This window comes from Solanum dulcamara, chromosome 7 (assembly GCF_947179165.1).
Source record: "Solanum dulcamara chromosome 7, daSolDulc1.2, whole genome shotgun sequence".
Lineage (NCBI taxonomy): Eukaryota > Viridiplantae > Streptophyta > Magnoliopsida > Solanales > Solanaceae > Solanum > Solanum dulcamara.
Window position 1 is genome coordinate 59,628,246 of NC_077243.1, and position 72,089 is coordinate 59,700,334.

Below are 72,089 nucleotides of genomic sequence, written 5' to 3' on the forward strand. Positions count from 1 at the left end.
CAAAATCGATATCACGATCAGGAGGAACTCCCGGCAAGTCTGTAGGAAATACATCCATAAACTCTCTCACCACCCTCGTAGTCTCTATATGAGATAACTCTGTGGTGAGATCACGTACATGAGCCAAATAAGACAAACAACCCTTATCCATCAAGCGACGAGCACGAATATAAGATATCACCCCCTTAGGGTATGAACTCGGATTACCCTTCCATACTAAGCTAGGTAAACCGGGATAAGCTAAGGTCACGGTCTTTGCATAACAATCTAATATAGCATGATAAGGAGATAACCAGTCCATACCCAGTATCACATCAAAATCAAGCATGTCTAATAAAATCAAGTCTGCACGGGTCTCTCTACCCGAAAATATCACCAAACATCCCTTGTATACCCGATCCACTACTAAAGATTCACCTATTGGGGTAAAAATAGTAATAGGCACAATAAGGGACTCACTCACATAATCAATACCCACATCAAAATAAGTCGACACATAAGAATAGGTAGACCCTGGGTCAAATAATACTGAAGCAGAACGATGGCAAACTGGAACAATACCTGTAATAACTGCATCAGAGGCTTCTGCCTCATATCTACCCGGTATAGCATAGCATAACTGACGGTCACCCTTAGCTTGCGAACCACCACGAGCACCACCTCGTACTCTACCCCTAGCACCATGGGTGCCACCTCTAGTATTCTGCGAAGAACCTCGAATAGTTGGAGCATCTATAGAATGAACAACTGGTGCCCCAGGCCGTCCATTAGAAGGAGCACGTTTGGGGCAATCTTGGGCCTTATGCCCAAACTCATCACACACATAACAACCTCGAGGACCTGAACTCCGTGGGGAATAACTAGAAGTGTCAAAACGACCTCCGGAGCTCGAAGAACCCTGAATAGCTGCCTGGACTGGTCTGCCCTGATAACCATGGGTTCCTGAACCCGAATATTCTCTACCCTTGGAGGAATGATCGCTGAATTGACCCTGCCGATGGAACCTCTTGGCCCCGCCCTGTCTAGCACGTCGGATACTCTCTATCATCCTGGCATGATCAATAATACTCTGAAACGTACCCCCAGACAGTATAAGAGAGGCTGTAGCCTCCTGGAGATAACCGGCGAATCCCTTCACTAGTTTGCGAATCCGCTCGAATTCGGTGGGAATACTCGACATAGCATAACGAGATAACTCATGGAAGCGAGTCTCGTACTCAGATACAGATAAGGATCCCTGCTCCAGTCTGTCAAACTCATCCCTACGCTGATCACGAAGGCTATATGGCACAAATCTCTCAAGGAACACCTCAGTAAACTGTTCCCAACTCATCATAGGAGAACCAATAGGTCTACGAGCAAGAACTGACCTCCACCATTCTTTGGCCACTCCCGCAAATTGATATGAAGTGTAAGCAACTCCATGTGCCTCTAAAATGCCTAGGTTGAACAACCTATCTTGACACTCAGTCAAAAAGTCATAGGCTTTCTCTCTGGCTTTACCATCAAACCTTGGAGGTGCCAATCGAATGAACCTCTCGAAACTCTTCTGCTCAGCTACCGACATGGCAGCATTAGCAGAAACTGGCGGAGCTGCAAATCTCGGAGGTGCAATAGAAGGCATTGAAGATGAACCAGGAGTCTGAAATCCTACACTAGGCCCCTGAACTGGCGGTGTAGCACCAACTGTGATAGGAGAACCTATAGTACCTGAAATAATACCAGAGGTAGGAGCACCATCCAGTCTAGCCAATAATCGAACCAATAGCTCCTGAAGCATCGGAGTACTATCGGGAACCACAGGAGGCTGGGATGGCCTCTCCTCCTCAGTCTTCTGCTCTAAGTCATCCTCATGCTCATACATGGGCTCAGGTGATAGCTCTCTAGCTCGTCCACGAGCAGGTGCCGCTCCCCTTGCTCGGCCTCGTCCCCTGACTCCACCACGTCCTCTACCTCGCCCGCGTACTGGGGCTTGAGCAGCAGGTGCAGCCTCACCCTCAGTAATTGTGGCTCTAGTCCTCACCATCTGCGCAGAAGGAATAGATCAGAGGTATACAACACTTGATATGAATAAATCGCACGAAGGGAGTAAAAAGAAAGAAATTCTCCTATTAAGTATCTTGTAGCCTCTCGAAGATAAGTACGGACGTCTACGTACCGATCCGCAAGACTCTACTAGACACCCTGCTCTTTAACTTATAAGACCGATGAACCTAGTGCTCTGATACCAATTGTCACGACCCAAAAACTGAGGTCATGATGGCACACATCTCAAAACCCAATCTGATGTGTAACCCTAAAAATAAAACTCATACAAGACTCCCAAAGGGGAAAGTGATGCCACGATTTAAATAAAAAGAAGAAAAAAAAACAATGAAGAAATTATCCCAAAACCTGGTGTCATAAGTATAAAGAGCATCTAATACAAGGTTCGAATCTGAAGATACAACATAAGTCTCTGAATGATACAAAAGACTAAAAAATAAAGATAGACTAGTGACGATCCGAATTCTGGGACCTCACCACTAATCTGAGAATTACACAATCCGCTAGAATATTAACTGCCACGTAGGGTACCCCGACTAGTATCTGCATCAAAAAGGGACACAGAAGTAGGGGTGAGTACAATTCACATATACTCAGTAGGTTTTAGCTGACTGAGTATAAGGAATTAATCAAACCTATGAAATAAACTAAGGAACGCTTCCACCTGCATATAGAAAAATCCCACTTCGGCATCGGTGCCGCCAGTTTATATATATAGTAGCACGAATAAAGTATAATAACAACTCATAATCACAATTAATCAAATAATTCAAGCAGCACAAATGTCAATGCAATGCAATGCAATATGATGATGCAATGATGTGGTGGTACGGTAGAATCAAGACTGTCGCACAGCCTGTCGTATACACCTGCCGAGCTGTGCTACCAAGCAGGACACATGGGGGTCTTGCAGACCATATAACTCAATCACAATATCTCATTATCCTTGCCACCTCCTCGTGGTCAAGGGATTACAATGCATCCACTACCCTGCCGGAAAACTGCCTCGGTCAGGGACTCAAGATACAAAGGTTAGGATCACAATGCATCCACTACCCTGTCGGAAAACTGCCTCGGTCAGGGACTCAAGATACAAAGGTTGGGATCACAATGCATCCACTACCCTGCCGGAAAATTGCCTCGGTCAGGGACTCAAGATACAAAGGTTGGGATCACAATGTATCCACTACCCTACCGGAAAACTGCCTCGGTCAGGGACTCAAGATACAAAGGTTTAAAGGTGTTTCATTTTCTTTCTCAAAAAGAATTTCCATATTTCTCAACTTCCCATGTTTCATGATGTGATGAATGAGGATGAATGCATCAAAACACATATGCATGGAAGTAATAATCAACTCACATGTGGTATAATGTTCAAAGTTCTCAAAACTTAACCTACACATGATATTCACCCTCAATAAATAGTAACGGGAAGAACACACTTTCATTTAAATATTCACCCCTTTTTCAACAATATTTCAATACTCAAGTATGCTCAAAACCCCAACTCAATCTCTCAGGCAGCATCACAAGTCAAATAATATACTCAAGCCTCTCTCTTAGGCAAATCATAATTCACATGCTCTCAAAGCAAATAAGATAACAAATAAGGCCCCCACACGGGCTATGTAATACAAATAAACCCCGTCACGGCAACACATTAATAAATAAGCCTCCACACGGACATCATAATATATATAACATTCTCAACTCATACTACAACCCCATCCCAAAGTCTATAACATATGAATGATTAATTACCCCATCTCAATCTCAAAGAAAGATAGCCAAACCTACCTCAATTGCCGAAACCGCACTCGAATACCTCCACCGGACAAGTAACTCTCGAATTCAGCGCTCGGAATGACAACCCACTATCAACAATGAAACATACACGTCACAAGGAGTCCAATGACACCCATATTGATAGGTTTCGGAACCGGGGGTAAAATGGTCCAAAAATTAACTATTTTCGAAAAGGGTCAAATCTGTAAATTTATTGAACAATCCCATTCTATTGGTAATAAGGAACTCATGGTTGAAAAACCCATAAAAATAGAGCTCAAAACGAGTTGGAAATCACAATTTTCCTTAAATTCGGATTAGGGAAGAAACAAGGATTTTTGGGGTTTGAAACTAAAATTTAAGAGTTAAAATCGTCAAAAACTTAATGAAAAAGGAAGGTTTTAGGTCAAAAATCACTTACCCAACACTTTGCCTCGAAAATCTCTTCTCAAATCACCTCAAGGAGTTCAAGAACTCAAACAAATGTTGAAAAATATTGAAATGAGAAGAAAGGGGCATTTTCTGCCCAAAAAGTTACTGTTCACGCGTGTTACTGTTCACGCGTGTTTTGTACAAATTTACGAAAATCACCCTCAAGGTCATTACAATATCCACCACTAAAAAGGATGTTCGTCCTCGAACATAAGATAAAATAAAGTACCTGGGGTCTCAAAAAGCTGAGGGTATCGAGCCTGCATATCAGACTCTAACTCCCAAGTCGCCTCCTCAGCAGGCCGATGCTGCCACTGCACCTTGACCGAAGCGACCTCCTTGGTCCTGAGTCTACGAAGCCGCCTATCTAGAATAACTGTCGGCTCCTCCTCATAAGTCAAATCCGGACTCAACTCTACCGCATCATAAGAAATCACATGAGACTCATCCGGTATGTACTTGCGAAGCATGGAAACATGAAACACCGGATGGACAGTTGACAATTTAGGGGGTAAGGCCAACTTATACGCCACTCCACCTACTCTCCTCAGGATTTCAAACGGGCCAACAAACCTTGGGCTAAGCTTGCCCTTTTTTTCCGAACCTCATCACACCCTTCATGGGCGATATTTTAAGCCACACGCAATCACCCACCATGAACTCTAAGGGACGAACCCTCCTATCAGTATAACTCTTCTGACGACTCTGAGCTGTCAATAGTCGACCCTGAATCAAACGTACCCACTCCACAGCATCCCTAAGTAAGTCAGTATCCAATGCATCAACCGCAACAGAATCAAACCATCCAATGGGTGATCGACACCTACGACCATACAATGCCTCAAATGGTGCCATTTGAATGCTGGAGTGATAACTGTTATTATAGGCAAACTCTGCTAAGGGCAAGTGTTGGTCCCATCGGGCACCAAAATCAATCACACAGGCCCTAAGCATATCCTCCAACACCTGAATAGTCCGTTCAGACTAACCATCAGTTTGGGGATGAAATGCTGAACTCATCTCTAGTCGCGTACCCAAACCACGCTGTAATGCCTTCCAAAAGTGAGAGGTGAACACTGAACCCCGATCCGATACAATAGAGATAGGCACCCCATGCAGCCTAACAATCTCACGAAGATAGATCCTAGCTAACTGATCCGCATTGTAGCTAGTCTTCACCGGAAGGAAATGGGCTGATTTGGTCAATCGATCCACAATCACCCAGACAGAGTCATACTTACCCAATGCCATGGGTAATCCAGACACGAAGTCCATAGTGATACGCTCCCATTTCCACTCAGGAATGGGCATCCTTTGCATAGGACCACCCGGTTTCTGATGCTCATACTTCACTTGTTGGCAATTTAGACACTTAGCCACAAAATCAATAATGTCTCTCTTCATGCCACACCACCAATAATGTTGTTTCAAGTCATGAAACATCTTTGCCACTCCTGGGTGAATCGAATACTTGGAACAATGAGCCTCCTCTAATATCATACGTACCCATTCACTAACCTTGGGCACACAAATGCGACCATTAATCCTCAAAACTCCTTCCTGATCAAGAGAGGCTGATTTTGCTTCACCACTCAACACTTTGTCTCGAATGGCCCTCAACTTTTCATCTTCAAACTGGTGTGTACGAATCTGGTCCATCAAAGTAGACCTAGCCTCCACAAATGCCAAAATACCATGATGTATAGAAATATCCAGTCGGACCAACTGTCTAGCCAATGACTGAACCTCCAACGCCAAAGGCCTCTCCACAGCCTTAAGAAAGGCCAAACTACCCATGCTAGATGCTTTGCGACTCAGGGCATCCGCTACCACATTAGCTTTGCCCGGATGATAAAGTATGGTAATGTCATAGTCTTTCAATAACTCTAACCACCTACGCTGCCGCATGTTCAGATTCGGCTGAGAAAAGATATACTTAAGGCTACGGTGGTCAGTATAGACCTCGCAATGCACTCCATAGAGATAATGCCTCCACAACTTCAGAACAAACACCACTGCTGCTAACTCTAAGTCGTGGGTAGGATAGTTCTTCTCATGTACCTTCAACTGTCGAGAAGCATAAGCTATAACTCTACCTTTTTGCATCAATACACCACCCAAGCCGACTCCCGAAGCATCACAAAACACAATAAATGCCACGCCCTCCTCGGGTAAGGCTAGAATAGGTGCTGAAGTCAATAATTCCTTGAGCTTTTGAAAGCTCGCCTCACACTCATCAGTCCACTGAAATGCCACGGTCTTTTGAGTTAGCCTAGTCAATGGGGCTGCAATAGAAGAGAATCCTTGAACAAACCGACGATAGTAGCCTGCCAACCCAATAAAACTCCGAATCTCGGTAACCGAAGTAGGCCTAACCCAATCACGAACCGCTGCAACTTTGGCTGGATCAACCATAATACCATCCTTGGTCACTATATGACCCAAGAATGTCACGGACTCAAGCCAAAACTCACATTTGGAGAATTTTGCATACAACTTCTCCTCTCTCAATCTCTGAAGGACTGTCCTCAGGTGCCTAACATGATCCGCCTCATTCTTGGAATAAACCAAGATGTCATCAATAAACACAATCACAAACGAGTCCAAATAAGGTCGAAATACCCGGTTCATCAACTCCATAAAAGCAGCCGGGGCATTAGTCAACCCGAAGGACATAACCACAAACTCATAATGCCCATAACGAGTCCTGAATGCAGTCTTCGGGATGTCAGATTCTCGAACTCTCAACTGATGGTAACCCAACCTCAAATCAATTTTTGAGAACACCGATGCACTTTGAAGCTGGTCAAATAAATCATCAATGCGAGGGAGAGGATACTTGTTCTTGATAGTGACTTTGTTCAACTGTCGATAGTCAATACACATCCTCATAGTACCATCTTTCTTCTTCACAAATAAAACCGGTGCACCCCACGGTGATACACTAGGTCTAATAAACCCTTTCTTCAATAAATCTTCCAATTGTTCTTTCAACTCTTTCAATTCTGCCGGAGCCATCCGATAAGGAGAAATAGAGATGGGTTTAGTGTCATGCTCCAAATCAATCACAAAATCGATATCACGATCAGGAGGAACTCCCGGCAAGTCTGTAGGAAATACATCCATAAACTCTCTCACCACCCTCGTAGTCTCTATATGAGATGACTCTGTGGTGAGATCACGTACATGAGCCAAATAAGACAAACAACCCTTATCCATCAAGCGACGAGCACGAATATAAGATATCACCCCCTTAGGGTATGAACTCGGATTACCCTTCCATACTAAGCTAGGTAAACCGGGATAAGCTAAGGTCACGGTCTTTGCATAACAATCTAATATAGCATGATAAGGAGATAACCAGTCCATACCCAGTATCACATCAAAATCAAGCATGTCTAATAAAATCAAGTCTGCACGGGTCTCTCTACCCGAAAATATCACCAAACATCCCTTGTATACCCGATCCACTACTAAAGATTCACCTATTGGGGTAGAAATAGTAATAGGCACAATAAGGGACTCACTCACATAATCAATACCCACATCAAAATAAGTCGACACATAAGAATAGGTAGACCCTGGGTCAAATAATACTGAAGCAGAACGATGGCAAACTGGAACAATACCTGTAATAACTGCATCAGAGGCTTCTGCCTCATATCTACCCGGTATAGCATAGCATAACTGACGGTCACCCTTAGCTTGCGAACCACCACGAGCACCACCTCGTACTCTACCCCTAGCACCATGGGTGCCACCTCTAGTATTCTGCGAAGAACCTCGAATAGTTGGAGCATCTATAGAATGAACAACTGGTGCCCCAGGCCGTCCATTAGAAGGAGCACGTTTGGGGCAATCTTGGGCCTTATGCCCAAACTCATCACACACATAACAACCTCGAGGACCTGAACTCCGTGGGGAATAACTAGAAGTGTCAAAACGACCTCCGGAGCTCGAAGAACCCTGAATAGCTGCCTGGACTGGTCTGCCCTGATAACCATGGGTTCCTGAACCCGAATATTCTCTACCCTTGGAGGAATGATCGCTGAATTGACCCTGCCGATGGAACCTCTTGGCCCCGCCCTGTCTAGCACGTCGGATACTCTCTATCATCCTGGCATGATCAATAATACTCTGAAACGTACCCCCAGACAGTATAAGAGAGGCTGTAGCCTCCTGGAGATAACCGGCGAATCCCTTCACTAGTTTGCGAATCCGCTCGAATTCGGTGGGAATACTCGACATAGCATAACGAGATAACTCATGGAAGCGAGTCTCGTACTCAGATACAGATAAGGATCCCTGCTCCAGTCTGTCAAACTCATCCCTACGCTGATCACGAAGGCTATATGGCACAAATCTCTCAAGGAACACCTCAGTAAACTGTTCCCAACTCATCATAGGAGAACCAATAGGTCTACGAGCAAGAACTGACCTCCACCATTCTTTGGCCACTCCCGCAAATTGATATGAAGTGTAAGCAACTCCATGTGCCTCTAAAATGCCTAGGTTGAACAACCTATCTTGACACTCAGTCAAAAAGTCATAGGCTTTCTCTCTGGCTTTACCATCAAACCTTGGAGGTGCCAATCGAATGAACCTCTCGAAACTCTTCTACTCAGCTACCGACATGGCAGCATTAGCAGAAACTGGCGGAGCTGCAAATCTCGGAGGTGCAATAGAAGGCATTGAAGATGAACCAGGAGTCTGAAATCCTACACTAGGCCCCTGAACTGGCGGTGTAGCACCAACTGTGATAGGAGAACCTATAGTACCTGAAATAATACCAGAGGTAGGAGCACCATCCAGTCTAGCCAATAATCGAACCAATAGCTCCTGAAGCATCGGAGTACTATCGGGAACCACAGGAGGCTGGGATGGCCTCTCCTCCTCAGTCTTCTGCTCTAAGTCATCCTCATGCTCATACATGGGCTCAGGTGATAGCTCTCTAGCTCGTCCACGAGCAGGTGCCGCTCCCCTTGCTCGGCCTCGTCCCCTGACTCCACCACGTCCTCTACCTCGCCCGCGTACTGGGGCTTGAGCAGCAGGTGCAGCCTCACCCTCAGTAATTGTGGCTCTAGTCCTCACCATCTGCGCAGAAGGAATAGATCAGAGGTATACAACACTTGATATGAATAAATCGCACGAAGGGAGTAAAAAGAAAGAAATTCTCCTATTAAGTATCTTGTAGCCTCTCGAAGATAAGTACGGACGTCTACGTACCGATCCGCAAGACTCTACTAGACACCCTGCTCTTTAACTTATAAGACCGATGAACCTAGTGCTCTGATACCAATTGTCACGACCCAAAAACTGAGGTCATGATGGCACACATCTCAAAACCCAATCTGATGTGTAACCCTAAAAATAAAACTCATACAAGACTCCCAAAGGGGAAAGTGATGCCACGATTTAAATAAAAAGAAGAAAAAAAAACAATGAAGAAATTATCCCAAAACCTGGTGTCATAAGTATAAAGAGCATCTAATACAAGGTTCGAATCTGAAGATACAACATAAGTCTCTGAATGATACAAAAGACTAAAAAATAAAGATAGACTAGTGACGATCCGAATTCTGGGACCTCACCACTAATCTGAGAATTACACAATCCGCTAGAATATTAACTGCCACGTGGGGTACCCCGACTAGTATCTGCATCAAAAAGGGACACAAAAGTAGGGGTGAGTACAATTCACATGTACTCAGTAGGTTTTAGCTGACTGAGTATAAGGAATTAATCAAACCTATGAAATAAACTAAGAAACGCTTCCACCTGCATATAGAAAAATCCCACTTCGGCATCGGTGCCGCCATTTTATATATATAGTGGCACGAATAAAGTATAATAACAACTCATAATCACAATTAATCAAATAATTCAAGCAGCACAAATGTCAATGCAATGCAATGCAATATGATGATGCAATGATGTGGTGGTACGGTGGAATCAAGACTGTCGCACAGCCTGTCGTATACACCTGCCGAGCTGTGCTACCAAGCAGGACACATGGGGGTCTTGCAGACCATATAACTCAATCACAATATCTCATTATCCTTGCCACCTCCTCGTGGTCAAGGGATCACAATGCATCCACTACCCTGCCGGAAAACTGCCTCGGTCAGGGACTCAAGATACAAAGGTTAGGATCACAATGCATCCACTACCCTGCCGGAAAACTGCCTCGGTCAGGGACTCAAGATACAAAGGTTGGGATCACAATGCATCCACTACCCTGCCGGAAAATTGCCTCGGTCAGGGACTCAAGATACAAAGGTTGGGATCACAATGCATCCACTACCCTACCGGAAAACTGCCTCGGTCAGGGACTCAAGATACAAAGGTTTAAAGGTGTTTCATTTTCTTTCTCAAAAAGAATTTCCATATTTCTCAACTTCCCATGTTTCATGATGTGATGAATGAGGATGAATGCATCAAAACACATATGCATGGAAGTAATAATCAACTCACATGTGGTATAATGTTCAAAGTTCTCAAAACTTAACCTATACATGATATTCACCCTCAATAAATAGTAACGGGAAGAACACACTTTCCTTTAAATATTCACCCCTTTTTCAACAATATTTCAATACTCAAGTATGCTCAAAACCCCAACTCAATCTCTCAGGCAGCATCACAAGTCAAATAATATACTCAAGCCTCTCTCTTAGGCAAATCATAATTCACATGCTCTCAAAGCAAATAAGATAACAAATAAGGCCCTCACACGGGCTATGTAATACAAATAAACCCCGTCACGGCAACACATTAATAAATAAGCCTCCACACGGACATCATAATATATATAACATTCTCAACTCATACTACAACCCCATCCCAAAGTCTATAACATATGAATGATTAATTACCCCATCTCAATCTCAAAGAAAGATAGCCAAACCTACCTCAATTGCCGAAACCGCACTCGAATACCTCCACCGGACAAGTAACTCTCGAATTCAGCGCTCGGAATGACAACCCACTATCAACAATAAAACATACACGTCACAAGGAGTCCAATGACACCCATATTGATAGGTTTCGGAACCGGGGGTAAAATGGTCCAAAAATTAACTATTTTCGAAAAGGGTCAAATCTATAAATTTATTGAACAATCCCATTCTATTGGTAATAAGGAACTCATGGTTGAAAAACCCATAAAAATAGAGCTCAAAACGAGTTGGAAATCACAATTTTCCTTAAATTCGGATTAGGGAAGAAACAAGGATTTTTGGGGTTTGAAACTAAAATTTAAGAGTTAAAATCGTCAAAAACTTAATGAAAAAGGAAGGTTTTAGGTCAAAAATCACTTACCCAACACTTTGCCTCGAAAATCTCTTCTCAAATCACCTCAAGGAGTTCAAGAACTCAAACAAATGTTGAAAAATATTGAAATGAGAAGAAAGGGGCATTTTCTGCCCAAAAAGTTACTGTTCACGCGTGTTACTGTTCACGCGTGTTTTGTACAAATTTACAAAAATCACCCTCAAGGTCATTACACGTCCGCATTGTACTCGACTTCAGCCATCAATCCTTTTTCAAAGGTGCATTTTCTAACAGATTTTGAATTTTTTTTTCACATTTACTTGTGTTGTAGGTAGTTGTGTATACCCCTAGATTATCTATAACTGTCATATTTTCAAGCGACCTGATGTGGTGTTGAAGTTAAACTATTAAATGTATGAATAATTGTAGGTGAAAGGATTGTCGTTTAATCGGTACTCTTGGATGATGACGCATAATTCCTTTGCCAAATTGAAAGCGAAGTCCGGGACAAGAGGTGTAATATTAGCTCCAGTGAATCAGCAGGACACCATCACCGAACAGCTAAATGTAAGTTTACACCTCTGTGATCTCTTTCTTCAATGCTTCAAAAATATAGAAATCACGAAGGGTTTAGCTCTTTTTCCTATGATGCCAAAACTAAGTACTAAACTAGTTTGAAATTTGTATAATGGTGTTAATTCAAGAAATTGAGACTGAGTCATGTGTTAAGCTGATTTTATGTTTTGGATTCAGTTTCTGTTATTATGTAATGTATCACAGCCCAAGACAAGATTGTTAATTTTGAGATGAAGCTAATGGACATTGACAGTGAGCATCTTGGGATTCCTGAAGAATAGTACCATCCTATTGTTAGAATGCCTTCGACTGAGTTTGGTAGAATTTGCAAAGACCTTAGCTGCATTGGAGATACAAGTGTAATTTGCCTCTCATGATAACTGTGGCTTTAGTAAGTTGTATAATGTTAACTAAACATTAACTTTTGTTTCAATTGATTGTTGCAGTTGTTATTTCGATGACAAAGGAAGGTGTAAAATTCTCAACCAGAGGTGACATTGATAATGCTAATATTGTTTGCAGGCAAAATACAACTGTTGACAAGGTAGATTGTTTTTGGTTATCGCATTTATTTTTCTTGTTTGATTCTTGCTATAAGTTGATGTATGACTTATTTGTTTCAAATTGGCAGCCTGAAGAAGCCACAGTTATAGAGATGAATAAGCCAGTATCATTGACATTTGCCCTGAGATACTTGAACTCCTTTACAAAAGCATCTCCATTATCTAATTGGAAGCAGGTGTAGACATTTGAGAATTGTTTGATTTAATATGATTTGTATTCATTTGTTGAATGCGGGAGAACTGGAGAAGAATGTGCTTCCACAAGAAAAGAAAGACGAGTAGAAAGCTGTGGATGCAATATGGGAATTTTCTTGTTTATGCAATTTATTTTCTTTAATCTTCAAAGCTCAATGTAGTGTTAAGTTGTGTGTACCGTGTACTCTTCTTGACTACCATGGTGGCTGTAGGCCTATAGCTAACTAGCTATATATGAATATACTGTGAAAGTGTGAAGTTTAAGTGGCGGGTTCACATATGACATATCTGCTTACCTAACTTCTTACATTGTGCATGCCTGTTGAGAAGGGGAATTGAAGTAAATGACAGAAATTTTACATGTTATCATACCACCAATACACCGCTCAATAATCGTTCCATAATTGCTAATTCGATACCGAACCAACCGATATCTTATAGGTTGGCTAGCGAACTAGTACTTTTAAAAGTCGATAACCGTTGAGTCAAACCATTAAGCATAATAATCCATCCGATCCGCCCGATAAGCACCCCTAACTGGGATAGATCTCAAAAATTCCACAAGAATGTCAAAATTCTTTTTTTAGCAGCTCGAGATTTGTCAAGAGATCTAACTGGACATAATTTTTGAGGAAGATCTCAAAAATTTCATCAAGAATTGTTAGAAGTTCGAAGTCAACTTTAAATGATCTCCAACATTGCTAGAGTGGAGCGACCACAAATTCAAGATGCGAGCCACCGATGAGTCGTATAAACTTCCATCAAAGACATGAGTCCCAAAGAACACAAATTGTTGAAGAGAAAAAATAAAGGAACATATGAAAGCATCGAGAGGACGATACTTTCATAATCATCGAGCCATCCACCTCGTTATAGTGGACAAACATCGAGCTATCTACCTCGTTATAGTGGAGAAACATCGAGCCATCTACCTTATTAGAGTGGACAATCATTCAACTAATCCAAGAGGATGACATTTACCTTTTCATTTGCCAAGAGGGTCATTCATATTATATTACCGAAAGTGCTAGCATTATTACCAAGAGGTCCATTCATATTATATTACCGAAAGTAGTAATATTATTTCCAAGAGAACCATTTTATTACGTTGCATTACCAAGAAGGTCATGCATCATTCAAATCATCCAAGAGGATGACATTGCATATTCATTGCCGAGTGGGACATCATTATTATCATATCATTGCCAAAAGGGCCATTATCATATTTATTCCCAAGAGGGCCATTGTCATATTCATTGCTCAGAGGGCCATTTCATTACATTTCATTGCCAAGAGGGTTGTGCATCATTCAAATCATCCAAGAGGATGACATTTGCATATTTATTTGCTGAGAGGGACATTTCATTACATTGCATTGCCGAGAAGGCCATTTCATTACATTGAATTGACAAAATGGTCATGCATCATTCAAATCATCCAAGAGGATGACATTTATATATTTATTTGCCGAGAGGGATATTTCATTACATTGCATTTCCAAGATGGTCGTGCATCATTCAAATCATCCAAGAGAATGATATTTGCGTAATTATTTGCCGAGAGGGCCATTGTATATCGATCTCATCAAAGAGAAACATTAGCATTTTCAAGCATTACAAACGCCTGAAGGGCATACGTAAGACGCATCAAATATCAGAGAAGAATTGAAGGGCAACTTGCCAATGGATCATTATCCTACCGATGAAGCAATATGTATCCTATCGATGGATCACCTTCATTCATCCTATCGATGGACATGCAACATCATCCTACCAATAGATCATTATTTGTCATATCGATGGACCAACATATCCTACTTATGAATCTTCATTCGTCCTATCGATGGACACACATTTATATCCTATTAATGGATCTTCATTCGTCCTATCGATGGACAGACAATTATTTTGCCAAAATATCTTACTGAACGATCACCTTCATTCGTCCTACCAATGGACATGCATCATATCCTGCCGATGAATCACCTTCATTCATCCTATCGATGGATATGCAACATTATCCTACCAATGGATCATCATTCATCCTATCAATGGACCAGCATATCCTACCAATGGATTTTTATTTGTTCTATCGATAGACACACATTTATATCTTATCAATGGATCTTCATACATCATACTGATGGACATATAATTATCTTGCCGAATATCCTATTAATGGATCACCCTCTTATCGATGGAGCAACATTATCCTACAGATGAAGCATCTTTATTCGTCCTACCGATGGACATGCATTTATTTTGCCAAGTATCTTATCAATGGATCACCATCCTACTGATAGAGCAGCATTATACTACCAATGGATCAATGAAGATTTTCAACATGCAAAGAGGATGAAAGAAAGTGCGAACGACATAAAAGAGGATGCAGCACAACGTGGAACCTTTTCTTAGCAGCGAATTGGACACAGTCCGAAGATGAATATCAAGCTCATAGGACACGAGCTGAGGAACAACTTCCACCACTGTAAACCACGATCCTATCGAAAGGCGTATGGGTATTTCAGGGTCTATCCATAATTCAAAAATCCATACTTGCCCATTTCAGAAAGATGAAGATGGAGTCGGTCAAAATTGAATTTGTCAATTTTCTTTATTCAAGATCTCTTCTATTGAACCTATCCAAAGAAATGAACACCTGTTGACACCTAATTTTGACCCTTCACAACGCAAATTAGCTATCGAGTTTTTTTGAATTTCGAATATTTTTGAAATAATTAGCTTTTATAAAAACAAAGATATTTTTATGTTATTCTTAACTATTTTAATCTTTTTATAAATTTTAGTATAATATACATATTTCTATATAATTACATCTTTGATTACTAATTATGTGGTTATTTGAAAATCATCTCAAAAAGATTTTATTTTAAACTAAATACAATGTTAGTTAGGTTAGTTTAATTATAGTTTGTATTTTTAAAATTTTTAGTTTTTTCTAAAAAAATAAATTCAATCTCCACATCGAAAAACCTTGAGGAATTCGAGGTTTTTGGAGTCTATATACATGCTCATATTCTCATTAAGGAGGAGGAAGAAGTGAGAGGTTTTTTAGCCACCCCAAATTTAGAAATTTTCTTAACTTGGATAGGATTTTGGACTCTTGTCCCCAGCCTAAAAGTTGTAAAAATTTCTAGCTTTCAATCTATATTTTTCTTCGAGGAAAATAGGAGATTGAAGTCGAAATTTAGGCTAAGAAAGGAGTTCTTATAATGTCGAACCCACGAAGGTTCGAGTATAAATTTTCAGTTTTTCTTTTTGTGGATTGAAGTTCCGTCAATCTCTTGGGTGGTTGTAAAGTCGTCTTCCGCTCGTCGTCTTCACTCTCGCTATCCGAAAAGAGATAAAATATTTTCTCAGCTTTATTTTATTTAATTATTTCATGTTTTAAATTTAGTTGATTCGTAGTCTTTTTTTAGCATGGATTAAGAATAGTTAGATTAATGATAAAAATTCCTTATAGTTAGCATTTGTTAGATTAATTAGCTAGCTTGTGTTATGATTATTTAATAAAAGCACTTAGTTTTGTTCATTATTTTTTCAAGTAGTTTTCTTTGACATTATAGATTTTCATATTTTCAATTTCTTCTTTTAACATGATTTAGATAATAAAAATATGTTTAAGTTATTATTTAGTTAGAACTTTCATGACCTAATTGATTTAATTTTTTCTTTAAAATTTGAGTTTGTATAGCGTATATATTAATTCCGTGTCCTTTAGTTACTTGAATATATTTCTTCTTTCCTTTTCTTTGTCTACATATAATATATATTGTTTGTCACCTCTAGGATGCCCATCAATTTGATACCTTAACATATCATGATACCTTGATTTAACTTAAAATGAGTAGATGCTTATGTAATTTTATTTTGGGTGCATGCGATATCGATTTGAGTCCATCTTTGGACTCCATTCTTGCATATTGTTGAGTTTTGAGTCTCTCATCATCTTTTGCTTAAATTGCTGAAAAGTTGATACATGAAAATGAACCTAATATTTATCATTTGAATATTGATATTGGAATGTATACACAAAATACAGGTGGAAAACAATGTCATATACACTGATATAAAGTATCTATACGGTCTGATATGCAAGAAAATAATATTGTACATACTGATATACAGTGTATATATAGTCTAATATACAATGATATATAGCAAATACAGGGAAAAAACATGTGGTATATAGTTCAATATATAGAAATAATGTTGTATATACTGTATGCAATATATATATAGTCTGATATATAGTGTATATACATTTGCGATATATAGTGGAATTGTGCTTAAGGCCCAAAACACAGATGAGCCAACAACTTGGTCCAGACGTACAGAAACTAAGTGTCGGACCATATTTTTATGTATTATTTATTATTTATTTATATTTATTCGGGTTGTAATAATTTTATGTTATTTATGTTTGCTTAGATATTAATTTTAATTTGTTTTAACTTAAATTAGATTTTCCTAAAGATAAACGAATTCATGTTAATTTACTTTCTAAATGATTTTCTACCTTTATTATTTTCAATGTTTAAGTTTGATCATTTTTTCTAAAAAAATTATTTTAAAGTGTTTGTTTTCTCTTAAATTAATATTTTTAAAAGTTAGTCAAATAATTTTTTAAATCGTCGGATAAATGCGCGTTAGCGGCCACTTTGAATGCTTAACACCTTCTCAAAGCGGAAATAAGAACCTCATACCTTTTTCTCTGAATTTTTTAGACTTAAATCTGTTAGGGTCTTTAAAATTAAGGTTTCTTGATTTTCCTTAAAAATTAAGTGGTGACTCTCTTTTCTAAAATTAATTTTTCTCTAAAAAGTTGAAATTAATTTTAAACCGTCTTTTTTCCGACATAACCCAACTTCCACTTGAGGAAAGAGTAGATAAAAGCTGATGACGCGTATCCACCATGCCCATGCTTCAAACAACTTGAAACATACCTACACCAATAAAAAAGTGCAACAAGAGTAATATCAGGACATCACACGTACTAATAGGCACCATAGCCCAACGTGAGTTAAATTCACATAACTCTCACAAAATCAGCAAGAACAACATATATCAATATATCACACCTTACATTCTCCCATTTACACATTACCCCATTGTCCTAACACTTCATAGAAAATTAGGATTCAATATCCCACCATTAACTTAAACCCTAACCATGTCATTAGCATCATTCTCTCGTGTATATACCTAAATGAAAACCAACTCATATATTAAAGTCAAATAACTATTGCACCCCATTTTTCTCAAAATGGGATTGCAACAATGTGACAACTCTTTTAAGGATTTAAAGAAGAGAAGAGTTGCCACCTAATAAATTAAAGACGCGTTAGGGCACCATTCTATTCTATACTATAAAAGAAAATTAAATTAGAAAGGTCGACGCAATCAAAAAATGGGTAAAGGTTTAAATTACCTCAAAACGAAGGTGTTAGGCACCTTTCGAGGTCCACAAAAGCTGATCCCGGACGAATCTTATAAATTATGTGGGGTGGAGGGTTTAAAAATATAGCAAATAAAGGTCTTTTATTCATTTTAATTAACTAATGAAAGCCTTAAGGTGATAAAGAATATATAATAATTTTAATATAAAACAAGTTAAATTAAACATTAACTAATATGACATGTAAATAAAATAGACAAGCGAGAAGACAGAAGTTGCACAATTAAATATAAGAAAAAAATATTTTTTGATTAATTAAGCTAAGCTACCCAAATAATTTAAAGAATTAAAGGATTTAAAAACTAAATTAGATTCATTCTACTCGGATCAGCGCCCAACTTATTAACGGAAGAAAAATACGAAGTTTGTCATTTTTATGCTCGGGTCACCTTACATCATTTTCGAAGGGCCTATCTATCCCTACCCCTCCTAGGTTCATTTATTATTAGTCTAAGAACGATCTAAAAGTAAATAATACTATCATCCTAAAAGGTGCTTAGCGTCCCAACATAATGTCCAAGAGGCGTTGGACTTACTATTAGGATAGGTTCTAGACTTAAAGAAAAATCTTAAGGCTCCTAGATAGACACTTCATCAGGCAAAACATCTAGGACGAGCATTTAGTACATAAGATCTCAAATAGGCCTCTAATTTGATTAATTAGCATGCTTGAAAACACATATAAGTTTTGTGAAGGATCATAGAAGAAATATGTGTGTGCACGCATAATCAGACGTATAAAGAATGATACGAAACTTGAAGAACATGGGAGCATAGTTCTATTATTAGATGTATGAGAACAATTTTAATTATTGAACTACTTGTAATAAAAGAAAAACATTTTGCCAATTTTAATTATTAACATGCTGAAAACTTTTATGAGATCTATGAATATGTTTTCTAATTAGTATGCCAAAATATTTATTAACATCTATGGACATGATTTATATATAAAACGATGCACTAAAAATATTTATAAAAAAAGCTATTAAAATGTTATTTATTTAATTAGCATACTAAAAATAAATTGACAAGGGTCTAAAGATAATATCTAAATAGTTGACATGCTAAAAATATTTATAGAATTCTATGAGCATGATTTCTAGTTAAAAACAACATGCTGAAAATTTATTTAAAATTCTATAGGCATGGTTTTATATATATTAACATGCTAAATAATTAATTTGAATCCTATGAACATGATATCTAAATGATTAATATGTCAAAATTATTATGTAAAACCTATAGACATGATCATGCTAACAATATTTAGAGGTCTATGAACATGATTTCTATAACATAGAGACAATATTTATTAAGTCCTACGAATATGGTATCTAATAGTTAACATGCTAGATTTATTACATGATACTTATAGACATAATTTCTAAGCAAACACATTCTACCGCGAAATTGATTATTAAACATGAACGTTTAATAACATAATAATTGGTGAACAAAACAAGCGAAAATTAGACAAATTACTTATTACATACATGTTGACACCCAATTTTGACCCTCCATAACGCAAATTAGCTTATCGAGTTTCTTTAAATTTCTATTTTTTGAAATAATTAGCTTTTATAAAAAAGAAGAAGATATTTTCATGTTATTCTTAACTATTTTTTTAATCCTTTTTATAAATTTTGGTATAATATACATATCTCTATATAACTATATCTTTGATTACTATTTATGTGGTTATTCGAAAATCATCTCAAAAGATTTTATTTTTACTAAATACAATGTTAGTTAGGTTAGTTTAATTATAGTTTGTATTTTTACAACTTTTGGTTTTTTCTAAAAAAAAATAATCTCATTCTCCACATCGAAAATGCATGAAGAATTTGGGTTTTTTAGAGCTTATATAAAAGTTCATATTCTCATTAAGAAGGAGGAAGAACTGAGATATTTTTTAGCCACCCAAAGTTAGAAATTTTCTTAACTTGACTAGGATTTTGGACTCTTGTCCCCAGCCTAAAAGTTGTGAAAATTTTTAGCTTTCAATCTATATTTTTCTTCGAGGAAAATATGAGATTGAAGTCGATTTTCTTATAACGTCGAACCCACAAAAGTTCGAGTCTAAATTTTCTAGTTTTTCTTTTTATGGATTGGAGTTCCGTCAAGCTCTTGTGTGGTTGTGAAGTCGTCTTCAGCTCATCATCTTCAATCTTGCTGCTCGGAAAGAGGTAAAATCTTTTTTTAACTTTACTTTATTTAATTATTTCATATTTTATATTTAGTTGATTCGTAGTTTTTTTTAGCATGTATTAAGAATAATTAGATTAATGATAGAAATTTCTTATAGTTAGCATGTATTAGGATTAATTAGCTAGAATGTGTTAGGATTATTTCATGAAAGCACTTAGTTTTGTTCATTATTTTTTCAAGTAATTTTCTTTGACAATATAAATTTTCATTGTTCAATTTCTTCTTTTAACATGATTTAGATAATAAAAATATGTTTAAGTTATTATTTAATTAGAACTTTAATTGCCTAATTGATTTAATTCTTTCTTTAAAATTTGAGTTAGTATAACGTATATATTAATTCCGTGTCCTTGAGTTAATTGAATATATTTCTTCTTTCCTTTTCTTTGTCTACATATAATATATATTGTTTGTCACCTCTAGGATGCCCATCAATTTGATACCTTAACATATCATGATACCTTGATTTAACTTAAAATGAGTAGATGCTTATGTAATTTTATTTTGGTGCATGTCATATCGATTTGAGTCCCTCTTTGAAATTCATCCTTGCATATTGTTGAGTTTTGAGTCTCCCATCATCTTACTCAAATTACTGGAAAGTTGATAAATGGAAAAGAAGCTAATATTCATGGTTTGAATATTGATATTGAGTTGTATACACGGAATATAGATGGAAAACAGTGTCGTATATACTGATATACTACCTATACAGTTCGATAAGCAAGAAAACAATGTTGTATACACTGATATACATAATATATGTATAGTCTAATATGCAGTGATATACATCAAATACAGAGAACAAATAGGTGGTATACACTTTGTAAACAGTTCAATATACAAAAAAAATATTATATACACTATATACAATGTATATACAGTCTAATATATAGTGTATATACAACTGCGATATACAATGAAATTGTACTTAAGGCCCAAAATGCAGATGACCCAACAACTTAGTTCAGACGTACAGAAACTAAATGTCAGGCCATATTTTGATGTGTTATTTATTGTTTATTTATATTGATTCGGAGTGTAATAATTTATTTGCTTATGTTATTTATGCTTGCTTAGATATTAATTTTAATTTATTTTAGTTTAATTAGATTCCCATAAAGATAAATTAATTGTTAATTTACTCTTTAAATGATTTTCTACCTTTACTTAGTCATTTGATAAAATTTTTACTTTTTTTATATGTTTAAGTTTGATCATTTTTTCTAAAATATAATTTTAAAGTCTTCATTTCCTTTTAAATTAATATTTTTAAAAGTTAGGCAAATAATTTTTTAAATCGACGGATAACCGCGTGTTAGCGGCTACTTTAAATGCTTAACACCTTCTCAAAGTAGAGGTAAGAACCTTGTACCTTTTTCTCTGAATTTTAAAGACTTAAATTTGTTAGAGTCTTTTAAATTAAGTTTTCTTAATTTCTTTAAAAAATTAAGTGACAACTCTTCTTTTCTAAAATTGATTTCTCTCTATAATATTGAAATTAATTTTAAATTGTCTTTTTCCGACATAACAATATAGGTGGGTGTTTTTTTTTAAAAAGGTTAAAGTTAGATAGCACATTTTAGACACATAACAATATAGATAATTAAGCAATGATAATAACAATAGGCAGAATTCCTTTATTTAGATAGATAGAGCATGTGAAAATGTCCTTTAATTACAATTAAAAATTAATTCTAAGCATGATGATAAAGACACGATTTTAATGACTAAGATTAGTTAACTCCTATAGGCATATTTATATAGCGCGCACACACAAATTCTGTCAAAGTAAAACAAGTAGCACGTAGATTTTTCCTCCCCCTTAAATAGTAGAAGCCCCGTAATTTATTTTATTATATATAGCGATAGATACAAAATTATTCCTAATCAAAATGAAAAGAAATAGTTGAACATAAACTATTAACAAAATTAAACAAAGAAAAACTATCCAGATCTTTTCCCGACCCAGGCAAACTCTTCTCCGTGTCTTGAACTTTATGTTCAATCCCTAACAAATATAAAGAGAACACAAACGACCACTATACGAGAATACAAGATATATATTATAATGTTTATAAGCAAACAAAGAAGAGAATGTAATTATCAAGATAAGCAACTATTTCATACAGAGAGAGATTGAGTTTGAAAACTGACCTGGACGTCTTCCATAGAATGCTTAAGGCATTCGAGTTTTTTAAATGCTCAAATAATACAAAATTTAAAGATGCATGGAACTAACACATTATTAAATGTGTCATTTAAGAGAACTAAGCGGTTGAATGTAGATTAATAATAAGAGATCCAGAAAGTCCAATCGCAACAGAAAAATAGTAATTCGAGTTTGTAAAATCAACATCCAATTTTTAACACGTCAAGTTCACTAGAATCTCAAGAATTCCGAGCAGTACTTGTGTCAAAGTAAATTTGTTTTAGATCGAGGCAGGCCAACAACAAAGAGATAGAACTCAAAAGTAGGCCAAAATGCTAGAGCTTGTATTCATCAAGGTGTAAAAGTCATGTGGAAAAGTGAGTAAAAAGTTTTCTTCCCAGTGATCAGTGATGCCCAACCATAGCCAAGTGTCTTTTTATTCCAATGGTGTAAAATATGTGAAGTGTATCAATTTCTAGTGGGTATCCAGTGATGTCAAGTGTGTCCAAAATATGTAGATTATATAGTAAAAAATATAGAGTCAGTCATGGGAGAGAAATATTCTATAAAAAGAAAATCAATCATTCAGTAAGATTATTTTCTTTAATCAGGTGAGAAGAATCAATTGAGTAGAGATTGAATCGAATTTGCCATAAACTAAAAAAAGGGATCCCAACTATTCAGGCCACAAAGTAATATATATAGACTTTTACTATATCAAAGTTTATCATAAAAACAACTAGAAATCTGTATGAGCCAAGGAAGAAAATGTGAAATTTACCATAAAGAACTTGAACAATCAAGTCTGTTTGAAGAAGGGAGCTAATTGATGAACTTTACTTGCATGGATTAGTTGAATCAATTAAATTCATATTTACTATAAATAGGCGAGTAAGATAATCAAGTCAATAAATTATAAGACTAAATTGATGTTTACCAAAGATAAAGCAAGTAACAAGGAGCTCAGATTAAAGGAAAGCAACGAGTTATACAAAATTTAACTTAAATACTTTATAGCTTGCTAAGAATAGTTAAGTGACCACACATTGTCAACTAGAAAAGGTTAACAGTGAGTCAAAACATGTAAAATCAGACCAGGAGATATCAATATTGTGCTTAAAATCAAGTAATCAAGCATTTATCACATCAGTTAATCAGTAGAAATATCATATCAAGCTTCTTCATATCTGCTGTAGCTAACCAAGGTTCTACAGATACCAATTCATTAGGCAAAATTCCCTATGATTCTAAAATCCTTACCAAACATATCCCAAACTTCTCGCTCCCACCGGCCGGCTAGCTTACTCAGAATTAACAAGTAATAAGCTGTTATGAGCAAAAATCAGCAATCACACAGAATTACATTTGGGGATTTTATTTTGAATAGGAGGAATTTGATAAATATTAAGCAAACTTAACACCAAACCTAAACCAATCTTGTATGGCAGAATCATGAATCTAGAGTGAGGGACAATTAATCGAACACACAATAAAATCACCGAAGAATTATACCATGGACAAATTCATAAAGCGACCTTATGATAGGGAGCCTTTGAAGCTTATGTGCAGAGCTTTTCTCCGAAGTGGTTGGTGATTTGGTCGGATTTTGCTGATTTTCATGGGGTTCCACTGATGTGTGAAAGTCGACGGTGATGAGGGAGAGAACGGAGGGAGGGAAGGGAGTTGCGACGGCTGTTGCCTTGTTCTCGTCGGCGCTGACAAAGAGAGATTAGTGGAGAGAGGACAAAAGTTTGGGCGGCACTCATGGGGTTTCATCGTATATCATGGTGGCTTGTTGTCACGATTCGAATTCGGTCCTTGATGGAGCCTACTATAACTCCCAATAGGCAAGCCAACCTAATTAAAAATATAGAAGTCCAACATCAATTTAAATAAATAGGTAATGACATAAGAAGGCGGAAGCAGGAATAGTATAAAAAAAGAGATCGGTCCAATGTATAGATATGTAAATACGATACAAAAGGCCCAAAAATGACGAACTGATGCAAGACCAAATCCCGAACCTGGTGTCACCTATACAAAAACTAAAAATATATATACAATACAGAACTGACTGTCCGAAAATAAAAGTGCAAGTCAGTACAAAAGATAAAAAGAAGAAAGTCTCTGAACGCCGAGAGCTCACCATAATTCGAATCTGGTACATTTACGGATGATCAGGCACACACTAGGAGTGGCTCGAATGAGGAGCTGCATCAAAAGAACTTATTGGCAATTGGAGCACTATGCCATATACTCCGCTATATTTTTGTTCATGTCATTCCATCAGTAGACGTCCTTAAGGTCATGATACATCTTTGTAAAGCTCGGATGAATTGAGTATTGAGAATAATGTGCTTCATCCATAATTTGTTGCCTCAACCCATTTATATTAGGAACACACAGTCTGCCTTGGCATCTCAAGGTGCCACAAATGTAGTAATTCGGTGTTTTCGAATTCCTTCTGGATACTGGAGCAATAAAGGATCATCATATTGTTTTACTTTCACCAATGCCACTAATGATGACTCATCAGTATTTTGCACCACTATGCCTCCATCTTCGGATAGGCTGGCCAATCTGTGAACATCTCATACTACTTGTTGTACTTGTGATAAATGTACTAGGCTTCCCATAGATAGTCGACTGAGTGCATCTGCTACCACGTTAGCTTTTTCTGGATGGTATAGAATGTTTACATCGTAGTCCTTCAGCAATTCTAACCACCTTCCTTGCCTCAAATTCAACTCTTTTTGCTTGAAGAGATATAGAGACTCTTATGATGTGTAAATATATCAACATGTACCCCATAAAAATAGTGACGCCAAATCTAAGAGCAAATGCAACTGCTGCAAGCTCCCAATTAAGAGTTGGATAGTTTTGTTCATGTTTCTTCAATTGTGGAGAAACATATTTTATAACCTTCCCATGCTGCATCAAGATGCACCCTAGGCCAACTCCTGAAGCATCACAATAAACTGCATACCCTTATGTACCCTCTGGTAAGACCAATATTGGCGCCGTAGTCAATTTATCTTTAAGCTCTTAGAAGCTTCTTTCACAAGTGTCTGAACATTGAAACTTAACTACCTTCTGCGTTAGCTTAGTCAATGGGGCAGAAGTAGAGGAGAAACCCTCTACAAATCTTCGATAATAGCCAGCTAGCCATAATAAACTACGCACCTTTGTCGAAGTAGTAGGTCGAGGACAACTCTTCACAACCTCAATCTTCTGCAAGTCTACACTAATGCCTTCACCAGATACCACATGATCGAGAAAAGTCACTAAGTTCATCTAGAACTCACATTTAGAAAACTTGGCATAAATTGGTGCTCTTTGAGTGTTTGTAGGAATAATCTAAGATGATTTGTACGTTCTGCGGCATCACGTGAATATATCAAGATATTATTTACAAATACAATCACGTACAAATCAAGAAAGGGTTTGAAAACCCTACTCATCATATTCATGAAGGCTGCTGGGGCATTTGTTAGTCCAAATGATATGAAGAGGGACTCTAAGTTCCCATATCTTATCCAGAAGGCTATTTTGGAAATATCTACTTCCCGAATCTTTAGTTGATGGTATCCAGATCTTAAGTCAATCTTTGAAAAACATTAGGTCCTTGCAATTGATCAAATAAATCATCTATCCTTGGAAAGGGGTATTTGTTATTTATTGTCACTTTATTCAATTGCCTGTAATCTATACACATTCCCATGATGCCATCTTTCTTGCATACAAATAGTACTGGAGCACCTCAAGGCGATATGCTGGGGCGAATAAAACATTTGTCAAGTAAATCTTTCAACTGCTCCTTTAACTATTTCAGCTGGCACCATTCTATAAGGTTGAATTAATATAGGTTGGGTACCAAGATCTACGTCGATACCAAAATCAATCTCTCTGATTGGAGGTAATCCAGGAAGTTCATAAGGATACACATCCCGATATTCATTCACAATGGGCACATATTGAATTGTTGGCATCTGCTTCTCAACTTAAAGGTCTCTTACTTAGACCAGGTGATATAAACACCCTTTTTCTGTCTCTTACTTGGACCAGGTGATATAAACACCCTTTCTCTATAAGATATTGTGCCTTAAGATAGGAAATAAACCTTCCTCTAGGCATCAAAGAATTTCTTTTCCACTCCAAAACTGGTTCACCTGTGAAATAGAATCGAGCAATCTTAGATCAAAAATCAACTGTAGCATAACATGAAGACAACCAATCCATGCACATTATGATATCAAAATCAACCATTTCTAGCTCTATTAAATTTTCCAATGCACCAATAATAGATCCTTCTAGCTATAATAGATTATCCTACTAGAGTTGATACTGCAAATGGATCACCTAACAACTTTAGCTCCACTCCAAAGTTCTTAGCAATGAATGGAGTAACATATGATAGGGTATCCCCTGGGTATATTAATGCATATATGTCATGAGATAAAATAGATAAGGTACCTGTAACCACATTTGGAGATGCCTTAGAATCCTGCCGACCGACTAGTGCATATATGCAGATTAGGCTAGCTCTCGAACCAGATCCTCTGCCTCTGCCTAAAGACCTACCTGCTGATGATTGAGGACCATGCGACAAAGAAGGTGCTGATGATGAGGATTCTCCTACCAAGCCAGTATACTGTGGTCTATCACCTCTACCCACAGGTCCAAGCCTAGGACAATCACTCATCTTATGACCCTCAACTCCATACCTATAGCAAGCAGTAGATCCAAATCGACACTCTCCAAAATGAGACAGACCACACTGTCTGCAAGTAGGTCATGGTGGTAGTCTTTGGCTATCACCTCTATGATAGTCGGGGCCTGGTGCCCTCGAAGTCTGACTCTAGTCCTATCAAGGTCTCGATGACTGAGTTGGGACACTATTTGTGGAGCGGTCTGTTGACTGAGCTTGCCTTTGTGGACCTTTACTAGAATAAACTCTATCACCTCCCTGAAACATGTCTGCCATCATGGCCCTCTTACTTTGTTCTCTTTGTCTCTCAGCCCTACTGTTTAGTAAGCGGTCTTTTGTCTACTGGGTGTGTGCCATCAATCTGGCTATATCCATATCCCAATTTAATGTAGAAACCTCACAAGTGCCAATTAAATAATCTCCAGGCCAACCAAAAAGCGATGATTCCTTGCATCCTGGGTTCTGACCATCTTAGGAGTGAACATAGCCAACTGAGTAAACCGCTTGCTATACTTCCTGACACTGAGGTTTCTCTGTCTAAAGTTTAGAAAATTTTCAACCCTTGACTCCCTGAGCTCTTATGACAAAAAGTGCTCCATAAAGGCCTTAGAAAACTCATTCCAAACTCTTGGGGAAGCATTTGGTCCCCTAGAATCCACCCACATCTCATACCATGCAATGGTAACATCTTTCAGTTGATAGGAGGCCAATTCAACCCTTAGTCTCTAAGATATGCATGACCCTAAAAATTTTGTTGATTTCATCTGTAAACTATTGTGGGTTCTCTGTCACACTAGATCCAGTGAACACTGGGAGATTCATATGGAGGAAATCACGTACTCTGGATCTAGCTGCCTCTCCCCAAATAATTCTAGGTGCAGCTCCATTTTTTCCTTGGAACTGAGCTGCTACCAACTAAGTGAGTAACTATACTACCCCTCTAAGATCTTTCTCAGAGGAAGATAGTGGTGGTATAGGTGGTAGATGCACCACTGCTGATGCTACTGGAAGTGTATAAAGTCCTACAGAACCTTCTGTCCTTGGAATTTGAGGACCTGGTATAGGACATGGCAAGCTCTCTTAAGCGCTGGCTCGATCACCTAATAGTTGAGTCTGCTATGAAATAGCTGGTTCCTGAGTCGTGCTAGCAGTGGCCTTTGGGCCTACTTTTACCTTGTTTGTAATAGACATGATCTGTATTAGAAATAAAAAGAATATACATCAGAATTGACTATCTATGACTTAGCTCTATCGTATGATCTATATTATGAAAGAAGGTTAAATTCCTAAATGTCCGTGTAGTCCCTTAACTATAAATATGGAACACAACATATTTATAGAAAGGTCCTACTAGACATGGCTTTATAGACTCCCTGGAACACTTGAACCTTGTGCTCTGATATCAAGTTTTGTCACGCCCCCAGCTAGGAAGGAGCGGACAATGAGGACTTATTCGATGAACTTCTAATATATGTATTAAACTCATACTAAAGCTGTAGGCTCATAAGCAGCGGAACATATACCAAGACACACGCTAAACATAGATAACAAAAGGGCGCACTAGGCTACTTACAACTGAACAAAACTTAGTGTAAGAATCCTCTAAAGAATGCATCTGAGAATTTGATAACTGGTTGGGACAGGGCTCCGACATACCCATTCCAACATATGTACATACATAGCAAAATATAGGCTCTAGAATCTGATAGCTCCAGGTAGAGGTGAAGCTTACCATTGTTAAACTAGAAGTATCTAGGCTATTGGGAATGTCTGTTATCCTGGGTACCTAAGACAGCATCAATGAAAATGTAGCGCCACAAAAATAGGGATGTAAGTACATATAAACTTGTACTGATATGTAAAACAGACTGAATAATAAGAAGACATGTAAGTTTTCTCAAATTAATCAAATATCAAGATAAGCAAATCTGAGCATATGTATGCGGGAGACGTAATCCAACACTGGAATTATGTCCAATCTTAAGGGTCCTCTTCTAGTACTACATGGCTTATTCATTTTTATATATATAAGATTCCTATAATTTTTCTAAGTGATATCTTTACTTCGTTATATAACTTTATGGCTCTTTGTAAAACTAACTGTCAAGGAGTCATATGATGGCCTACTGTCTGTGATCTGTGAACCCTGTATGGCATCTACAACCAACTTTCACGACCAAGCATGAAATCTCATAGTCCACGTAATGAGGTCTATCAAGGTACCCCTGGGATCCTGTATGGTCTTCCTGCAGGCCTGTATAAGTCAGGTGAATCCATGAAGGGAAATTCCAATTGTCTCTATCTGAATTCTATGCACAGAATAGCGTCGCACCTAGTGCCCTAGAAATACCCATCCCATGCTGCAGAGTAGGCTATAATCTCAACTTGCATACAAAGACTTGAAATAAGAAACTCATGAATCATATAATTCGTGAAACATTTGTTAATTATATCCTTTAGCTTAAGAATCATATAACTATGTGATATATGGAAAATCTATGGCCAATTGCTTCTTTTAACTTTATGATACATATTTACCCTACAACTTTTAGGAGATTTAACCGATGACACATTTGGTGACATGAAACATATGACTTTTCTAACTAGAAAAAGAGTACTACAACTCTATAGATTTGGGCATCCAACATGTAAAGATTTGAAAGATAGGAATACTTCATCATAACTTACCCATGAGGTTAATATTACTCTCCAATCCATACTTCATGAATAACCAACCCCTTAATCATTCAAATTATACATGTAAACTCAACCTCATAGTTTTCGAACATCATTCCATGAGTTCTATATAAAACGATATCAAATTCCCTTATAAGCTCATAGTTTAAGCTGGTCGGGGAATACTATCATTAATGACAATAATAGGAGCTTATATAAACTCCTACAATATATTCTTTAGCCATTTAGGCATTTTATCAAACACTTGGTGAGATAAAAAATTTGAAAGAATTATAGAAGTCACGTTTTCTATACCTAGCCTTCAATTTTATCGTAAGTCATCTGCTTTCTGAATACAATACAACCAAACTTTCCTTTGATCAATAAAAAAGCCAATACATCCTTCTACATACTCCTTCTTCACCAATTACATCAATTACAATGGGTAAAACATGGACTCACGGCTTCCTATCATCGTCTTGTGAGTCCTACCCCTAAATTGAACTTAAATTATCTTTTAGAATCATATTATTGGAGATAGAACAAGAGTCATACCTCTATGACCAAGAGAAGAGATCCCTGCCCATTTTATTCCTCAAGAAAACACCTTTTCCTTCAAGAAAAAACTTGGCTAAGTATATCTCACATTCTATAGAGAGGACACTTTATTCTCGAAGAAATCAACTTACCTTCAGCTTGGAAAGATTTGAAATGAAGAAATCTTGATTTATTATGAAGAAATGATGAAGAAAACTCTTAGGACCAGGAGCTTAGACGTTTAGGAATAGAGCCAATTACTTAAATAATATATTATATAACATAAATTATGAGTTTTAGTACAAGTTTCATTTTTATCAAAAATAACAGTACTTATTTTACCTGAAATAATAAAAAAAGAATAAAAGCACCTTCTTTTTCTTTCCTACTCTCTCTCTCCTTTTTTTTTCTATCCGCTTTCTGCCTTTCTCTTTCTCTCTCTCCTTCTCTTTTTTTTTCTTTCATTTTTCCTCCTTGTTTTTTTGCTGTCCAGTTTTTCTCTCTTTCTCTTTTTCTTTCCCCCCACTTTTAAAATAATAATTAATTATTCTAATTTAAAACTTAATTTTTGATTAGATATTATAAAAATGATGTTTTTACTACCTTTTAAATTAGATGATTTTTTATGTAAATGCATATATAATGCATTTCTAACACAATAAAAAAAATAAAAATAAATGATAAGCGTAATATATTTTGAATTCAATATTATATATATATATATATATATATATATATATATGCATATTTCAATGCATGTGGTGAATATATAACTAAAATATATGTTTAATACAAATGTATTACAAATTAATTTACGTTGTTAGAAATATATTATATTTGTTGAAATAACAATAATCGAATTCATAACAATGTATAATATTGTAATACATTTTGAATTCAATATATTATAAATATTATATGCATGTTTAAATGCACGTGGTGAATATATAACTAAAATATTTTTAATAAAATAATACATTCCATTAATAAGAGAAATAAATAAAAAATAATTATAATAGATTTTGAATTTAATATATTATAGACATATTTTAATGCACGTGGTGAATATATAATAAAAATAATTTTAATAAAATAATATATTTTAACACTGTTAATAAGAGAAAAAATAAATAACAATTATAGTATATTTTGAAATCAACATATGATACATATTATAGGCATCTTTTAATGAATGTGGTAAATATATAATTAAAATATTTTTAATACAAATATATTATAAGTATTATATGTGATAATTAATTATTATTTTAAAAATATTTTGGTACTATTTAAATTAGTTTTAAATTAGGATAGTTAATTATTATTTTTAAAAGAGGGAAAAAGAGAAAGAGAAACAGAAAGAGAATGATAGGAAAAAAAGAGAAGAAGGATGTAGAAAAAGGGAGAGAGAGGGAGGGAGAGAGAGAGAGAGGAGGGGTAATGAGGTAATTTTGGTTATTAATTAAGATAAATATGCTATAGATCGTGATAAAAAAAGAGTACCCTAAAAAAAGGATAATTATTAATCTAAAAGAATTCATTTACGTAAATATTCCTTAGGAATATATGAAATGAAATTCCTAAGTTTCAATATAAAACATAACTTTTGGCCGACATCCTTAAAGTGTCACATGTCCCGTAATGATTGGGCAGTGCACGTGTCTGTCGTAGAATGACCATAAAGTTTTACTCTGAAGTCGTATTGATGAGGGGTTTATTTTTATGGAAACTAGACTCAAATACCTTTCAATTGATAGGTCTTAGACCTTCTAACTCTTTATATATTAGGAGATATGCTCGTTCAAAGTTAGATGATAAATTAGATCATTTAAAATATTCCTCCACAATGAACTTTTAAACTTGTCCCTTTTCTTTAATGATATCCCTGGTGTGTAACTTTGGTGTACTACTTTAAATGACTTAATATAAGGATTTCTTGGTATTCATAACCCTTTGCTTTATATTCTCCCGATATCACATCGATGTATCGACATTTACGAGTCACAGACGTACTTTAAGTTATGGGTTATTACAACCATGTGCCTCAAGAATGCCACAGATTTATGCCAAAACTCACACAGTGAATTTGGCATACAATTGCTGATCTCACAAGGTCTAAGGTACTATCCTCAAGTGATGCTCATGCTGCTCTCTGCTTCCGGAGTAGACTAGGATGTTATCGATGAATACAATAACGAAGGAGTCCAATTAGGGTCTGAACATATGGTTCATCAAATCTATGAAAGCTGCGAGGGTTTTAGTCAACTCAAAAGACATGACTAGGAACTCCTAGTGGCCGTATCGAGTCCTAAAAGAAGTCTTAGGGATATCTACCTCTCTAATCCTCAACTGGTGGTACCCCGATGTCAATTCTATCTTATAGAACACTGCTTTACCTTAGAGCTTATCAAATAAGTCATCAATATGTGGCATCAGGTACCTGTTCTTGATTGGCACCTTGTTCATCTACCTGTAATCAATACATATACGTATGGTACCGTCTTTTTTCTTCACGAATAGAATATGAGCACCCTAGGGAGACACACTAGGCGTGATAAAACCCTTACTCAAGAGGTTCTAGAGATCCACCTTAATCTATTTCAGCTCCACTGGAGCCATCTGGTACAGTGGAATAGAGACTGGATATGTACTCGGCTCAACATCAATGCTAAAATCAATATCACGCTCAAGAGGAATACCGATAGATCAGTGGGAAAAACATCAGGAAACTCTTGTGCCACCAGAGCAAAATCAACAAAATGAGGTCAGTACTAGTGTTACAGACATAAGAAAGATATGCTGGACATTCATTTCCTACCAACAACTAACCCCCGAGGAAGAAGATCACACCACACAGCACATGACTAGATGTAGCTGTCCAAACGATTGGAGGAATACCGTGTATACACAAAGTAATGGTCTTGGAAAAATAATCCAAAACCGCATGATGAATAGACAATCAATCCATTCCTAGAATCAAGTCGAAGTCTACCATATCTAGCACAGTCAAGTCCACTCTAGTATATTACCCCCAGATGGTCACCACACAGAACTGATACACTCAATCTACTACTAAAGAATCACCTACGGGGGTATCTACACAAAAATACATAAGCAATGCCTCACACAAAATATCCCATTGAGTAGCATAACGAGCAGACACATACGAGTAAGTAGACCCTGGATCAAATAAAGAATAGCTAGGCTAATGAGAGATGGAGATAGTACCTGTGATGATGACATCTGATGCCTCCACCTCTGGCCTACCCAAAAAATCATACATGTCACTGCATCCACCTCTCCCACCTATTCAGATTACCCCCTTGTACCTTTTGAATCACCTCTTCCACCATGTGTACCCTCTCTGGGTAGCTAAACTAGGGCCCTGGGGGCCTAAACTTGCTGACTTTATGGACCCTGCTGACTCTGGCATCTACGATAGATGATCGTAGGTCACTCCCTGACGAAGTGTTGTATCAGACCACATGCATAGAACATCCCTCTAAATAAACCACCATGTTATGTCCTGGATGAACCTGAATGGCCACCATGAACTAAATACCCATAAGTCTAACCTCGAGAAAACTAAGATAAAGTCTGGTTGCTGTGACCACTGGTACTCACTAATCCACCGCAGGTACTATAAGGCCTCCTGAACAGGCTTTCTAGGTGGATACTTGTCACGACCCAACTCCATAGGCCGTGACTGGTGCTTGATTTGGGCACCTATACATACCCTTAGCCCCACTTAGCGTGTTAGCAGAGTAAACAAAAGTAGAAATCAAAAAGGGGTCGCTAGAGAGCACATGAGAACAGATATAGCACAAGAGGGCCGCTAAGGCCATCACAGAATACAAAGCCCAAAACATATATACATAACCCACATCAAAAGTCTATAGACCTCTACAGAATGATAGCCTAGTCATATGATGGAACAGGGCCCTATCGTATCCTTAACCAACATGTACAAATGTACAACAGAAAAGTTAGTACCAAAATAGGGCTCCGAATAAAAGAGCACTGCCAACCAACAGGGTGGATGTCCTAAGCGAACGGATCAGCAAACTGAGTGTCTGTACCTACGGGCATATAATGCGACCCTCGAAGAAAGGGGGTCAGTACAGATAATGTACCGAGTATGTAAAGCATGGACTGTAATAGGTAAAACTATTTCCAGAACAGAAGGTGTAAAAATGAGCAAAATATCCAGAATATTAAAATGCTTTTCATAACCACAAATAATGTATAAAGAAAAACATATGCCATATCCAACCCCATTATGGAACTCGGTGAACAAATCATGGTCGCCGCCCCATCACTGACGCTACAGCACATCATAAATCTAGAGTAGGAAATATCTTCGTAATAAATCATATCATATTAGATGGTCATATCAGATCATATCATATCATATGTGTACATGGCATATCATAACTCCACAAATCAAACCCATGTACAAGGCGTACCTTCCCCCTCACATTGGGGCACGGCGAATGATGTAGAGAAGTACGCACGATAACAAAACCTGACTCGGGCTTAGTGCAGTAAGCATTGAGGCATCCACGAGTGGAGTAGTGAGAAACTAAATGCACTTTAAATCATTTTTGAGACTCGATGGAGTTAACAAAATGAGCTATTATTCAAAAATCAAGACAAGAGTCGTATTAAGTACCTTTTGAATATCACTATGAGTTATATCCTAATAGAACTTTTGGAATCATATACACGTATCTAGGCACGATAAAATATCCTTTGGAAAATTAAGAAGTTGGCCATCCTAGCGGCTCTACGAATAGGAACTTCCTTGGCATCATATAAAAGTCATATACTTGTTTCATAAAACCATGCCAAAAAGGAAGATTAGCTTTATATACTTATGTCAAAACATGCCAAGAGAAAGAATGGTTATCTTTACATACTTATGCCAAAGAAATGCCAAAATAAGGAACGGTTAGCTTTACATACCTCTTACGGATTACTCCTAATACGTTCGCCTTGTCGTCTCTTGAACCTATTTAACATGAAAGTAATACTATGGTTAATGACCTTTCAGTTTCCAATTCCAACTCTACAACCAAGTCTCCATAGAGGTCATCTCCTTATCCATTTCCCTCGACTAGTTCATTACTAGTTCCTAAGTTACCAAAAGTTGGGCAGCATCTCCCTTATAACTTCAACATCCCCGAGATTTCAACTTGGCTAAAATATCAATAACCATACCAACAAAAACAACCAGAAGCATATATACAAGTAAATCTCTTCAACATTACCCAATACAACTCCAAACAACTAGCTCTAAACTACGACACCAAAATAGAGTTTTTAACCTTTATTTCATAAAATCTTTTACCATATGAAACGGAGGGTCTTGTGGATGCAACCAGCAGAACCCACACCCAGTTTTGAGTACTTTCCATCCCTGAAACACACAATTAAACAACCCCCAACCTGCATCACCACAACAACAACACACTACTCGACTTCGATTTACCTACTACTACTTCAATTTGTTTTTTTCTAACGTCAAGCATCCTTATACACTTTTTCCACTTACAGAATCACTTAAGACATATAATATACCCCATAACAACATCATAAACTTCAATTTGAAAGGGAAGGCCTTACTTTTCCCGAAACTCGCCAAAACTCGCCTCGAAAGCTCTTCTAGCGCGACTGAAACTTTGTGGCTGTTTGTTGTCCATTTGGGGCTACTTCAAACCATAAATTATATTACTAACAACTTCATACCTTCATGGTATACCCCATATAATTAATTCATGGAACGGAATCGGAGAGCTTACCTTTTTTTCCTCCCAAAACCGTAGCTCTTTCTTCTCTCTAGCTTAAGTTTCTCTTTTTTTTTTGTCTAGAACTTTCTTAGAGATAAGATAAATTATAGGATAAAGATAAACTTAAATTCATAAGTTATATATATATAGGCCACTTTAGAAGGGGACACATGTCATCCCTTAAGTGGTGACACATGTCAAGCCCTAAGTGGTGACACATGTCAAGCCCTCATTAGGCCAACACATCCCTTCCTCCAATCACGGGATGCTACATGGCATGTGGGGGGGGGGGGGGTCCACCACCTTGCTCCAGCTTCTGCCATGTGACACTCTCTCATGCTGCCATGTGGCACTCTCTTTTCCCCCTCGTGGGTTCGTAATCTCATCTTCTTTTACGAATCTATGTAATCCTTGCTACGTAAGCTTGGTACGTATTCAAGTAGCTTAAGTATGTAAAATTTCCAAGTTGGTAGCTTACGTATGTAACACATCCAAAGTAATAGCTTACACAAGTAAGTTGGGTCCTACGACTCACTACTTGGCCTCCAATTCCTTTCAAATTTCTATAACTTTATTTCCAATCTTCCTTGCCATGGGGTATCACATTCTCCTTTCTTTAGAGTTGTTTGATAGAATTATAGCCTATCCGGCTCATATGGTAACTTCTAAGAAGCTTTCAAGAACTTAGAAATCTTTCAAGAAACTTAAGAAGCTTAAGAATCCTTCAAGAAACTCAAAAACCTCTCAAGGTACAAAAGTCTTTCAAGATACAAAGATACGGGGTATAACAATACTGTTATGGATAACCCATGCCAAAAGAACCCCTACCATATGACTAGCATACATCGAAACCTCCCTAACGTCGAGGCCACTTATCGCTTCCTCTGTAGGCCTCACAAAAAATAGCCTCAATAGTATGAGCATGATCCACTATGTTTAAGAACGGATAACTCAACACAAACAACTGCTCTGTAGCCAACCTCAAAGGAAAATATAACCCTCTGACTAACCAGCACACTTGGTCCTCCTCTATTGGCATAATCATGGTGGAATCCCTGGATAACTCATGGAATCAAGACTCATACTCTATGACTATCATCGATCTCTGCACTATCACTATGAAATCATCCCTTAGCCTCTTTCTTAGATTATGGGATACATAGTTCTCCAAGAAAGCCTCAGAGAACTGATTCCATGTCATCGGTGGTAATCTCGCAGGCCTACAACTAAGATAGGACCTCCACTACTGCTTGGTTGGTCTATCTAGCTGGAAAATAGTGTAATCAATCCTGTGAAGCTCCACCAACCTAAGGTTATGCAACCTCTCCTGGTATTTAACTAAACACTTATGGGCATTCTCACCCGCAGCACTAGAGAACATGGGAGGACCCAATATGATAAACCTCCCCAACATCTTCTGCTCATCTATAGTCATAATAGGCCTAACTACTATATGTTGAGCAACTATAGGAATAAATTGAATTATCAGATGGGGAGCTATAGTAGTAGGCTGTAGAACTTAGGTCTTCTCATAGTGTGTCCCATCCTATCCTGAAGTTTGTGCATCCTCTCGGATATAGGGTCAGCTGATGTGCTAGGCAGGATACTTGCTCGGGACATACCTTCCAAGAAGATGAGGATCCTAGACAGAGTATTTTATAACACTGGTGTGGCCAAGAATCTGGGTGGGAACTGGGCTGGATCTATCTTTACTGAATGATGCTCAAATTGCTCAACCTCTATGTCTGGCTCCGCTACTTGTGCTGTGTCTTGGGATCTTCCCCGACCTCTGTGTCGACCTCGACCACTACCCTGAGCTGGGTCTCTATCTGTAGGCGTAAGGGGTACTCATCCTCCCCGTATAGATCTTATCCTCTCAATTTGAGAAAGAGTGAAGAAAACATGATTTAGAGGTTTCTACCATCATTAACGCACGATTAGAGACAAGAATAGTGACTTAATTCCTAACAAAGCCCGATAGCCTCCCGAAGATTGGATACAAATGCCATCTACTGATCCACGGGAATATACTAGATACTTACTCTTGTACTAGTGAGATCGGTGAACTTAAGGTCTAATACCAGTCTGTCAAAACCCAAATCTGGTCCATGATGGAGCCTACTATAACCCCCGAATAGGCAAGCCAAACTAACTGAAAATACGGAAGTTGAACATCAATTTAAATAAATAGGTAATAACATAAGAAGGTGGAAGCATGAATAGTATATATAACAAAAGAGATCGGGCCAAGTTATAGATATATAAATACGATACAAAAAGGCACGAAAGTGACCAAATATGACAAACTAATGCTAAACTAAACTCTGGACCTGGTGTCACCTATATAGGAGCTACTAAGTATAAAAGCTAACAATATATATACAATACAGAACTGAATTTCCAAAAATACAAGTGCAAGTCATTACAAAAGATGGAAAGTAACAAGTATCTGAATGCCGGAAGCTTACCATAATCCAGATCTGGCATATCTACGGATGATCAGGCGTGTGTTGGAGGTGGCTCAAACTGGGAGTTTCATTAAAAAGATGCAAAAGTGTAGTATGAGTACCAAAACATGGGATACCAAGTAGGCATCATAGGCTGATTGAGCTTAGGAGTCAAACTATTCCCACCAAAATCAAGCCCTAACTAACCTAGGAATTACATCACACAGAGTCAATTTTTGAATATGCCTATAGTGAAATTTCACAAATAACTAACCTCATTTTTGACATACCAATATCTCATAATAATAACTGCACCTAGGAATTACCAAACATATATACACGTAGAACATATATAAAAAGAGTAGCTAGCTCTAAATATATATGTAGTCACACGACAGGAGAATTCATATCCCCATTGATCTCACACTGTACAATCTCTATAACACATCAACTTCTTTTTTACCTCAATTGATCGTTCATCTATACATACATACTAAAGGGTTTTTATTTTTTGTTCATCTAGTCATGTTTTACAGGGAACCCTATGTAATGATCCGAGTCTACACCCTGGATGTGGTCGATGCTTAAAATCTTTATTGGCTCAAGCAAACCCTTGGCCTAACATACTATAAGACTGAATACTGACTAATGTAGAATTTTTTAAAGGATGAGCATGCAATGTGATAACTTAGAAAACAAGCTCAATACGTTTATGAAAAATAATAATATGAATTCTATATAATATGTAAATATTTATGAAATAATGGAGAAGCTATAACTCAAAAGACTATCTATAAAGCCTCTAACATTCTGTAGATTATCGGTATAAGACCTTAGGCTATCTGAATACTCTTTTAACTAACTAAACTACTAATACTAAAAGATAAACTGGAGTCCTCTCAAAGCAAAGAGGTCTCACCAAAGCTAGATGAAAGTGATTTTAATGGTGTGTCTTATGTCAATTCTGAATACCTAAATCTGCATCATAAGATGATGTAGGGTCAAATGGGGGTTAGTGCATAAAATATATGATATGTAAAATATGTGAATGAAATAACTTGTTAAAACTAAAACTAGCAAGCTGAATTAATAATTTGGAAGATAGCCTGGTATAAAGTTAGCTGAATAGTAATACATGCATGTGAACTTTAACACAACTTTAAAACTGAATTTATGTAATAATAGCAAATAATGAACAAAGAGTTTCTTATAACCGACATACACTATGTGAGCTCATGCTGTCCAACTTATAATCCTAGTTGGGTCCAGGGTATATAATTTGTTTGCTGTGTATCCAATAATTGAGCCATTTATGCTAAAGGTGTCAACCTCAATTGGCAGAAGAATCTTATCCTTATGATGGCAGCATAGTTATGTGACTTGAGTTATCTGATCCCGCATCGTCCTGATGCTAAATAATCCTCTCAAAAAAAATATCTATGCTCATGATTAGATAAACTATTTGTCTATCTAAATATGGTGTGAGACTAAGCTCAAATCTATGAGTCAAGCTCAAATTTTTCTAAAATATATATTTCAAGCCATATTTATAACTTAAATCATGAGAAAATCTTCTAGAACTTTCATAACTCGTAGATATTCAAAATAGCTTTCATAATAGCATAAAGACTCTAAAATCATGCTTTAAAATATAAGCTTCATGAAATCATAAGCAATATCATGTCAATAGCTCATAAAAATTACAATGAAAAATCTTACTAAGTCTAAATAAAGTAAATTAGTCAAGAATTCATAATCATGAATAAATAAGTCACAAAATCATGCAATTCGGTAAATGTAATAAATTTGAAAGTGGATTTGATAACCCTAACTATGAAATTAAGTTCGTGAATATTGAAAAATATTGGACAAGGATGAAAGCAATTCATCATTGAAGTCCTACATTCCTTAGTGACGAAGCTTGATGGAGAATTTTGGAAGATGAATTCTAACCTTAGTGTTTCTTGAAGTTCTCGAGCGTAGAAATTTTAGAGTGAATGAGAGCGTTTAATAATAAAAACTAAATTTCTATAATTTAGCACCATTTTGAGAACTCCCGAAAGATTTTTAGGACAAAAATGCTCTCAACAAAATAAAAATTGATGAAATTTGGCTATCTGACGTTGTCTGGGTGATGGACCATCGCTTGGATGATGGATCATCACTTAGAACATCAAAACTAGCCTCAATTTAAGAATTCTACATCTATCCAAGTGTGACAGTCCTATCATAGGCCTGACAGACCATCACAAAGTGGCAGGTTGTAGCATCTCTGGTAAAACGACCATAATTGTTTTCCCAAACTTGAATTGACAAATTGTTAGCAGTTTTGGAATGAAGACTTATAGAACTTTATTTCATTAGGTCATGGGTTACCTAAATATTCATATTCTATGAGATATGATTATTTAAACTTGACTCTTTTATAAACTCATGCGAATAACTTAGCCACTAGGAATGCTTCAAACTTAGCTTGGCGTTTGAGATACCTTATGACTCCTAAACCATATCCGATACACTTGATGAACTTAGTAAAGGATCTTAACATATATGTATAGCTTAGAAATCATCAGGTTTGTACCAATATGAAAATAAAGGATGGTTCAAGACTTCGCTTAGAAGTTGTGGAGAATTATAATATCTCCCCCTAGGATCATTCATCTTAGAATAGACATGTTAATAGAGTAAGATAAAATTTCTTTGGGCTAATTGTGCTATATATAATAGGATAAACATGATTTTACTATCAATAAGGGTCTAACAATCAATAATAAGAAATGTAAAAGCATGAGCTAAGAGCGCAAGAGATAGCATAGGTAGGAAGAGCATAAACAAGGTCGTGAACTTGGCCTCCATTGACCTTTGTAGGACTTGAAAAGGAACCTTGTAACATTTCAAGGGAAAGAATCATAGGCATAATTCATGTGAGACACCAACATGGGCTCATAAAGTATGAGCAATATAGGTTTGAACATGGGCCATACACCATCAAAAGCTACTTGACATAAAACATGGGTACCATAGGCATGGGGTATGAATAGTTCTACTATTCCTTAAGTGATACAACTGATGACTTTTAAGCTTCAAAATACTTCTCAACTATGCTAATTCTCTTGAATAAAACTCTTCGTCAGCTGCAACTTATAATCCTTACAAGGGTATATGTGACTAATTCTACTCATGTCTGAGCCTAACTACATGCTCTCACCATGTTTAAGCCTAACTTAGAGTCACAAGGTGAACATAATAATCCTACATTTATGTATGGAGTTCTATCTCAAGACTACTGCTTTTCTTATCACGTCATTCAACTAACCTCGAGTTTAAATCAAGAAACTTCTTGTGCATAATCCATTCATCCATATGTTATCAACACAATATTCAATCCTATCACTATAACAACATTCATATTTTATCAATGCAATATTCAAACCTATCACTATAACCATTTCAAATAATTCAAGGTAATTACCCCACCTAACAACCTTTAGCTTTCCTAGCTTCTTTACAAGCTAAAATTTTCAAGGACAACTTCCAAGAGACACACCAATACTTTTCATCTAACTATTTTATATAATGGATCCTTGATATCCCTATACTTTTATAATCTTAGGTAGAATGAGCATACCATGATCTTGTCAATAAGGACCAAATACCTTTCCATCTAAAACCATCATTTAGCGGCTATCAACAATGCAATTATAATGATCCTCCAGGTCATTTTCTATTTATTACATTCTTTATTTAGATCATTCCTATAAAGACTCCAAGTTATTTATGACTTATTGGGACTTAAAGTTCGATCGCCTAGTCGTTCTTTTTGTTTTTTGCAAGTTTCCATTTTTTAGAGCTTTTAAAACTTAAATAATTGACTTCAATCAAAACTTTAGGTAAACAACCTCAAAATATAATTTTGATGGTTATGTTATCTCAAAAACATAGAGTCTGGTCTAGAAGGACCTCTCATGTAGATTTTGAAGTTTTTACGCTCATCCCAAGCCCTTTTCTGGAAATTGGCTAAAAATAGAGTTTGGGTGTGGGACTCAATTTTTTTCAAGATGACCCCAATTTGAAGTTTTGAAATCTCTATTGAATCTAAAATGCCAAATTTTATGGGGTAGCATTTCTCATTTGCATGCATGAGATTCAAAACTAATCTTGAGTACCCGAGCAAAGTCCATTGGGACTTAGCTAAATTTTTTGGTGCCTCATGCTGGTGCAACCAATTTAGCGGCCTTGGATCACATAACTGATCGTTGCTTTAGTGTCCAGGGCTTTGCTTTGGTGGGCAAGTCCAACAAAGGGCCAATCGCTTTAGCAACCCTAGCCATGATTAGACACTTGTCATTTTAGTGGCAGGGGCTTACTTAAGCAAAGGCCGCCCTTCATGGCCAGGCGCTATAGAGGCCAGGTTCCACATTTGAGAGTGCTACTTAAGAGGCATAAGTGACCACTTTTATAGCACCTGCAAGTTGTTAAGACCATTTTGGGTCTTTTTCTCATTGTTGTGAGAATTGATTTGGGGTCATGTGAGTTCTTATTTTTGTGGGTTTTAGTGATACTTGATGGAATTTGATAGAGCTTTGTATGGGGATCCTTGTGGAGGAATTATAGGTCCATTTCAGAGGTAAGTTCTTGCTCCCTAAACCTCTTTTTGATCTTTAATGGTGATTTTCTTTCCCTTCCCTTGCATGAGATGGTTTGAGCTGATTTCTGACCTTCTAAGCCTTAAATTGTGTCTTATTTTTGGACACAAGCTCAAAATTTTGTTTAAGACCTTTTGATGGAGTCAATTTTGGGATTTCCAGTGTGGGTCCCATAATGCCCTTTTAGATTCGATTTTGGGTCCATCTCCAATTGTTGTTTTTTTGTTGTCAAAATATCTGTATTGATGTTGTGGTTATATTTTTAATAGTAAGACAACATTTGGAGGCCATTCAAAAGGAGAAAGCTCCAGAATAGTAACTTTAGAGTGCACACGGTTTGCATTGAGGTAGACTATTGCTTCCTTGTCGTTAGATTGAGCTTGAGAATGTTAATTCATATTGATTTATTGGAAGGTTGGTTGGGTTTACTGTTGATCATTCCTTCTTTATCTAGAAATCATGTTTAGGCCATTCTTTTGGGTTCCCTGGAGTGTTAACATGTTTAACTTCCCATGTTATTTTCATCCTTACCTTGTATACTTGTTGCAATTATAGGAAGCTTCTTATTGGCCTTAGACTAGGTGTAGGCTAATATTGTCTTAGACTTGCTATTTGGATCTGATAGGCCTTAGAGATTCTCCGACGTTGCTTCGGATCACTTAGCTCCCTATAGAATGATATAGTAGACTTATACATGATAGTTCAGACTTAGTTAGGCGATAACTTAGCTCTTATGACCTATTATGCATAATTCCTTCGATGCTTGGGCTTGATGATTGTTCACTTGTGATTTTGGGTGTCGGTTGACTTATCAAAATTGGATGTTGTTTGAGCTTAGAGTGATTTATTAATGGCACTGGACATGGTATTTCTCCCTAGATTCTCATATATTCCCAAGTTCAAGGTCTGGTTGCATGGTCTCTACAACAGTGGTTCGAGGCCTAGCATATCTCTTCAGCCATAGTTCAAGTCCTGGCGTATCTCCTCAACTATGGTTCTAGGATTGACACATCTCTTCAACCACGATACGAGGACTGGAGTATCTCTCTAGATAGTTTTGAGGCCTCGTTACATATTTTTAGCCTCGGTTCAAGTTTAGGCATCACCCTTATTCGTCGGGTTCGAGCCCTAACATGGTGATTCTATTTAGGTTCTTTAGTGTCATGATCCTGACTCATCGTGAGTGACATCCAGATTAATCCTTTGGTGTAAGAACCAATACTAACCCAACTACAATATGTGATTAATATAAAAAAATCCGTTAATAAGTGTAAACAGTTTAAAAGATGAGTCCCATGTACTCAAGTAACTTTATCAAAACATGTGGAATTTAACTCTCCAAAATCTGAAAGTCACCGTACCAAAACTCTATCTAAGTTAGAATGTGGGGATGCAACTCCAAAAATAGTAAATATAATTTAAGTATCTAAAAATGTCCAAGTCCGAAAAGAAAGGACTAAGAACAAGGAAGAATCCATAGCAGCCTGAAAGAACTGGCTCACCCTTGAATTTGAACTATCACACACCCCTTAATTGAGGTATCATGTATCGAAACTTTTTTTGTAGACCAACAAAATGATTCGTAGATGGACCTACAACCCATAAGAGTGGTCGTAGATGGATATTTAGAGAGTTGTGTTACAGTAGGGCCTACAACCTGTAGGGAGGTCTATAGACCGTAATAGGGGTTCATTGATTTTGGCTGGGGTTCTGACTTTTTAAAGTTGACCTATGGACCACCAGGACGGTTCATAGGAGGACCTATGATACGTAGGTAAGCAGCCCATAGGGTCACTTTGGTAGTTATTATCCAAGGCTATTTTAGTTAATTTATATTCTTTTAATGCCTAAGCTAGGTCATTTCGGAAAAATTCCTAAGACCTATAACTACCCTAGCCAATCAAAATTCCCTTATTCCCTCTCATTCACTCAAACCCCTAAGATGCTCAAGAAATTCTCTCTCAAAGTCATCTTCTTAATCAAGCTAGGGTTTCTAGGATTCAAGTCTTCTTTTCAAGGTTCAAGGCTAGAATTCATTGAGGTATGTGGGAATTTTCATCCATGGATCCTTTTCCATCCATGGAGTCCAAAGTATTTTCAATTCCTCTTTATAATTTCTTCCTAAACTCTAGTTTTTGATGACCTTGCATTGGATTCAATTAATCACGATTTCTTTTATTCTCAATGATCTTATTATGCATGAATTGATCTTAATTACATGTTTTTGATGAATTTGTCATGGATCCATGCATTATACCTATTTTATGGTTATGAACTATGTTTGAGAATTGTGCATGCATCATGATTTATGAGACTATGGTTTAAGAATGCTTTTAAACAAAGTATCAATTATGATTTTTTGAAAACAACGCCGTTTCAAAAGTGAAGTATTCACATAATAAAGGATTTCCATTATTTTTTTATGAACAAGCATATCATAATCTAGATTCGTAGATAAGTGTCTTTAAAAATATGTTATAAAATCATGATTTTTTAAAGGAGCTATTCTTATGATTTTCAAGTATGTTATGATGAATTTTGTCTTACAAGAATATTACCATTTTAAAATATTATTCTATGATTATGACTATTCTTGTTGAGAGTATTACCTAGCACTGAGTTGGACTAGTGGCGATTACCCAGGTCCCAGAACTATGTGACCCCGCAGGACTTTGCCTTAATTAGTCCTAGCTAGTGGATTCATATATAGATCATGTTTATGGTCCTTACCTGGCAAGTAGGAAAACTTCTTTTTAGGGTGGAGAAGATACTGGACTCTATGTTATAGCTTACATGGTTTATGTCAGTTAACAATATTTCTCACTATGATATGCCTCGATTATGTTTTCCTTATAAATTTTGCATTGATCATGTTTCATGTTTCAAAGGATATTTTAAAGGATTATATTATGTTTCATCTTGGTCATTGCATTGTCATGTTTTATGTCATGCATTACCTATTCTCCATACTTAGTACATTCTATAATACTGACTATATACTTCTTTTGACTATATTGTCTCATAATATAGGTCATGACGCTCCTCATCTGGCTCGCAGTTAGTATTGTATCCTGTCTACACTGCACTGATTGGTGAGTCCTTATGATTCGAGGAACGACCACATATGATGTCTTTTATTTCATGTCATTCGAATCCAGATTATTTTGTGAGCTAGGGCTTGTCGTATGATACACTTATGCTTGTAGAGGCTATGCCAGACTTAATATGTTTTTTTGCATTTTTAGATATTATAGTCATATTTCCTTATGTTGAGTTTTCTATTTTGAAACTTACCTTCCTCTTTCTATATTACTTGGTTCTGTTGTCTCATTTTGATGTCATGCTTATGCTAAGAGGCTTGTTTAAGATCATTCATGATCCTATTCGCTGTGTCACGTCTAGGTTGTAGCTTGGGTTGTGACAAGCTTGATATTAGAGCATTAAGTTCAAGTGTAATAAGGTGTCTGACAAGTTATGTCATGTAAATCACGTCACATCTATGAATAAAAGGCTACGAGATGTTTAAGAAACTTCACTTCTTTCATCACTTTTAAGTCCTTTGATAGAGTTGAGCTTTATAAGGTTTCCTTATAACTCATGTTCTATGTATTTCAGAATCATGCCTCCAAGAAGAGCTCCATTAAGAAGGAACGTGAATCAAGATGAAGAGCAACAAGTACCTCAAGCTCCGAGTGATCCTTTGACGAGAAAGTCACTCATGTCGAGTTTAGGGATGCTTTTCAAGTGCTTGCCCAAGCCATGATGGCATAAGCTAATTGTGAGGTTGTAGCTCCGATAAACCCAAATATAGGTACACCGGTGACAAGGGTTCGAGATTTCACTCAAATGAATCCTCCTGAATTCTATGTTTCTATAAGACCCTACAAGTTGAAAAGTCGGAAAATGAAGTTTAAAAGGTAAATCTCAAAAAGAGCTACAACAGATGCCCTTCACGGGCCATGTTCATGGGGAGTGAACCTCATCACGGGCCGTGAAGGGCACTGTGGTGGTCTTGGAAGTTTTGGAAAAAGGGGTAAAAATTCATGAGAGGGAGCACGACTCCTGGTGAGCATCATAGACCGTAGTCCCTTCTGTGGAGTTGACCCCAAGTTCCCTGAAGATTAGCAAGGACCAAAATAGGGTCCATGGTCCATGAAGCCTTTGATGGACTGTGGTTTCCTCTGTGGTGGCCTTCCGTGTAGGCGCCTCGCTCAGATTTAAGGTAGGTATTTTGGTCTTTTCTCTCTATTTTCAGTAATGAATGTGGACAGTTTTTGGGTTAAGTCCTACTCTAATAACTACCCTAAGTCCTCCTAACTCTCTCATTCTCACCCTAACACCCAAATCCCAAAAATCTTCTCTATAAATTTCTCTCTTATAAGCCTTCTTCCTTTTCAAGTAAATTCTAAGAGAATTCAAAGTCAAGTCTCCAATTCAAGTGCAATTTAGGGCTTCTTCAGTCTAAGGTATAAGTTTCTAAAGCTCTAAAATAGGGAAATAAACATAAAACCCAAATTAACGATCAGGTGACCGAACAGTCAGTGCCAGCAAGTTGCTATAGGAACACCCTAAATGATGAAACAAAGGCATTAAGGCAAAGATTACCTAGAGGGTCATTGCAATATACACTACTAAAAAGGACTTTCATCTGCGAAAGAAAATGTCAAAAAGTAATTAAAGGCTCAAATAAACTGGAGAAATGCTCCCGTATCTCCTGCTCGGTCTCACAGGTAGCCTCTTTAACTGGAGCATGCCCAACGGACCTTAACAACATGAATGGATCTCTTTTACAACTACCTGAAATCTCTTGCTAGAATAGCAATTGGCTCCTCTAAAAAGGTTAGATAATCATCCAACTTAACTGAATCATAGTAGAGCACATGAAACTCATCTAGAATATGCCAACACTGCATCGAAACATGAAAACTAGGTGGATGGCTGATTGCGCTGGAGGTAAATCTAACTCATACGCAACCTCACCAATTGTCCATAAAATCTCAAAAGGACCTACTGGGCTAAGCTTTCCCCGCCTCCCAAATCTCATCACGCCCTTTATGGGAGATACTTAGAAAAATACTCGATCACCAACTGCAAACCTCAATAGCCAATGCTTGTGATCCGAATAACTCTAATGTCTACCTAGTGTTACACCCCACACTTTTAAACTCGGAATGTCTCTTAAGTTCCTTAGATATTATCATGTAATCAAGATACGCTACGACACTATCAAATGACTTTAAGGAGGGGAGAATATGATGCCCTATAGTAGAGAAGGTTGGAAATAGAGTCATAAGAATTCGGAAGGAATTGGAGGCCAGGTGATGAGTCGTAGGACTAGATTTACCCATGTAAGCTACTAACTTGGAAGTACTACATACCAAAGCTACTTGAGTACGTACCAAGCTTACATAGCACAGATTACATAGGTTCTTAAAATAAGACAAAATTATGAACCCATGAGGAGGAGGAGAAGATGACACGTGGTAGCCAATGAAGGAGTGACACATGGAAGAACCTCAAGCAAGCAAGTGACCCACCTGCTTGGGGTCAGGTAGGTGAACCACCTGCTTAGGGGAGGTGGGCCCCACTACCATGTGGCAGCCCCACCTTGCTTGCATGGACACGGTGGCCCAATAAGGGCTGGACACATATCTCCCTTAAGGGATGACATGTTTCACCTTTTGGGACCACATATATGTATGTATATGTAACATATACTTCAGTTCCGACACTTAAATCTACAGCAAAACAAAGAAAACAAACCCTAAGTCTAGAGAGAAACTAGAGACGGCTTGGAGGAAAAAAATAGGTAAGTCTCGATTTTGTTCCGTGAATTAATTATTTAGGGTATAGTATGATGATATAGCGATGTTTGAAAACTTAAAAATCCATTTTGGGGCAGCAAGGACGAGCTACAAATAGTCCTCTCTTTTAGCACGTTAAAAAGGTTTCCGAGGCACAATTTTGGCCAATTTCGAGTAAGGTAAGGCTTCTTATTTAAATTTGGACTTTATGGGGCCGTTATGAAGAGTATTATACACCTTGTATACTGATGGAAGTGTAATAAAGACATAGAAATGCTCGACGTTCGAAATAAACTAAATTGGAATCGTTATAGTTAAATTGTAGTCGAAATGAGGCATTGTGCGTGTGGGGGCTGCTGCTGGTCATGTGTTGTCCTAACAGTGTTCTAAAGGAGGTATGGGATCTTATAGTTGCATCCATACGACCCCCCCGCTTCGTACAATTAAAGGTTTTGCAAAATGGAAACTAGAAACCTTATTTTGGTATCGTAGTGTCGAGCGAGTCGTTTGGAGTTTATGTTGTATATTGTTGATGTGAATTGCTTAAACATATGCTGAAGGTTGTTGTTGTTGGTTGGATTTAGGTATTAGGAATGAAATTGGGAATTCGTATAGGGCACATTATAGGGGAGGTGCTGCCCGATTTTCGTTAACGCCTTAGCTAATTAAGGAACTAATCGAGAAGGTGAACGAGGGGTTGAGTACTATGAATACTCATGTGTAGCCTAAGGTGATGGAAATACAAGGGTTGTTAATACTCGTGTTGATTTTATGTTACTCAGGTTCAAAGAACGACGAGACGAATGGGATAAGAAGTAACCCGAAACAGGTATGTGAAGCTTTCTGTTGGCATGTTTTTGACATAAGTATGTAAGGCCTATCCTTCATTTCTTTTGGGCATGTCTTAGATTTAAGTGACCAAATATATGTGTATGAAGCTTGGGGTAACTCTATTCATGATCTCTGAACATAATTCATGATTCATAATTCGTATTCATTTCTGAATGTTAAGACTCTTAAAATAGTTAAGCCCCTATTCCTCGAGTCTTCTCTGTGATTGTATAGTGATTGATTAGACAGAGCCCTTCTTTTTCCTAAAGACTCTGAGATAATTAATGCTCAGACTTCTATAAGATATTTCACACCAGTATGTGTCTAAGATTTCCAAAACTCCTTTTTACTTAGTCCTTAGTGATAGTTAGAGGGTATACGTCAGATACTTCCTACCCTGATCTCCAAGTGATGGTTCTCTTGAGGACTTCATTGAGTCTCAGATAACAATTGAAACTATGTTTTGCTTCTTACTACTCTACTCGTGTATACTATAACACTTATTGTATGAGTCCTGAGCTGGTTATCGGATTCGTGCACATTTCCACTGCATTGTTCATCACGCCCTCACTAGAGGGCCGGGTACATATGTATATATGTGATGATGTGTTATAATAAGGAGGTAATGGTTCTACAGATATGATTCACCGGATCCTTGATGAGGCCGGCTATATTGAAAATTTGAGCATGCATATTTTTATAAATCACAGAGTACAGGTACAGATTCCTTATATGATATTTTATCCTCTGCTTCTCTATTTCAGATATGCCTCCAGTCGTATTGTGTTATGTTTTACATACTCAGTACATATATTGTACTGACCTCCTTTTCTCGAGGGGCTGTATTTCATGCCCATAGGTATAGGTACAGGTTTTGGGAGTCCGTCAGCTTAGGATTCCGCTCATCTCAGTTGAAAGAGGCTCCATTGTATTGGAGCCTAGTTTTTGGCATTGACCATTGATATATAGTATTGTTTTGTTATTCAGGATACGGCGGGGGCCCTGTCCCGCCATATGTTGTCATTAATATTATTAGAGTTCTGCAGACATGTATATGTGGGTTGTATGTGTCAGTTTGGTTCAGCTGGGTCTACATGGATAATATATATTATTATGTTATGGCAGCCTTCTCATCTTGCGTGCCCTTTCATTCTATGATGCAAATGAAAGAGGCCACAGATATACGAAAATGTTATCGCCCAATAGGGCTCTGATGCATGGCGTTGTGTTGTTTGTAGTCCGTTTTGACTATACTTGATTTATATGCATTTCATGTTTATAATTTAACATGACCACAACTGATAGATATGTATATGGAGGGTCTAGGTCGGACCCCAATCGCAGCCTACGGGGTTGGGTCGTGACAGATATGGTATCAGAGCAGTTCGTCCTTGGATTATCTGCAGACCATGTCTAGTAGAGTCTTGATTATCGATGTGTTGCTCCCCACATCTATAAATAGGAAACTACAGGACATTTAGGATGTTACTTTTATTTTACATCTGAGATCGTGGTATAGATCCGAGTCATAGGACAATTCCTTATACTAACCTTGGATTCTAACAGAAGGACAACATCAACAAAAGGAAGTAATTGATGACATGGGAAGTTACGGATTGTGTAGGTAAGTAAGGTAAAGGCACGAAAAATATTTGTTGGGTAAGGTATTGAAGCAAAATTGAAATGTAAAGTCAAAAACTGAAGGAAAAAGTAGACAAGAAGTACAACAGATGTAGTTCGAAGTTGTACATACGAGGTAAGTCCATTATTTCTATATTATTGTTGATATTGAACGCCCTGTGTGGTTGCGTTATGAGATAACATTGAAAGCCCTGTACGGTTGTGATATGATATGTATATATATATATGTTGGCCCTGTGAGGCATTGTTGGTATTTTCTGCGTGTAGGTTGTGGGATAAGTAAGAAGTATAGAGGAAATTTTGCCAAAATTTTCCCAGAACAAGAAAAGGGAATGAAACATAGATTCTTAAGATGTCTTGGAAATTGATACCAAGTATCCCTATTATGTTTAACTAAAGCTATAAGAGGTACCCTTCATGTCGTCGATAAGGGGTACCATTTTTACTTGGAGAATGTTATTTTGGAGAAGCAAAAGCCTATTCGAGCACTAGAGTTCAGACCGCAGTATCTCTAGACGTATTTGTGCCGTAGGAAAAACAGGGGGCTCAGGTAGAGGGATAAGATGTCCCGCGATTGAGTTTCACTCTTTTTGAAAAAGTACCAATCCCTAACTACTAGTTGTAAACTAGATAAGTTGTTCATAACTCGAGGATAAATTCAGAAGGAGACCAAGTAGGTCAAGTATTAAAAGAAGTACTATGATGTTTAAGAGGTTCTAGTTTCTTCCAACAATGGTTGGAAAAGGGGTTACGATAACAGTTTATAGTTCTCCATCGACTAATTGGGGAAAGAACTTTTAATATAAGCACCTTAAAGAGATGTCAGGAACTGAATATGAGTACGAATTAAAAAGGGGTCACTAGTAAGGCGCACTTGGTATACGTTGTCTAAGTTAAAAGCCTGTGTTGGGTACACAGTAAGGGCAAGGGGCATAAGGTATAAAGGAATGACGCGTGTACACAACGTCACCCCGAAAATAATGGAACCCTTACAAGACAAAGACGATAGACTTAGGGAATAAATGGTGCAACTTACATTCACTCCAAGAAACAAAGGATATAGGTTGGGATAGAGCTACTACTTCAAGAAAACCATGAACAATTGTCATCGGAATACTAGCACCGCCTAATTGAAATTGGAACGACTACAAGTACTAATTAAATTTTGATGAAGATAAGTAGAATATGGCCTTGGGCAAGTTGTTCCATAAGTCCCATTACTCAAGTAAAGATTAATAGATGAGGTGTCTCACTATGTATGAAAAGGTTCTCGATGCTTCCTAATTTAGCCAAGGTTCCGTGTGCGGATAACCAAGTTATAAAATATACAGAAAGATGGGGACATGATACAGTACCAAGTAAATTGGGGAAGGAGATAAAGGTATAAGTACCCTCTAAAGGGGGGAAGTCAATGAGAGAGTGGAAAAGGTAAGGTGAAGGCAATTGATAGGATAACATATTTGAGAGGGATGTTTAAGTTTTAATAAGAACCCAGACTGAACTAAGTCAGGAAGGTCTGGAAGTCACCGATAATAGAGTGGAAGTTGGAATGCAATGTAAGGAAGTGTTAAGAAGATTTCAACAAGACCTTGAATGACATAATGCTAGAAAGTGGGTGCGTATAAAAAGAAAAGGGCATAACAATGAAAGGATATCGAATAACTTAAGGGACACTACGAAGGATAATGACAGCATGCTAGACTAAAAGCCAAAATATTAGCTATAAAGTTGGTCGCAAATAATGTTATGATAGATAAATAACCAAAGAAAAAGGAACAACAAACCTCCTATGATAGGGGATGAGAAGAGCAAAAAGTAAATAAGGGAAAAGAAAGAAGTATAACAAGATGGGACAAGCAAGTTTCAATGTGAGTAAGATGTGTACAGTAGAATGAACCAAGAGATGGAAAGACTACGTCTACCTCCTATAAGTTGCGTCCGAAGGGTTGTATGACCTATGGATATGTATATATAGACATCAGGTTAAGTAAGGAAGTACGGGAAAAAAGAATAGGGGTCCAATAATGATAATACCATTATGATATTTTGGATACCCTATCGAGAGATACGGGGATAGGTTAAGCCAAACTATAGGGATGGAATTAATACTACGGACAAAGACATGACCACAGTTGGACCAAAGATCTACCCAGACACCGATGGTAGAATAAGGGAGGAAACAATAGGGTTACATATAAGACCTAGCAAAATGACGCTAGGATATTTCTCAGGTTAACTTGAGCACCTTCTTACATTTTTGTAAAGGTAAAGGAAGACACGAGATAACAAATCTAAAGTTTTACCAGCTGGGGTAAGAAAAGTGTAAAATGGGTTAAGTAAGATGGGCAAAACTAGCTGATTACTACAGGATGACGAGCTCATATGCCAAACTTCTTCGGGATTATGCCGGCTAATGACAGACAGAACTCAAAGCGGCTATAAAGGTCACTATATGCATGAACTTTAGCATTGCTCAGTAGCCAACCCTAATGAATGGGTGCATACAAAAGGGGTGAATATAGTAGGGGACTAGGGATATGGTCATAGTGGAACTAAAGATCTACCCCTATACCGGTTGCAAGATAACAGAGGAAAGGGCAAGGCAAAACATGAGGACTAGCGAGACCATGCTAAGGTAAATCTTGGGCTAAGTTGAGTGCCCCGCACATTATTGCAAGGATTACAATGAAATGCGACACGAAGACTTCCCAGGGAGGTCACCCATCCCAGTATTACTCTCGTCCAAGCATGCTTAACTTCGAAATTATGATGGAATTTAGTGCATTAGAGCTGGTATGATCACGCGAGATGGAAGGATCTGAACTAGCGATGGAGAAACGACATGGGATTATGTACCTAGGGTACTATAAGTTACGTTGAGGGAACTATAAGTTCGCTTGAGGAATTCATTGAGTCTCAGATAACGATTTAAACTTTGTTTTATTTCTTACTACTCTACTCGTGTATACTATAACACTTATTCTATGAGTCCCGATCCGGTTATCGGATTCGTGCATATTTCCACTGCATTGTTCATCACGCCCTCACTAAAGGGCCAGGTACATATATATATATATGTGATATGTGATGATGTGCTGTAATAAGGAGGTGATGGTTCTACAAATATGATTCATCGAATCCCTGATGGGGCCAACTATATTGAAAATTTGAGCATGCATGTTTTTATAAATCACAGAGTACAGGTACAGATTCCTTATATGATATTTTATCCCCTGCTTCTCTATTTCAGATATGCCTTCAGTCGTATTGTGTTATGTCTTACATACTTAGTACATATGTCGTACTGACCCCTTTTTCTTGGGGGGCTGTGTTTCATGCCCGCAGGTATAGGTATAAGTTTTAGGAGTCCATCAACTTAGGATTCCGCTCAGCTCAGCTGGAAGAGGCTCCATTGTATCGAAGCCTAGTTTTTGGCACTGGCAATTGATGTATAGTATTGTTTTGTTATTCAGGGGTACGGTGGGGGCCCTGCCTCGCCATATGTTGTTATTAATATTATTAGAGGTCTGCAGACATGTATATGTGGATTGTATGTGTCAGTTTGGTTCAGCTGGGTCTACATGATGTATAATATATGTTATTATGTTATGGCAGCCTTGTCGGCTTGTGTTCCCTTTCATACTATGATGCAAATGAAAGAGGCAACAGATATACGAAAATGTTATCGCCCAAAAGGGCTCTGATGCATGGTGTTGTGTTGTTTGTAGTCCGGTTTGATTACACTTGATTTATATGTATTACATGTTTATAATTCGACGTGACCACAACTGATAGATATGTATACGAGGGGTCCAGGTCGGACCCCAGTCGCGGCCTACGGGGTTGGGTCGTGAAACCTAGGCTCTGTAGACTCAAACAAACCAATAAGAGAGCCAAAATTCCTTCCATATAAGGCCTCAAACGGGGCCATCTGAATACCTCCATCATGTCCTCAAGGACCTAAATAGTACGCTCTGACTGGCCATATGTCTGCGGGTGAAAAGTTATGCTAAGGTGAACACGGGTGCCCAACTCCTCCTCAAAGGCCCTCCAAAAGTTGGAAGTGAATTTTGAACCCTGATATGAAATTATAGGTATAGGCAAACCATGAAAATGAACCACCACCCAAATATAGATATGAGCCAACCTCTCAAGACTGAAAGAAGTATGAATGAGAAGAAAGTGTGCTAACTTGGTCAATCAATCCATGATGACCCAAATATTGTAAACACCTCTAGAAGTTTAAGGTGAACCCATAATAAAGTCCATGGTGATATACTCCCACTTCCACTCTAGAATAGGTAATCTCTGAAACTCACTACCAGGACTCAAATGCTCGGCCTTCACCTTTAAGTAACACAAACAACGAGACACATAGTCTTGGAGGTCTCTCCTTATACCGCTCCACCAATAATGTTGCCTCAAATCATGATACAACTTAGATATGCTGAGATGGATAAAATATCTGGAACCATGGGCCTCCCTAAAGATCAACTAAATTAAAGCCCCAACTCTTAGAACAAATAACTGGCCATCAAACCGCAAACCCCCATCTGAATCTAAGGTAGCCTGCCAAGACTCACCTGCCAACACCCTATCTCTGAGTGCCACCAAGGACTCATCTACAAATTGATAACCATAGATTCGATCTAGAAACGATGTCTGAACTACCATATAGGTTAGCACCCATCTAGAATCTGAAATATCAATCCTGATCATCCGATTGGCTAAGGACTAGATGTCCAAAGACAAAGTTTGCTCCAAAACAGAAAGAAAGGCTAGACTACCCATACTCACCGTCTTTTGGCTCTAGGCATCCGCTACTATATTTGCCTTGCCTGAATGGTAGATAATAGAGAGGTCATAGTCCTTTAGAAGCTCAATCCAATGACGTTTCCTCGAATTAAGGTCCCTCTGGCTCATAATATACTAAAGTATCCTCTGATAAGTATAGATCTCACAACTAACTCCATATAGATAGTGGCTCCGTATCTTAAGCATGAAAACTACCACCGCCAACTCAAAGTCATGGGTGGAGTAGTAAGGCTCATACTTCTTAAGCTTTCTCGATGCATAATCTATAACTCATCCTCACTGCATCAATACGCATCCTAAACCAACACTGGATACTTCACAATATGCAGCGAAGCATCGCCCTCAACTGGAAGAGTCAATATAGGACAATGGTAAGTAATTCCTTGAGCCTCTGAAAGCTCATGTCACACTCCTGTGACCATATAAAAGGGACATCCTAATGCGTCAATCAAGTCAAAAGGGATGCAATAGTAGAAAATCCCTCAACAAAGCGACTATAGTAACTCACTAACCCAACAAAACTACAAACCTTAGTAACAAAAGTGGGCCTGTCCCAATCATGAATAGCCTTAATCTTTGTTGTGTCAACCATAATACCCTCCTTGGACACCACGTGCCCCAAGAATACTACAGACTTAAGCCAAAAATTGCACTTTGAGAACTTGGCATAAAGTTGCTGATCTCTCAAAATTTGGATCACTATCCTCAAATGATGCTCATGCTCACTCCGACTCCACAAGTATACCAGTATGTCCTCATAAAAGATAATGACAAATGTATAAAGGTATGTATTGAACACCCAAGTCATCAAGTCCATTAAGGCAGTAAGGGAATTAGTCAACCCAAAATAGATCACAAAGAACTCATAGTGGCCGTAATGAGTCCCAAATGCAATTTTAGGGATGTTCAATTCCCTAATCCTCAAATGATGGTAATCAAATCTTAAATATATATTAGAAAATATTGTTGCACCCTGAAGTTGATCAAACAAATCATCAATACGAGCATGGGGTAAGATTTTTTCACAATCACCTTGTTTATCTACCTGTAGTCAATAAACATCCTCAGATTATCGTCCTTCTTCTTCACAAACAAAACAGAAGCACCCAATAAAGACACACTCAGACAAATGAACCCCTTACCTAAGAGATCCTCATGCTGAACACTGAGTTCCCTGAGCTCTGCAAGTGTCATTTGGTAAGGTGGAATAGAAATAAGATAGGCTCCCAGCTCTAAATATATAGCAAACTCAATATCACGCTCTTGGGTTAGGTCTGTAGGGAACACATATGCATACTCTCTAACCATGGGAAGTGATTCAAGTGAAGGTCTCTCCCTACTCACATCTCACACATAAGACAAATATGCTAGGAAACCCAAAGCAACCAACCACCGAGCCTATAAAAAAAGATATAATCCCCATTGATGTGCTACTATAAGCACCTTGACACAACACCAGAGGAATGCCACACATAGCTAAGGTAACAGTCTTAGAATAGCTATCCAAGAACTCATGGTAAGGAGATAACTAGTCCATGCCCGGAATCACATCAAAATCAACCATATCTAGCATAATCAGATCAACTCTAGTATCATAAACATGTATACTCACTAAGAAAGATCGCAATACCTAATACACTATAAAGGAATCACCCATTGGGGTTGAAACATAAATTAAATCTGCCAAGTACTATGACTTCATACCCAATTGAGGAGCATAATAAATAGATACATATGAAAATGCGGACCCCATATCAAATATTACTGTAGCAGGCTGGTGGCATAATAAAAGTATATCTATAATGACATTGTCGGATGCCTTAGCTTATGCCCTCACTGGAGCGGTATAAAAATTGCCCTGAGCACCTCTGCATGATGTGTCCCATCTACTACATAACCTGCCTCCCTATGCTCCGCCTTTAGTACCCTATCCGCTAATTCGACAATCCTGATCCTGACCACTGCCTCTAGCTGGAAGGGGCACTACTGTCATCGATTTAGTTATAGGGGGAGATGGTACAATTGCCCCTTATCCTCGGTGGGGGCACTCTATGGACCAATGGTCTAAACTAACATAATCTTAACAACCCTAAGAAGATTGGCTTGTAAAGATATGGCCACCATGACTTGAAGAACCTGCATCTAATCCCCTTAAACTCTTGCCCATTCTAGTACAACCCTGATAATGCTAGCTACCCTTAGAAGCAAGCAATGCTGCCTGAACAGGCTGGCTGAACTAACCTTGCTAGAACCTCTGGCAAGGCCTATCATAGGAATCCCTCCCTCTAGTTTGGGACCAACTATAACGGCCCTGGTAGCATGCCCTCTTATCATTTCCCCATTGGTTCTCATGATGATTATACTTATAGAGTGTACATGGAAGACCATATCAAGATATGCACGACCTGTAGAAACTAGATTCTCCATATTAATCCTCATATAGTACCGCAACCCATACATAAAACAACAGACTCTCTCCTCCTCAATGGGTAAGATTATGGTGGTAATGCAAGACAGCTCATGGAACCTTGCCTCACATATTGTGATTGTCATAGAGGCTTGCTCCAATCTGCAAAACTTTCATGAAGCCTATCCCTGATGAACTGTGGTATGAATTGAGCCAACAAATACTCTGAGATTATACCAAGATATAGAAAGTGACCCAGTTGGCATGGACTATAAGTACGAGTGCCATCACTGCCTAGTGGGCCTATAGAATGATAGGAGTTGAAGTCGGCTCCCCTCCACTCTACAAGGCCTAAAGACTGAAGCTACTCTTAACATGTAAGCAAGAACTCATAGGCATCTTACCCAATCTCCCTAGTAAATATTAGCGGTGCTAATCTTTGAAATACCCTGAGCATCTTCTACTCACGCAGTGGCATAACCCCATCTTTTGAATATAGTTGTGCAGCCACATGAGCTGGTGGTGGCTGAACCTCTAGGGCCATTGTTACATGTTGACCCTTCGGTGATGGAGTGGGAGATGGAGCTAGTGCAAGGGATGGAGCTAATGCCAGTCGCATCTCTCTGATAGTTGACAATATTAAAGCAAGCATGGTATGAAGGTCAAGAGCTGCAGCTGGTGTGGGTAGGGGTTGGATGGTCCCAGCCCTATCGGTTGTCGAGGTACAAATATTGCTTGAGGCTCTTCCTCTAGCTCTAGAGCCTCCTTTATGTAATTGGGAGGTGCTGCAGCTCTCACCTGACCTCTAGGTCAGCCTCTACCCTTAGCTTGGGCTATATCTATGAGCCTAGGTGCATCACTCTCGGCCACTACGCCAAGCGTGCGATCTATCATACGAAAATAGTGAATAGGTGAGATTTCAAATCTTCCTAATGATATTCTGTAGCCTCCTAAAGATAAGTCACAGACGTCTTCGCGCTGATACACATGACTTCACTAGATTTTAGCTCTATACAAGTGAGGCCGGTGAACCTGAGGCTCTGATACCAACTTGTCATGACTTGATTTCTTGAGTCATGATGGCACCTACTTAACCCACCAGTAGGTAAGCCAACCCATAAAATAGAATAATAAGTAATGGGTATAAGGGTAGAAACTAAGAAAGAGTAAGCAATTTAAAGTATTACATAACAACAAAGCGGAAACAAATATATATATATATATATATATATATATATATATATATATCCCTCCAACAATGTGAAAGTCATAAGTACAAAGTTTCCTAAATAAAAGAGTACAAGTCCCAAAAGTGGACCAAAAAAGGAAGACTTTTCTCAAAAAGGAAAAAGACTAGTAAAAAATATATAGATGGAGATCGGAACAGTAAAAAATGCCAAGTGCTCACTCCCGTCTCTGTATCAGACTGCCACATGTCAGAATCAATGCTAGCCACTAGTGTTTGGAATTGCATCACAAAAAATAAATGCAGAGTGTTGTATGAGTATCAAAACAACAGGTATCTAGTAGGAATCATATGCTGACCTAGCTTGAAAAGTAAAAGCAATATGAAAGAAAGGAATAACACAGATAGAGGTCAAGAGAGGAAGTCTAAAGTAATGTAATGGAATGCAAACGAGTGTAGAAAGAACCTAAGTAAAGTAATCTACAAGATAAAAAACCTAACTGGATCCCCATAAGCCTAGAAGGTACACTCATGCGCAAGTTTAAATAAAAATCCGAATAGACCCCCATTAGCCGGACAAGTGCACAGAATAACTATAACTACAAATAACAGCATCTAAGAACCCAAGAATGAAGAATGTGGAACCAAAACCTCAACCTACACTAATAAAATCTGATAGTACAGAGGTCCGACCTTTAACCGGATGCTCACCAGGAGTACCCATGTAACCACCTAGATGTATCAAAGTAACCGAGGCCGAACTTCTAACCGATATTCACCAAAAGTATCCAAGTAACCAATCTCAAGTATCAAGTAACTGAGGCTGGATATCTAACCAGATGCTCTTCGTATTATCTAGGGGTCGAGGCCGAATCTTAAATCTGGATGCCCGCCAAAAGTGCAAATATAGCCACTGCAAGAATACTAATTAGTCCATAAAAATAAATCTCTATGGATTGCCATCCACACTTAAGTAATCGCTCAAACCACCTGGGCTGAACCCACTCAATCTCAAATTGCATAATAGAACTCAGTGTCACCAACGTAATTAGTGAAGTTTCAAAACTAGGGAATTAAGGATAGGGCATTGTCAAAGCAATAGTATCGCCTAGCTAAGGCTCAATTATCATACTCAAGTCTGCTATAACAGTCTACAAGGATTTACAGCAATGTCGAGGAAAAACTAAGTCCTACTATGTTCGAATAATGCATTTCTAAGGCAAGCACTAGTCAAACCTAGACTAAGAACAAGCATCATCCAAATAAAAAAGAAACCACATATCCAAATATACCACATGGCATAGATGATCAAAGAATGGCCAAAAACATACTCATAGGTACCCAATATTTCTCAAAATAGGCCTAAAACATAAATTCTAAACGCCTAAGCATGATTCAAAATCTACCCAACCCAAATTCCAACTAATCAACATGCATTCACATTCCCGAGCTCAATCTAAAGAAAGGAAAGTTATAACCTACCTGTAGGCCTATCACATGCACTCTAAAATCATCGTACCAAAGATTTCTCTTTCTGAACGGCTTCCTAACATTACCACACTATCAAAAATAGGTTCACAATGTTAGTACTACCATTTAGACAAAAAATCACATAAAATAGAGACAAACTAATTTCGGATTCTAAAACAAGAATGAGAGACCCCTGCTGGAAACTTTGGAATTGACTCCATAAAGAAGTCTTAATTCCCTCCCTAAACTTGTGTTCCAAAATGGAACACTATTCAGGGCTCAAAATAGCAGGAAACCATACATGCAAGAATTTCATACATTAAGCTCAATTAAAATATAATGGCGGCAGCTTTGGACTAAATTTACCTCAAACAATGCGTCCCCAACACTTTTTGAAGATTTTCATATGTTCTCCTAGATATTACCCACAACTTGGCCTTTGAATCACCCCAAACAGACTTAAAATAAGAGGGATATGAACTTTTAAAGTTTTAGAATGAGGTTGATCATGTCTGGTCTCTTATTTAAGAGGCTTGAAAAACACTTCATCATGATCGCAAGGGAATAGGTAGTGATTGCAACACCTTGGAGAAATGACCATTGCATTTGTGGTGGTCAAACCTCACGATCACAATGACCAAATTGGTCAACCCCCACTAGATGGACTTTCTAATCGTGGCTAAGGGCCGTACTATCATGATGCATAGACTGGGTGACCCTCCACGATTGTGGAGGCTCCATCATGATAGCATGAAGAAAAGCGACCTCCAAAAAATTTATGCAATATCAGATTTTTGGCCAAGTCTAAAGTCTCTGATGGGGTGCTAGGAATTTGTTCAGAATTCCATGTGTGCAAATAGACTATTCTACCCCACTAAATTTGACATTCTAAAATCAATGACATAGTTGAAATTTCTATACGAGATCATTTTAACAGAAAGTGGGTCCCTCACCCAACTTTCATTCTTTTCCAAATTCCACAATGGGCCACGAGATTAGACCAAAAGCCTCGGGAATAGAACGAAGGTTTATTCTAGACCAAACTCAATATTACAAAACTAACCGTGTTGATGGAAGTTTAATCCAAGCGCATTTTCCAAGAATATTGACCAAATTAAACCTTAGGTCAAATTTCAAAGACTAAAACGCCAACTGGTCCAAACTTGCACCAAAAGCCATGATACTCATGTTGACCATGCCATTAGCATAATTTGGTCATACTAGAGCAGATGAAACTATTATAATTCCATTCTGAGGTCATTTACCTGATATTTAGACTAAAGTCAACTATTCAAATTTCAAAAGCTCTAAAACAGGGAAACGGGCATAAAATCTAAATGAACGACAAGTCAACCATATAGTCAGTGCCATCACATCATAAATGACTTGGATCACTATATGAATTCTCTAATTGATGAAACAAAGGCTTAAGGTAAAAATAATCTAGAGGGTCATAACACCGTTCTTCTTAAGACTCTTGATTACAATATCTTCAACCTCACCAAAATCGCTTAACAACTCTTAGTCTTTGGGGAGTATAATCTTTATTGATCTTCTCCCAATATACCTTAAGCACCCTTTTATTTTCTACACTACCCCTCCACCCTTGCCTTCTATACTCTCCTTAGCCCATGTTTGTGCTCTTTTATGAAATATTTGAAGAACTAGACACTTTCTTTGAATATTGCATATATTTGAGTACATTTTTTCTTTAAATTTTCTAGCAATTTGTAGCTTCGTTTCTTAAGCTAGAACATTAGAATCAAGTGCAAAAGCAATATACTCTCTTGAATTTATTTTCTACGTAACGTTTAACTTGTGTAGCAAATTCTAACCAACTACATTATAATATTCAAACTACAAATAAAAAAATGACAATCCTAAACTTCTCAAGTAAAATAACATAAATGCTGAACAATAGTAAAATGTGGTACCATGAGCAATGAAAGATAAAATTCCAAAAGAATATTGACCCAAGACAACACTATATCACTAACCCACGTCCATGTGTGGGAGGAAAATTTGGTGCAAATTTTTTAGTCATTGTAACATTGATCTTATAAGGTGAGAAAATTTATGATTTATTAGAAATAACGCATTCACATCATCCCCAAGACATTTACTGTTAAAAAAGCTCTTATGAAGAATCTTCATATGACAAAATTTCACCCCTTTTGCTATCTCTTGTTCATAGCCTCATTTTATGTGAAGATTGAACTAATAGTATTGTTAAATCACGCCCTTTAAACTAAAATATGATAAAAAATATCCAAAATATTTGTGGGTAATATTATGTCTATTGCTTTAACTAGATAGGGAAAATAACCTTGTAATTATTTTTAGTGTAAGTGACTTCCACGAATAAGAAGTGGTGGTGGGAAAATTCTTCGTTGCCATTTTGATTGTTAGATTAAATTTAAATTTCAAAATTTACTTACCCAATTCACTGGAGATAATTACTATGAAAGTTACTTGAAATATATTTTGGTATAGGTGGTTGAGATCCTTTTTGATAGTTGGACATCTGATTAACAACACTTTGATTTCTTCATAGAAGAATGCAATTGAAAATTACATTTAAGATATCAGATGGAAGCAACACAAAAGAGAGATAAATGTGAAAAAACATAACCCAAAGATTTAGATACAATGCCTCTCATTGAAATATAACAGCTTTTCAATTAAATTTTACATATTCTTTCTACTTTCTAAATAATTTCTATTTTTTTGGACATGGTAATTAGGAAGGTCGAACATATGTAGAGAGAGTTTTAAACTATTAAACTTCTATAATAAAGTAAAAGATGCTTTTATGTACTGACCCTCACGGTCATTTACTTGTTTTCCTGTTTATTTTCTATTTTTCTCGTCTTGGAGATTTTTTTGAAGTGTTTCTAATGCATTGGAATAGGTGGCATACTTTCCAAGGTGGTCGAAAGAGTTCTAGGTGAGTTTTTCCACTTTTGGGGCTTTTATATTGAAAGAATTAACTTTGGTCAACATCTGGAGAATCTGGTGTCATTTGAGTTTTTTATCAGTTTCATCAACTTCAAAAGGTCCATTTTGGATTAGTAGCATGATTGGTTCGGATTTTGAGTCTTTCAACATGAGTTTGTGTCGTTAGGTAAGATGTTGGAAAAGTTTGATAAATAGTTGACTTCGCTCAATATTTTTGATAAATGGGCTCGGATGAGATTTCCTTCACCACCATTAGCTCCAAAATATTAAGTTTGACCTAAAATAAACTTTTTTTGATCCTAAGATGATTGAAATGATTTTGTGCTATTTTGCGAGATATTGTTTTGTTGCTTTGTGTAAGTGTTGACTTGGGTAAATATTTTATTGAGACAACCTCCATTGGTTGTTTTGTTAATTAGATTGATTTGGAATGTCAAATTTGATGGGATATTATAGTTTGTTTGCATGCACGGAGTTCTAATTGAATCTTGAGTCCCTATCGGGATATTTCCTCTACTTTAAGTTAGGCTAATATAGGTGTTGCTGGTGCAACCAACATTTGTTTATTACTTTTGCCTGCTTGGAGTTGCATTCACAAAGACAAATAAAAATAGTCTTCATGATTGCGAGCTTGGCACTGCAGTCGGAATGACCAACTTTCTTGGTCAATGATGTCGTGCCCATTGATCTCCATGATTTCGATGAAGGGTCAGTGGACCCAATCAACGGTTATGAATCATGAGTGTGATCCTATAGGTCCTAGGACTGTGATAAGAAACTATGTGACATTTATATTCAGTTTTCATGATTTCAAAATGTAATTCTCTTGAGACCAACTTCAATATTGCTATTTGGATCTCAATTTTAGTGGAAAATTAGTGGGTTTTATTGGGAATTGTTATATTGGATCACGTGGGAGCATGTTGGGGTTCATTAATCTTCCATTTATATTTTAAGTTTCCATTGACTTCATCTTTTAATTCCTATTTTGAGTACTATTGAGCTTTCTCTTATGGGATATTTTAATCCATAATTTATGCTCGGATTGTGCCTATTCTGCGGCACTAGTTCCTTGAGTTTGATGGGACCTTGTGACAGAATCAATTTTTTGATACAAGCATGGGTCTCATGGTCTTATTTTATCCCGATATTTAAGTTTGAAACTTATTATAGCAATTTGGGTAAATATTCACTCGTGTTGATGTCTATATTGCTAATTTGATAGCATGGCATCATTCAGAGGCTTATCAAAGGGAAAAAGCTCCTGAATAGAGGTTTGAGTATGGTTTTAGCCTTTAGATAGGTTACAATTTTGCTTTTTGACTTAGCTTAGTTAGATTCTATATAAATAAGTTGCATGATCGCTAGGGAGGTTGTAGGATGTGAAATTAGACTCGTATGATATTTAGTCGCATTTTGGCCATTTTTGAATAATTAGACTAGTACTTTAGTCGTAAACCTTAGATTAGGATTAGCCTTAATCTTTGTTGAGGTTATAGGATCCTTGGAATGATTTTAGGGGATTTAAATTTATGTTTGTGTGTTTATTATTTTAGAGTGGTTGATACGACCAAAATTATACTCCAATAAAGTAGTATAAAGCGGTCGCTGTCAAATATAGAACTCAACTAGAGTTGAGGTAAATCATACAAGGAATGTGGAGGAAGTAAGTCTACTAGCACTTATATTCAGTTGTAGTCACTATTTTCTGAAAGTAACAATTGCTTAAAGTAAAATTGGGTTTTGTTTAAAGAATTCAGTAACAAGTAACAATTTTCGCAGACACAAAGTAAAACAAACTTAAAGTGTTGAATAAGAATAGAAGGTATGTAGGACTGTGTTCCCCATGACATGTAACTCAGTAGACAACTCATATTGGTGATATCATTTCAATGTGTCGCATGTAAAATATAGCAATCTATGGACATCTAAATGCCTTTTGACCCTATTAGACAAATTTCATTCTCTACCTCTCAGTCTCCAAATGTATATCTATCTAACCCTTGCTTTTGACCTCAGAAACTATCCCCTTCCAAGCTCAAGTTCTTAGAGAAAGGTTTGTAGCTTTGAATCTATATTGTATTTATCTTATCCTAATCACTACCCCTCTTTTAATAAAGTAATGTATAGAGGCAAGTTTTAATGCATGCACTCATTCAAAGAATAACAAGACAAAGATAACAACAATGCATGCTTGACATTAATTGAGAATCACCTACATGTTTTCCTACTTTGTTATTCTGTCATGGTTTCCACCACCTTAGTTATGGGATGTGATGACCCAAACTAGGGCCTAGCCATGACATAGAGATTAGAATCCCAAGAGACCCCAACCAAGCCTCTTAGCATATCATTCATAAGCATACATAAGGTAAATAAAGGAAAACAACAAAATCAAGATCTGGAAGCATAGTCTCGACAAAAGAAGCATGAGTCTTAAAAGATCAAACGCAACAAAATTGACTACATGAACATCTAACATGACTCTACTAACTCATGGGTGCATAAGACAAGCTCCTAGCAAACCCATGACAACATAAGAGTAATGACGTAGTCAAATGACAACATGAAAGTACAATACCATGTCCTCGGAACATAAGGACTCACCACCAAAGTACAACTATAACAAGATCTAGCCACAAATCGGAGGATGGGCGTGATCGGTAGACCATATATTATGATACAATGTAGGCAAAAAAGTATGAATTAGTACATGGAATGCTCTAAGTATGTGAGAAGTATGCATGTACAATACATGAAAACCTTAAAAGAGCATAATAATTTATCATTGTATCAAAAATCATTATAAGAACCATACATATGTGGGAGATAACTATAACCGACAATAAGACCATGCGAGCTATTACATGAAATTCAATGATCCCCACATCGAGATGGACGGAGGCTACTTTCCAAGGTAGAATACATCTAAGACGAACATAAATATGAGTTTTATGTGGATCCACTAGCTAGTACATATTGGCAAACCTACGGTGGCAACATAGTTTAAGGGACTAGAGGTTGCTAGTAAGGCTTAGGTCAAGCCTCCACCTCAAAGTCCTCTCGATGCTAAGTCAACATCCCACGAAATACATATCATGTCATAATCATAAATCATACTTGACATAAATCATAAGCTTTTCATAATCGTACTTCATAAACTTGTTCATAGGAATAGATCATTATCATGTGATTCATATAATGTGGGTTTAGGCCTTCCATCATTACGAATCCTTTTCATAAAACATCATTAGGGTCTTGATTCACCCTCATTCATAAAACATGATAGCATACTTGAAATTCATGATCATATCTTATACTTGAAATTAGGGTAGAAACTTGAATACATGATCAATTCACTTGGAAATCATAAAATTGGATTGAAAACATGCATGATCTTACACTTTATATCAACCCACACTTAATTCATGAAAATAATCAATTGTATGAATAATTAAATCAATAATCATAGAATATATCGTGAATAAGAGAATCCAATGCATTATCATAAAATTAGGGATTTTTGTATGAAAAATCATAAAGAATTTTAGAGAGAAAAGTTGGGATTCCATGGGTGAAAGGTACCTATGAATGAAGTCTCACATACCTTGATCTTTAGAAGTCCTAGATTGAAGAGAATTGAATTGTTCTTGAAGAAACCCTTTTAAAATTACTTGAGAAAGAAGAAGACTTGGAGAGCACACTTTTAGAATGAAGATTTTTTATTTGGTGTGTTTGGGAGATAATGAGAAGATTAGAAGAGCTTAGGGTAGTTAATAGATGATAACATAGACTCAAAAATCATCCATATTCATTAATAAAATATAGGTAATGAACAAAAGTACCCTAACATAAAAATTGGAAATTGGGGTTCACAGAGGACCCACCATGGTCGGTGAACTTCATCATGGCCCATGGTGGTGTCCGTGGTCAATGTCTTAAACATGGGGGAAAAGGAAATATGCAGAACCTCCTTCACTGAGACCATAACATTCCGTGAAGGACACTATGGTCTATTGTCCTGGGTAGTGGTGAGGGACTTGAGATTATGGGAAAGGTTCTTTTTAAGAGCTCCCACCACGAGACCCATCACGACCCATAATGGTCTATATGGCTAGTGGTGGTCATGCGTAATGGAGGACTGAATAGGGGTCTTATGAGGGTGTCCACCACGGAGGACACCATGGACCGTGGTCCATATCGTGAACCCAACCCTGCATATCTTGAATTTCAGAACTTATACCATGATTGCATTATACGGATCGCCGACTGAGTCCGTGGTGGCTACCTGGTACCAAAACCGATATCTTTCCTTGGAACCTTCTCTGAACCTCATTTTATGACTTTTCAATTTTCGATGTCTTACAATATCTCCCCGTTGGAATGTTCGTCCTTGAATGGGACTCAAACTTGCATTAATGTAATGGGAAAGAAACATAAAAACCAAACATGAATACAAAACATCTCGAAAATGCATAAAACATAAAATCTTTGATATCAAGCCAAAACATGACTTTAAAACTCATTTCATGAACATGGATGCATATGAAATCATGAGAGTACTGAAACACATGATTTGGGCTGATTGGATCTTGTAGAAACTAAATACCTAACCTAGGCACAGAAGGAAAGAGATGAGGATATTGTGATATCATATCATCTTCAGCTTCTCATGTAGAACCCTCAACCTCTTGGTTCCTCCATAGCACTTTAACTAAAGCTATCTCCTTGTTTCTCAACTTTTAAACTTGCCGATCTAAGATCTCAACTGAAACCTCCTTATATAAGAGACTCTCTCTTACCTTAATGTTTTCCAATGGCACAATAAAACTATGATTACCAACAAACTTCCTCAATAATGTCACGACCCAACCCCGTAGGCCGCCACTGGGGTTCGACCTGGACACCCGTATCCATACCTATTGGATGTAGTCAATCTGAACTACGAACAGTAGGCCATGACTTAGGTCCAAGCTAAACACCCACGTGTACCCCTATTAACTATAAGTAAACCAAGCTTAATTTATAACTTAAGGGGATAGAACGTAATCTCAAATGGTCACATGTTCACATACTAGCACAACCCGCCTTCTGAGGGGTCATAACTTATCAATAGGTAACATAGTGCATAAGCCGACAACATTATCTTAGCATATGGGGTCACCCCATTATATACATATACGCGATTCGATAAGGCTTCCACTATAAAAGAGAACATCCCAAAACATAAGTCATATGTACACAACTGAACACATATATACATAACCCACACATATGTCAACAGACCTCTAAGAGTGTCAATCGTATCATATGATAAGATAAGGCCCCTGTCGTAACCCTGAATAAATGGATATATACATTAGAAGATTAGTACCAAAAAGCTAGGATCTGACACAATGGAGCTCTTCCCAAAATTGCTGAGTGGAAATTCTAAGCTAGCGGATCCCCAAAATGCGTGTCTGTACCTGCGGGCATGAAACACATCCTCCTGAAAAGAGGGGTCAGCACGGAATACATACTAAGTATATAAATCATATAATACCATAAGGAGATTATAGATTAAGTAGGGATGCATAAGACAAGTATGACAAATAACAAATTACTATACTTGCATCTTATGAAATGAAGTCATGTATATCATCATCATATACCTACCTGGCCCATTCTAGACTCGGTGAAGATATAGTTAAGATGTGCATGATAACCTACCCGGCCTATTGTGGGACTCGATGAAAGATGTATTAATAATATGCACAAGCAAAGTAGTGAGTAACCATATGCAAATTAAATCATCATCTGAGACTCAATAGAATAATCAAGTGAACCATGACCTGAAGATCAGGGTAGTAATCATCTCAAGTACCTTTTACATGTCATTAGGGATCATATCAAATGGAGCCTCAAGAATCATAGACATGTATCAAGACAATGCTAAACAACTTATGGAATCAGAGACATTTGTCATCGTAGAGTCATTAGGAATGGGAGCTTATACATTCAATTACTATTCAACATATAGAAGGCTCGAGGGCAATAGCTCAACTACTTTAAGAGTTTGAACATCCAGAAGAGAATAAGAGTCATTAATCATACTCAGAGATTATGAATGGAATTATCCCCAAATCTCATATCATATATCACTTACAACTAAGACATGTCAAAGAAAGAAGGGATAGGCTTTACATATCTTTTACGGATCAACCGTAAACAAGCTCGCTTTGTTACCCGTTGAACCTATTTAACACAAAAGTAATGCTATTATTAATAAACTACAACTTTCTAACTTATAAATCTACAAACAACTACCCATAGGAATCATTTCCTCATTCACACTTCTCAATTAGTATTTTGGTTACTTAAGAAGTTAACGGAAATCGGGCAGCGTTTTCCCTATAACTCGCCCTATCTGAACTTCCAATTACCCTCCGATTAACACAACCATACTAACAACAACAACCACCATCCATATACAATAAAACTACTTCAATATTATTCAATACAAGTACCAAATAGCCCACCCAAAACTACGATATCAAAATATGGTTTTCGATATTTATTTCATAAAATCACAACCACATAGAAAGGAGCATAACGTGGCTGTAAATAGAGGCACTTATACTCATTTATAACCACCTTTCCAGCCCTTCAACATAGACAAATTACCTTCAAACACAATACCATAATAACGACAACACTAACCAAACTTTAATCCAACCATAACGGCCTCAATTTTGTCCAATTACAACGTTAATAATAAATATGCAATTTTCTTACCTCCAACTTTACTTAATACAATTAACCTCTCCATTACAACATCATTAACTCCAATTTGAAAGGAAGAAACCCTACCTTAGCAATTTAGTTCCACAACTCGATTGAAAGGTAATGGACTTCTCGTTAGACTTTCTTGCTGCCCCAATAATTAATTTACATTGTTAAACATCTTCATTTGATCAAACAATACCTTAGATAATTAATTTAAGGATCAAAATTAGAGGACTTACCTTGCTGCAACTAGGGCCTTAACTCTCCTCTTCTTTCTCTCAAGAATTTTCTCCAAATTTTTCTAAGTGTAAAAGATGCAAATGAATTCCTTATTCATCAAACTAGGTATATATACCCCTCCTTTGAGAGTGAAACATGTCAGCCCCTAAGGGTGACACGTGTCCAGTCCCTAGGCATCCACCTCAGCCCATACACCTACCCAGGTACTGCCACATGGCGGGGTAGGGTCCATCTTAGTAGGTGCATCACCTACTCAATCCAAGTAGGTGCATCACCTACTCACTCCAAGTAGGTGCATCACCTACTTATGCCAAGCAGGTGCATCACCTCGAATGTTAACTACTTTCATAAGTTCTTACAAGGATTTCGGGAAATATTTGTAATAGTTGCCATAAATAAGTATCTTATTAATCAATACAATCAATTTAGGAATTTATATTACCTGGGGATATAGGGAAA

At 37.3% G+C, this 72,089-nt stretch overlaps 1 protein-coding gene, 1 long non-coding RNA gene and 1 pseudogene across 3 annotated transcripts; all 3 read right to left on the reverse strand.

The window, feature by feature from the left end:
* Positions 1-8,880: 8,880 nt before the first annotated feature.
* LOC129894766 (uncharacterized) lies at positions 8,881-10,035 on the reverse strand. Its single transcript, XM_055970414.1, has 2 exons — positions 9,855-10,035; positions 8,881-9,357 (listed from the first exon to the last, which is right to left on the reverse strand). The coding sequence occupies exons 1-2, from the start codon at positions 9,924-9,926 to the stop codon at positions 8,881-8,883; spliced, it is 549 nt and encodes a 182-aa protein (XP_055826389.1). The 5' UTR covers positions 9,927-10,035.
* Positions 10,036-22,388: 12,353 nt separating this feature from the next.
* LOC129895291 (uncharacterized) lies at positions 22,389-24,551 on the reverse strand. Of its 2 annotated transcripts, none has more exons than XR_008767750.1 (2): positions 24,246-24,551; positions 22,389-24,036 (listed from the first exon to the last, which is right to left on the reverse strand). It is a non-coding gene; the product is annotated as an uncharacterized LOC129895291 (long non-coding RNA). The 2 variants fall into 2 exon arrangements; XR_008767751.1 differs by having other exon boundaries at positions 24,223-24,551.
* A 29,925-nt stretch (positions 24,552-54,476) lies between these two features.
* LOC129897984 (5S ribosomal RNA) lies at positions 54,477-54,596 on the reverse strand (annotated as a pseudogene).
* Positions 54,597-72,089: the final 17,493 nt, after the last annotated feature.

Excerpts from the sequence above, each read along its gene's own strand:
- LOC129894766 (XM_055970414.1), bottom strand. The coding sequence starts at position 9,926 with ATGCAGATACTAGTCGGGGTACCCCACGTGGCAGTTAATATTCTAGCG. Across the intron at positions 9,358-9,854 it reads GTGTAATTCTCAGATTAGTG|ATGGTGAGGACTAGAGCCAC; the intron begins GTGAGGTCCCAG and ends CCTTCTGCGCAG.